At 38.4% G+C, this 72089-nt stretch overlaps 1 protein-coding gene and 6 long non-coding RNA genes across 9 annotated transcripts; 1 reads left to right on the top strand and 6 right to left on the bottom strand.

Annotated features, from left to right (window-relative positions):
• Nucleotides 1-24500: 24500 nt before the first annotated feature.
• On the bottom strand, nt 24501-46631 carry LOC147520044 (uncharacterized). The gene is made up of 3 exons (XR_015214367.1): nt 46538-46631; nt 24770-25217; nt 24501-24633 (listed from the first exon to the last, which is right to left on the bottom strand). It is a non-coding gene; the product is annotated as an uncharacterized LOC147520044 (long non-coding RNA).
• On the bottom strand, nt 25586-28183 carry LOC147520050 (uncharacterized). Its single transcript, XM_086594915.1, has 4 exons — nt 28150-28183; nt 27638-27691; nt 27397-27471; nt 25586-27132 (listed from the first exon to the last, which is right to left on the bottom strand). The coding sequence occupies exons 1-4, from the start codon at nt 28168-28170 to the stop codon at nt 27031-27033; spliced, it is 252 nt and encodes an 83-aa protein (XP_086451041.1). The 5' UTR covers nt 28171-28183; the 3' UTR covers nt 25586-27030.
• On the bottom strand, nt 28456-29563 carry LOC147520049 (uncharacterized). The gene is made up of 3 exons (XR_015214365.1): nt 29441-29563; nt 28640-28984; nt 28456-28498 (listed from the first exon to the last, which is right to left on the bottom strand). It is a non-coding gene; the product is annotated as an uncharacterized LOC147520049 (long non-coding RNA).
• LOC147520048 (uncharacterized) lies at nt 33757-35273 on the top strand. Of its 2 annotated transcripts, none has more exons than XR_015214363.1 (3): nt 33757-33977; nt 34635-34758; nt 35171-35273. It is a non-coding gene; the product is annotated as an uncharacterized LOC147520048 (long non-coding RNA). The 2 variants fall into 2 exon arrangements; XR_015214364.1 differs by lacking the exon at nt 33757-33977 and adding an exon at nt 34040-34360.
• Nucleotides 36104-36617, bottom strand: LOC147520047 (uncharacterized). Its single transcript, XR_015214360.1, has 2 exons — nt 36482-36617; nt 36104-36385 (listed from the first exon to the last, which is right to left on the bottom strand). It is a non-coding gene; the product is annotated as an uncharacterized LOC147520047 (long non-coding RNA).
• Nucleotides 36628-38146, bottom strand: LOC147520046 (uncharacterized). 2 transcript variants are annotated; one of them, XR_015214362.1, is made up of 5 exons: nt 37785-38146; nt 37263-37362; nt 37074-37179; nt 36894-36944; nt 36628-36788 (listed from the first exon to the last, which is right to left on the bottom strand). It is a non-coding gene; the product is annotated as an uncharacterized LOC147520046 (long non-coding RNA). The 2 variants fall into 2 exon arrangements; XR_015214361.1 differs by having other exon boundaries at nt 36894-37179.
• LOC147520045 (uncharacterized) lies at nt 42885-44270 on the bottom strand. The gene is made up of 3 exons (XR_015214366.1): nt 44100-44270; nt 43277-43342; nt 42885-43118 (listed from the first exon to the last, which is right to left on the bottom strand). It is a non-coding gene; the product is annotated as an uncharacterized LOC147520045 (long non-coding RNA).
• Nucleotides 46632-72089: the final 25458 nt, after the last annotated feature.

The raw sequence follows: 72089 nt of genomic DNA, 5'->3' as shown, positions 1-72089 counted from the left end.
GAGGTGATGACATAAGCAAATCTAGGGGTGAAGCTAGAATTCCTAAGGTAGAGAGACAATGTTACTATTGTGCCACCAAGGGTCACTTCAGGTATGAGTGCAAAACAATGAAGAGGGATGAGAATAATAACTGTGTACATAAAGACATGGTAAAGAGGAACGGAAACACATGCCGAGATACTACCGCACTAGTAGACGACGATCTAGTGGGAATTATGTCAGATTGTGGTGAATGTTATGTTAGTACCTCATGCCAGGATACAGAGTGGGTGATAGATACAGGAGCATCCTATCACGTCACACCGCACAGGGGATTCTTCACTACCTAGCTGTGGTGAATTTGGTGATGTAAAGATGGGTAACAGTGGAGTCTCGAAGATTGTAGGCATTGGCAATGTTCATGTAGAAACCAATGTCGGCTACACCTTGACACTCAAGGATGTAAGATATGTCCCTGACATTTGGCTAAGCCTAATTTCCGCTGGGAAGTTAGATGATGATGGCTTTCAAAACACGTTTGGTAATGAGGTATGGAAACTGAGTAGAGGTTCCACTGTATTAGCTAAAGGGAATAAAACTTGCTCGCTTTACAAGACACAGGCTAGTTTGTGTAAAGTGATAAAGAAAGAAACGATGAAATTCAAAACACAAGTAAAACTAAAACTTTACTTATACTAGACTTATCAAAGATTATTATACTCTCGAATCTATCGAAATAGAGTGGAGTAAAAGATTCGTTCCACTCCTAGTTCTTTAGCATTCAATGTTTTCTAATATTGCGAGTCTATCCAAAGTCTAATGAGAGTAATGGTGGGATTATACTACGATGCAATTCAAATAACAAGATATTAACTATAATGATTCAACTACGAAATGCTACGGAATACTCAGATTTGAATCTAGAATAAGAATTAGGGAGGAATTGAATCCACCTTGAATCCAACTTAATTAACTAGCATAGATTGTTGTAATCCAATTCTTACGTTCTTAAGGAAAGAATTGGTCGTTCTAATCCCTAATTATACATGGCATCTCTACCAATTCATAACTAGCATGTGAGGAAGTCCACCCATTCTCATCGCGAATCAACGACCTTCTAGAGTAGAATAGAGACTCTTACAACGATTCTACACTACACAATCAAGTTTTCATCAAGGCTTCATCAAACCCCTCTAATGGAGGTTTAGCCTTAATTTATCACACTATCATTTCCATGTGAAATTGAATACGACATAATATAAAGATTATAACTTTATTAAATTGAACTAAACAATAATTCAAATCTAAATTAATAACTAAGAAATGAATAACAAACAAGAATTGAAATTAGATCTAAGCAATTTTAAATAACAAAAATCAAATTTATCAAGAACTAACTATTTTATTTATTTAATGAATGAAGAACAATGATTCCAATAACTAATCTAAAACAAGGTATGAAAAACTAATTAATTAACTAATTAAAATTCTCAAAACTAGATCTAGAAGCTATCTCTAATGGCTACTTTCTATCCTAAGCTCCTTCATAGTTAAGAGCTAAGTCTTGTCTTTTGTAAAGGAGGAGACCAGATCCACATTTTCGTGCATGGGCTGAGGAGCCATGTTTTGGGCCGGAAAATCGAGCCCAAAGCCCAATTTCTTCAGTCTACAGAGCCTGTTTCAGCTGGCTTTGACTTCAGCAGACTTTTCGTCCACTTTTGCTTCTCTTATTGGATCAAGGCTTGGACCATTGGAAAGCTCTTTCTGAGCCGGTCGTTTTGACATAAGGTAGGCCCAATTCTGAGGCCTAAGTCCTCGAGAGGGGGCATCTGTAGTGGCATGATACCGTCTGGAAATAGCATTGGGATTTGGGCCGGACTTAACATAACCCCACGGTGGTCGCTACCGCGCACCAGATTGGGATGGCAAAGACGTGGTCATGACGGAAACCCTACACATGGAGGGGAGGGGACCGCGAGATAGGAGACAGGTGGAGGGTTGAGATGAAAGGAGAGTGGATATAAAAGAGGAGAGAAGAGAAGAAAAAAGGGGGGGGGGGAGAAAGAAAAAAGAGGAGGCGGCCAAGAGTGAAAAGGAGAGAGAGGTCTTGAAAGGAAGAAGGAGGATAGCAGTTTGTAAAGGGTAGTCTAAAGAAAGGGTTTGCCCTCACTATTTTGTGTTGTAACATCTCTATCCCTTTTTAGTTTAGTTTAATTTTAGTTAATTAGTTTTGTTTGTAGCCTCCATTAGAACCTTTTAATAAAAGTTTTAGTTTATTCAATTCAAGTATCTTTAATAAAGTAGTTCTTCATGATGTCTTATTCTATTTATTATTTTGTTTATGATAGTCTAATGACTTCTAGCTAAACCTCTATTAAAGGGGTTTGATGAAGCTATAATGAAGACTTGATGTGTTAGTTAAAATTATTGCATTTAAGAGTTTCACTCTAGTAGGTTAGTTGATTTGCCATGAGAATGGGTTGAACTCCTCACATGCTAATTATTAGTTGGCAAAGATTGCCATGAATAATTAGGGATCAAATACTTAAATTTTTTATTGGTTAGGATTGCAATAATCTACACTAGCATATTAGGAATTTATCTAAGTGAAATCAAATCCCCCTAATCTTTTCTCTATATTTTATTCAAGTCATATTTAATTTCTTAGTTAAATTATTATAAGTTAAATTCATATAATTAGTTTCATAGTACAAATTCACCGCTATAAATGTTGCTCTCACCATTGTCTCATTGTGTTTGATTAATTGGATTCTATTTATGTCTTGGTAGTTTAGGAGTGGAACGATTCCATACTCTATATATTGCATAAATCTATATGTGAGAGTAGGAAATAAATAATTGATATCGTAAAAATAAGGTTAGAGAAATCTAGTTGAGTTTTTACGGATTATCAAATGGTGCCGCTGCCATCTTAAACTCTTTCAGGACAAGAATTCAATTGGTTGAATCCAAGGGGCAATCCCCCATTCTCTACCCACCCACCCTTTTAATTTTTCATTCCTATTTCTTACATTTTTGGTACTATTCACTATTTTAGGCACAGGGGCGCACGCCTTCTATTTTGCCTTGTTCAGAGCGCTCCCGCCCTCCCTTGTATCTGTGGATTCACAGTGAAGAATACTACAGCAAAGGTATTTCTAAATTTCAAAAACTTCTAAAACTTTTCAGGCATAATATATAAGGTGTTGTTGATTTATGGGAGTATTTCCAGAATTGTCCAAGTTATTTTACCTAGAAAACTAATTCCATCTTTCTGATCTTTGCATTTCAGCTTTCAAACCGTAAGTTCCGGGAAAAACCGGACGAGTAAGGTTACTTAGGTAGTTCAAAAATTCTAATATTTTAACAGGAGTATCTATCATAATTCAAGAGTTTGTAGTAAAACTTTTAAGTGTTTTTTATTTGTTTTGACCACCTGACTAGTAGATTGTTTCCAGTGTGTTTCTGCAGTTTTGCAACACTTAATTTCTGGAACAACAACCGATAAGGAGGGTTTTTAGAACTCCAATTGCCCTAATGTTTTTACAGGAATATGCATGATCTGTCAAGATTCCCCAGTAAAATTTTGGCGATTTGTGACTCTGTTTTTCTTGGTTAACCATTCAGTTGTTTGTGTTGTGTCCGAAAACTGTTTTCAAACTTTACAAGGCAGTAGAAGGATTTTTATAACTCCGATTGATCTGAAAGTTTACAGTCTACTTATTGGATGTTTTAGCAAACTACTGTAAGAATTTCAAATTTTTTGGAGAGTGCGCCCATGCTCTAAGTAGCCTATTTCTGAAGCGCCCCAAGGCCAAAACACCGGACATCGAAGTCAAGCAAAAGAGCCGCGCATGCTTATAAGCCGCTTTGAAGTTTGACCCACGCCTTTTCTGAAAGAAGCCCAATTTTCCTAGGTGAGTCACCGGCTCTCGTTTTGTTCATATTTTTATATATATTCAGTATTTCCATCTTCTTAATTACACTGAGATTGTGTATCAAACACGCTATTCATACGCATAACAAGAAGGCATTCAGGTACTCCTTTTTCCACTCCTCGTTTCTTCTGTCAGAGGAGTTTTAATTCTAGTATAACCAGGCTTATTTTTTTGTAAACGCAATACCACAAGCCTATCTAGAAATTTATAGTTAGAGTTTCGTTTGCATATTAATTGTCCTAGAATATTTATAAAAAAAAACCATTATGGCATATCAATATGTAGACGAACAATCATGTGATTATTATGCAAACCCTTCACCATGTTCATGCTGTGGTAGTCCTTACCATTGGGCTTCTCATTGCCCATCATATCAAGAGCAATCATGTGATTATTATGCTAACCCTTCACCATGTTCATGCTGTGGTAGTCCTTACCATTAGGCTTCTCATTGCCCATCATATCAAGAGTTTGAGCCTACTATAGGATATAATAATAATGATGAACCTCAATTTTCAAATTTTTATAGTAACCCATACAATCAAGAGTTTTCTAGTCATCCAAACTATCTGTGGAGTCAACCAAAGTTGTCGCTTCTACTTCTAGTTCTCAGAATGAGTGTGTACAACGAACCAAACACTTTTTCAGTGCACAATTTGTTCGGATCTAGACCACACCACCCATTCATGTCCCATATTTATTCAGCCTCAACCTAACCCATCACAAGATATGAAGTCAACCGAGTCACTCAAACGCCATATCCCAAGAAAGACTCATATCATATCCATTCGCCAATAACTATGACTATCAAACACCATACCAACCAGACCCTTCCACCATGCCAGAAATCACCCTCCCATCTAGTTCGCCACCTTTCCCGGACCAAATTTCCCAACAAATGACTAACGCACAACAAACATTTAGGAAACAAATAACCAACAATGAAAAAACATTTTGAGAACAATTGGCGCAAATCCAAACTATGATTCAGAATCTATCCCAAATGTTTTCCATGATCCCCTCACCTAACACAGAACTTTCAACCTTGCCAGAGATCGACCCACAAGTAGAACAACCTATTCCCATAACCACACCATTCAACCTAGTTAAGACCTACCCTAAATTTCATGAATCATTACTTTCCCATGACCCTCCCATTAACCATTATGTTGACTCCACACCCCACCTAGATGAGGAAATTCTTGAAGACGACTCTTTAGGACTTATTTTGGATGACCACTTAAATTTGAGAAATGCCTCCGAGGAACCTCCCACTGATCCATCTGAAGATGAATATAATGATGACACATTAGAAGATATTTATAAAGATGTGACGGAGGAAGAATTTGATAACTATTGACATTCTCTTAATATGGACCCTCCTATTGAGCATGCATGTCCAGGACTTTGTATTTGCTAACCACACTTGGTTGGAGGATTCCTCGACACATTTGAAAGATGCCATTGAGGATACCTATAGTGTTTTAGAGGAAGAGGGTGAGGGAATAGAGATTAACAATTCTAATCTAAGGCATGAACAACTTAATGTGCAAGAAAAAGAGGAAGTAACTTCTTTAGCGCAATGTGAATGTAAATTTAGTTTGACAGCTGAGGAAATAACAATGGAAGAAATAGATGAATTTCTTAAAGATAAAGCCACGAACCACAACTTTATGGATTCAGCTAAGCTAGATGAAGATTTCTATGATTTCTTAAGAGTGTGTGAGGATCCACCAACTGATGAACCACCAACTGACCACCATCCACCTGAGTTACCACCTCCTAAAATCCAACCATCTACCACAACTAAGCCATCCATTCACCCACCATTTCAGAGGAACCTCAAATTTGCACTTGAGCCTATTGCCTCAGAGACCCTCTATAATTTTTTCAACCCTCACGGTGAAAAGTTTTTACCTAGCACACAATCCCATGAGTACACCATTCCTGTAGTTGAGAGCCAAGCTTTGACCGAGTGTAGTGAGAAACCTAGTTTGTCTTATTTTCTTTCATTTTAGCCTCATGAAAGACATCAGGATCCATACTTCATTCCTTTCTCACCTACAAGATTATCACTAATTCATCATTTTTGGGTCATTCTAACTCTTTAAAAACAGCTACAACATGATGGTTTGGATATGTTTTTTGATGAGTTGCATAAGTTTTCTTTTATTCTTCAATTATACAACTTTATTCTATTTAGGGGTGTATTTAGTATCATGTTTTTATGGCTAGACTCCCAACTCTTTCGACTATTAGTTTATAGTTGACCACGCATCATCCATTTTGTGCCACCCCAGTTTCTTACTTGTTTGGGGGTGTGCACAGTCTAGGGGAATCTGACTTAGTCTAGGGGAATCTAACTTTAAAAGACCCACATGTTTAAACAAATTTTCTAAACTATGTTTGCAAAAATTTGTTTGGGGGTTGGGTGTTTGATCTTTCCATTCTTGATCTTTCAACTTAAGACCACACCTCTCACTTTACCTTTGATTTTCACTTCATAGTACTTATCATACACCGGAGCCAAGACGCCCCTCTACTTTGCCTAAAAGTCGAGTCGCCGCCCTCAAAACACTAAACCTCTCGTAAGGCAAGAGCACGCCCGCGCCCTTCCACAGGCAATCTTGAGCGTGCCCGCGGCTTCACCTCCGCAGCCACTTCCAGTTATGTTTTTTTTTGTGTTCTTCTACACTCACTTCCAGGTGTTTAGTAGTGTATTATAATGGATATGAGGTAAGTTTTAATTTTTGTTAGTGTCTACTTATGTCCCAAGCAATTTAATTCTTGTTATCTCCATAACGGGTGGAACTCATATAGAGTTGCGTTTGTTTTTATTTATCTATATTAGTATGTTCTAAATTTGTTTTGCAAGTGTTCTTCAATTTTCATGCGTTTCCATGGTATTTCCTACCCTTCTTATTTTAATACTTTGAGGACAAAACATGTTCTTGTTTGGGGGTGGCATAGAAACACGCATAATTTAAGGCACCTATTAGGATAATATATGTATAATATACACTTGTTTTCGAGTAAAAAAATAAAAAAATATATAAATAAATAGTTTATGCTATACACTTAGGGAATAATGGTATTGTTTCTTTCTCCATGATGATATTAATCTAGAAGTTTCACGTTAGCTATTAAATTAGAATAGTTTTTAGAAATTTAGGTTAATATGTAGGTAATAATCATTGCATCTTTTCTATAAATATATTGCATGAGTATTTATGATTGTTTGGCAGTAAGTTTATGGAATCTAGGCTAAAGTACTTATTCTACAAATCCTGTGAGAATATAGCCTAAAGCCTTATAAGAGTGAAATATTTGAGAATGACACAAGGGATAAGTAAATTCGGAATAGAGAAATCACACACCCACTTGCTTGATCACTATACCATATCCTAAGCGAGAATTTAGGCACTTTTTGGATCTATATAGCTAGAGATTCAAACCTATATGAAATTATTTTCCGCTAGTTGCCCCTCTGAGCCTTTCTTTAGCCTTTCATAAACCATAAATCTTTTACCCTTTTACAAAACAAAAAAAAAAAAAAAAAAAAAATCAGCCTACCCATTTTTGAATGAGTCTGCGAATAGAGATGAAATGAAGAAAAGAAAAGAGAAAGACCTATGAAACCAAGAATTTGTTAGTTGCTTCAAATAATAAAAGGAAGTTTCCATCCAAAGAAAAAAAAAAGTTAGAACTCCAAAAATAGAATCAAAGGAGTCAAAAGCCAAAAGAAAAAGAAAAAAAATGGCTAAGGATGGAAACAAAGTGTAGAAGCAAAGTAAGAATAAGGTTTTCTCTAATTACATAATATGAAGACTCTATCATCTCAGACTTGTCTTTTTTGAATATCCATTTTCTTCATTCTTAAAGCATCACCTAATCCCCGTAACACCTAATAAAGACCTCTAGCTAAATTAGAAATAAGTTAGTGTGATAATAAGTGGCAGATGTGTTTGATCGACTTTAGCTTCCTTGTGTGTCATTGAGATTGTAAGGTAAAGTGTGCCTTGCGCGCTTTGGAGTGAGTGAAAGTTGAGTGAGGAAAAATTAGAGTGTTTTTGTCTTGACATATATGTGAGGACCTACTTAAGGACGCTATTCCAAAGTTTCATAAATGGACCTGTTATTGTAAGAACCTAAAATATGGAAGGAAAAGTAAAACCAAAATAAAAAACTCTTCACTCAATCTACACAATATCTCTCTTACTTTTCTCTCTTTCTTTCTCCTAGAGTGGCCCCCTTTTCTATCCTCATCCTCTTCTTTATATACCCATCCCTCCTCGATCTGGACCATCCATGGATCCCTTCATTTGACGGTCTTCGCTTTCGTACGTACCACGCCGCGTCGCCCTTTAGGGTTCCGCGGACGCGGTTCTGGCTGCTCCTCAACCTACCCGATTTCCTTGCCCTCGCCTCTCCATCTTTGACTTAGTCCTGTGGCCCCTTCTCGACTTCGCGGCCATATGATTGGCCCGAGATCGAGAACCTCCACCGTTCGGTCTCTTTAACAATTCATATCTAACACTTTGGGAAGAGTGCGACATGACAGGCACTCATCACGCGCGTGTTTTTCTGGCGGCCCCTGGTTTCCCGTGCGCCCACGTGTCGTCCTTCGGCTAGAGCCTTAGTTGATGCTTCGTTTTCCCCACCGCCTGAAATTACCATTTTGCCCTCAACCTATTTAAACCCCTCCCCCTTCTTCTTCTTCTTCCCTCACTTTCCTTTTCCTTGCCTAATCTCCTTCTCTTCCTTTACTCAAACTCCCCATTTTTTTTCTCCTCCAAACCTTCACCGGCGCACGCGTATTTCACTGTGGTGGTCTCCCCAGTGCATTCCTTCCTCTCCGGCTGTCTTTTACGACCTCCCTACCTCCTTTTCATCAGTGATCGGTACGTTTTCTTGATCCTTCTCTTTTTTAGTGAACTGTTTTCCCTTTCTCCTTTTGAAATACTTCAATTCCTGGAGTCCGTTCCTCTCCCTCCCGATGATGGACCGCGACTCTGGTGACTCGTCCTCTTCCCATTCAGCGGGCTTGTCTTCTCCCCCTCCCCCTGCTTCTACTACCATGCCCTCCACCTCCGGTCGCCCACGCTACTTTATTGCTGCCTCCACCTAGATCTCGTGAGACCTAATTTAGACGCCATTAGAGCGGCTCACGGTGTTCCAAACCGGCGTTGTATTAGAATCGTGCCCTCTGTCACCCCACGGCCCCATTTGGTTCCCCACCGGCCGGGCTCTCGGTCATCACCGTGGGTTAAATGGTTGCCGGTCTGCTGCTTCCCCTCACACTCCTGGATATTGAAGCTTGCAACCACTTCAACATTCCCCCATGCCAAGGTATAGGGAATTTCTGGCGGATAATGTATGCTGCGAATTCCTATAACAAGTCCCATGAACCCAAGATTATCAGTCGCGACATCTACTCCCACTACTATCTCAAAACCAGCACCAAGGATGTCAGCATAGGATACCAGTGCTTCTGCGTCCGTCCTAAGAAACAATCTTTTCTCCTTAAGCTTACCACCTCAGATAAAGTGTGGCACCACTATCCGCTCTATGTATCAGGCAACTTTCTGTCCGTGGACATACCTTCTTCCCTGACTCTTAACCACCTCGCCTTCTGACTCCGCGGTGAGTATCGTAGTTCTTTCCCCTTTTTTCGAATTGTTTTCTCTCTGATCTACTAACTCACCTTTATTCTTGTTTGCAGGTTGACGACCAGATTCCAAATCTGAGATTTATGACAGCATCTCTTGTCCTATCTTTGCTCAAATCCGTGACCTTGGCTCTGCCCAAGCTGCCTTCTTAGGTATTCATCCCACCACCGCTACTCCCTTACTGCCCATCCCCGCCCTTAACACCTTCCGCGGCTTAACAGGTCCATTTTTTTGTCCTCCCCCTCCCAAGGAACGAAAGCCCCGCGCATCTCCCCCTTCCAAGAAGCGGTCTCGCTCCCATAACTCTCCTTGCCCCCTACCTCGATCTTCATCCCATTCTTCCGCCTCCCGTGAACCTCATGATCTCCACCCCTCCGCCACTCCCCGCGCCATCCCTTCCTACCGCTCTATCTCCCATTGGGACGACCAGTTCACCTCTCCCCCCTTACCTACCGCAGAGATGGACGTCCACAAGCAGAAACTATTTCACAGCGACTCTGATGATGAGGTGATGGAAGTCCCCCCCACCGACCTGCATGCGCCCGCTGATCAACCACCAGCCAAGAGGCCGCGGACATCCACCTCTGCTGAGCCTGTCTCCCCAACCCATCAGCCCCCCGCCCGAGTCCCGATCCTTCTTCTCCACCCTCTCATCTGGCTACCTCTTCTCCCAACACCCGCCGACTTGGCAAAGAGCCCGCTCTGCCTGCCCCCTTGGCCTCTAGTCTTGCACTAGTTGAGGACTTCTGTCCCATCTTCAATGTGCGAAACCGGAAGGTAAATGTCGCGGACTCTGCCCTGGACAACGTTGCTGTGGCCTCCTCCTTGTTCTACAATGCCCATCTGCCTAAGGACATTGCCTATGCGGATGGGGGCACATTCGATTCACATCGTACTTCGTTGTATACCAATTGGGAACGGGTACAACTCCATTTTTTTTTTTTTTTTACCCCTCTCCCTTTTTGACTTAGGTGAGCCTTGACATCTCATTTATGATCCGCGCCTTCTCCGCTAGGAATAAGGTGACCGCCCGGAGCAAGAACTGAATGGCCCTCCGGCTTCACGAGGCGTCTTATGCGGTCTTGATCGGACACTGGTCGCCGCCAATTTGGGCCAAAGTCCGGCTCGGGATGAGTTGGACGCGCGAATCCTCCCATCACGGTACATGGACTCCATCAACTAACGCAGACCGCCAAAGGGAAGAACTTCTCCAACACCACTTGTTTGATTCGAACGCCCGCGCTAACAACAACCGGAAGGCCGTGGACGCCTCACCTGTGCCCACAAAGATGAAACCGCCAAAATTTCGGGAGCAACACCAAAGCGGATATGAAGACTCTTCGCGGACCCGTTTCAAAGCTCGGCCGAGAAGAGGGTGGCCCGGAAGGTTCGAAGGAACTCGACCGACTTACCCGGGAGGGTCGCCCCTACCCCCTCGCTTCTTCCGTCCCGGTGGTGGCGGTCCTCTTGAGGCTACCGACTCCGCTTATAGCTGGCGACCCTACTTGTTGCCTCGAACAACTTGCGATGATGCAACCCCCTTCGGCCGCCATCATCGAAGAGTTCCCATCGCGCTACTGCCGACGATCTTTGTTGAAGAAATTAACCTTGAGTCATCCACCTAGGGAATGCCCTAGTCTTTACTATGTATCACAATCATTGTTGTTAACTTTGCAATTTGGCTAATCTTTTATGTTTTTCACCATCATTTGTTAACTTGCGATATGGCTCGCCTTGATTTAATGTATTTTGCTATGTGGTTGAGTGTTATATATCTGCCGTCTCCTCTCCTCTCCTACGACCTTAACTTTTCGTTTATTAGATTTGATAGTCTACTTCTCGGCCCTAGTTTGTCCCCGTGCCTACTCATTCACGTCTTTCCCGCCATTTCCCTCCCTTGTGCTTTTTTACCGAATTTGGGCCCCTCGGCCGATGCCAAAGAAAGCGGCTCATCCCTCCGTTGCTTATTTCTCTCTAGTGGCGGATGAGGTCACTCTCATTGTAGGATTGCAAAGTACATAGTAGGATTATTACATAACTAACTACAAATGACAAAACCTATTGAACATGTGTCGATCTAGATGCGGTTCGGATGGCGTAATCATAGTATCCTAACATTTGTTGGTTTGTTTGGGTGTTGTTGAAGCTCAGGCGGTGTTAATAGTGTCGAGATCGATTTTTAAGGAGTGAAGGAATTGGGTTTTGTTATGTCAAAAGTTTGGGTTTTAGTGAGGATTAAAATCGATGGGTTTAGAGTGGACAAAGTTTGGTATTTGATGATGGCCGATCGGTGGAGGTTTTGAGTTGTTGGAGGAGATGACCGAGAGCATGATCCGATGCTCTCGGCCTTATTTTTGTTGAATCAATTTTGGTCTATTTGAGTTGGGCTTGGGCCTATTTATAAACTTGTGGGCTTAAGTTTTGTTTAAGTTCATTTGAGTTGCCTAAAGACTATTGGGCTTTAGTCTTTGGGTTTTGGTTAGATGGGTTTAGAACTTATTGATATGTTGACCCTTGGCAGGTTAGCTGCTATTGACCAGTTAACCCTTTGACTTATTGACCAAGTTTGACTTTTGACTACTGGCTAGGATTAGGTCTATTAGGATAGGCCTAGGGCTATTGGTATGCTTGGCTTTAGGCTAAGACTACATAAATGTGTACGTGTATGAACTACTATGTGAAATTACATTCTTACTCTAATTCGTTTTGATATACGACGCTATGACACTTAGACATCATGATAATTAATAATGTGTGAACAATGAAATACGAACAAGATACTTCTCTTTACGCTGAAAGAATATACGCAATACAATTCAATAATGTTTTCAACGCGTCGACCACACCTTTTAGAACTCTCCACGCCTCCAGATTTGGAAATGAGATATTATGACTGGTGATGTCATGTGATAGGTGGGCATTTATTCAATGTGCCATAAATGGCCCGTTAGTGTTATAAAGGGGTATTCATTGACTGTGCCATGAATGACCCAGGTATTCATTGAATGTGCCATGAATGACTAAATAGTTTGGACTGCCCTAGAGAGGAACTAAGGTATTCGCCTTGCAGGTTAGTTGTATTCTTTGAGTGTACCGGAATGTAGGGTTGGGTATTCCTTGAATGTGGCGGGAATGACCCAGGGCATTCATTGAATGTGCCATGAATGACCCGTTAGTGATATGATGAGTATTCCTTAAATATGGCGGGAATGACCCAAGATATTCATTGAATATGCCATGAATGACCTGAGATTTTATGCCCAAAATGGCTGTGATTTATGTGTATGGAAAGCCCAAAGATGGCTGTAATATAGTGGTACTAGGTGGGTGTATAAATATTAATCGGGTTAGTTAATAAGTGTAATTGATTTGGTTGTGTGGGTGCGTGCTTGGACTTGTGTTTGAATACATATAGATTAGCTAAATATGTATATTAAGAATTTCTAACTTTCCATTTCAGGAAGGTAGGAGTTACTAATATTTTGTGTGCAGGGACGTTGTCCTACCCTTACAGAGAAGTGGTTATCGGTAAGATTTAATTCAATTACTGAGTTATTAGGATGAGTTATTAGAATGGAAATCTTGCTTGGGAAGAAACTATGCCGGTTGAAAAGACGGAACTACTTGTCTTCCAAGCTGAGAATGGTTAAGTATGGGTACATTTAAAGTGATTTATTTGATAATTAAAATTTGGAAATGTCTTTATGTTGTTAGTCTACTCATACCAGCAAATTCCATTTTTGCTGACCCATGTTTGCTTTGTTTTGGCAACGTGGGTGTGTTCTTGGGAACATGGGAACATAGGTGGAAGGCAGTGGAACTACGGCGTTTGATTTGGAGTTGTATTAGGAGTAGTCCGTTAGTTTATTTTATTAGGCCCGATTCTTTTTTTGAAGTATGTAATAATATAGTTTTCATATTCATTATGACTTGAGAATATGGAGTTGAGGACTTAATTATTCTTAGAGTTTTGTTTGATAATTTTTGGACGGAAGATAGCCTTTTAATAAAGTGATGGCAGATATATATTTGGGATTATTTATTTTAAGTTAATTCTTTTATGATATGGGTTTTTGGTGTTTGTATGTGTTGTATCCACCCCGTCATAGCCTGGGTTTTAGACAATTGAACATAGTGATGTTTGAAATATTTATATTTCAAATATTCACTTTGTAATTGTTTAGAAATTTGGGTTGTGACAAAAATAGTCCCTTGAACTATTTTCATATTAAAACTCTTGTTGCAAGTTTATTAATCTTTAGTAAGAAAAGAATGCTAATTAAATGTGTTTTTGCTACTACTTAAGAAAAAAAAAAAAAAAAATGTTGTACTTTCGTTATAAGTATTGTTATAGCTTTGTGAATGTAGATCGATACTAGGACTGAATAACAATAGAGTCGTTAAATAAAACGAAACATGCCAGACTATTTTTATTTTATTTTTATGAAAATTATGAAAATTATTTGGCCATACATCAATTATTCTCTCGAATAGTAATCCCGTATTAATTAAGATCCTAAAAAAACAGGACTCATAATAAAGAAAGAGAAAACTAGAATTAAAAAAGAAGGTTAAAACTGAGGTAAACTAAATGGTGCGTATTAATTTAAATGGGATTGGATAGTGGGAAACTATCCATTTATATCCTAGAGAAGATCAATTACTCGAGAGAAATCATAGAACTCAACAAGAAAGTTTTTTTACTTCTTTTATTTTGTTTGTAACTTTCACAATAACAAATAAACCCATCATTCTAACTCAATATGAATTAGATTAATTAATTATTAGTGCCTTTCATGTTATTTTGAGGCAATAATGGGTGCCATTTATAGAATTTTTAGTATAAGTCTAGTGTCAAATTTTTCTGTATTTTGTATTTTTAGCTTTGTATTATACTTGAATTAGTCACGAACTAAACTTTTGTCGTTTCTGATTTTTTTAATCCAAATTGAAAAACGAATTCTTGTTTGAGGCTCAAATTTTATTCGAATACTTCCCGTATCGAATTTTTGCCACATTACGAATTGCAAACTATGGTTGCTGGTCTTAAGAGGGAGTTTGAGTTATCTGCTCGTCAAAAAATAGTCATTGGATGGTTACAGTCATAACATGCAAAAGATTTTGTACTTGCTATTCTGATTGAGGGACTTGGGCATCATATGTCGCCGGCGTAGTATCGTGCTATTCTCTGATACCATCTCATGATCCCTTTGTATTACTCTTATTACTCTGATGGTGGTCTTTGCCTTGTATGTAAAAAGAGTAGATTGGATGCTTTCTTGGTTTCAAATACCGACATGATCATGTCAGAGACATTTTATGTGATGTATTTTGGAGGGTTGGAGTACAAGTGAATAAGGAGGCTCCCGTCATTTTCCTCACGAATCTGAATGAAGGCAGATCGACACTTCGGCTTGCGGATGTCTTGATCTACAATTGCTCTGAGGGGAGGCATACATGTGTAGATGTAACTGGAACCTCTCCATTGGTAGGGCATGGGAATCGGGACTTTGAGTTGGGACAAACAACTAATAGAGTTGCAACAAGGAAGATTGAGAAACATGAGAAAGCTTGTAGGGCTAATCAGCATTGTTTTATTTCGTTCAATTTCGACACTTTTGGTTTCTTAGCACAACAGTCGGTTGAGCTCCTTAATAGATTGCAAAAACTTATGGACAATAATGTAATTATACCTAGTTCGGTCGAACGAATTTGTATTTAGGAGGATAAAATTTGCCATTCAGAAAGTACTTCCGATGCAGCTTGTTGCACGCTTGTCTTAATTATTTGTAAAATTCGTTATTAATAAAATTTCCACTTAAGAGGGGAAAAAAACATATATTGTCCATTTCCTTTGTTTCGAATCTTCAATAACTCAAGAAACTGGCCGGATAGCTAGCTCTAGTTTTTGGAAGCAAGATTTTCAAACAACAAATAAGCATAGGCACCCTTGTTGTGTGTTGAAATTACCAAAAATTGTTACTTAAAAATGTATATTTAAAGGGAAATTATCTACTATCATATGTGACATTTTTAAATGTAACTTGAAGCCAATTGATCAAATACTATTTTGGAGCCGTACTTTATAAACTTAAAATGTTTTTTTCAATACTACGTTAATCATTATTTTAACAACTAAGATTAGATATTAGAGATGCCATAACTAAGCATATACCCCTTATTAAGGAAAAATGCCCAAATAGGGTAACGAACTAACCCCTAAATTTCAACTGAGACAACAAATGTTTTTTTTAGTCAATTAGGGTAGCCAACTTATAAGATTAGTCAATAAAGGAAATCCATCAGCATGCCATCTAAATGTATCGTTATCTATTATTAATAATAAAACAAATCTTTTATATATATATATATATATATATATATATATATATATATATATATATATATATATATATATATATATATTTTTTTTAAAAATGTATACTTTTCATTACTTTTTTTTAAGGATACATTTTTTTAAAGAATATTTTTTTGGATAAATATTTTTTTTGAAGAAATGTTTTAAATGCTTTTTTTTATATAAATATTTATTTTAAAATTTAATGATTTTCTAAATATATTTTTTTAGTAGATATTTGTTTTCTTGATTTTTTTAAGAATATATTTTTTTTCTATATATAAATATTGTTTTGGGTACCCTATTGTTTTTTTATTGTTTTTTCTTTTGGGATTAATAATAAATAATGGCGAATTTGGAATGACAAGTTAACGGATTACCCTTATTGACCAATCCTATAAGTTTGTTACCCTAATTGACGAAAAAAAAAGTTTTATTGCCTCAATTGAAATTTAGGTGTTAGTTTGTTACCCTATTTGGGTATATTTCTCTTATTTAATTTTAACAACAAATTAAAGTAACTCTAAAGGAAAAACAGCAAGCCAACAAATTTATTATATTAGTTATAATAGGATGATGTTGGCACCACAACAAAAATTTCTTCAGATATAAGTAAATGTGCGATCTCCTTTAGTTATAATAGGATGATGTTGGCACCAAAACAAAAATTTCTTCAGATATAAGTATATGTGCGATCTCCTTCATGAAGTTTATGCTGGAGGCACACAACATTCACCGCAATATTTAACTCCTCCCCCATAGTCGAGGCACATACAACACGTCTCGCAATGTGAAGTATCACCTGGACAAGGAACTATATACAACACAATAAATCGTTAATCTTTTGTACCAAGGCTATAATATCATATCAAAATATTTGATGTATTTGGGCATAAGTAATTTATATCATGAAATTGTATCACAATTATTCGTATGGTTGAATTTGTTTTCATAACAAAATTTTCAGTTATTAATTTAAAGATGAAAAGAAGCAGAAAATAAAAGAAAAAAAATAAAAGAAATAATACACTTTAAAAATGGGGGGCATGCTTCAATCTTGCTAAATAACCACAAAAGCTAGATATATCACGAAAGACGTATGTCATCTGAAGTTCTACAAGTCCTTACTTAACTTTATATATATATATATATATATATATATATATATATATATATATATATATATATATATATATATATATATAAAATCCATTACATGTGTGGATGGAGCCAAGAATCTCAATTTGGGGTGGCAACTCTTGGGGGGCAGTAGTTCAAACTTATGAAAAAAAATTGGAGTGGTAGACCTTTTTAGATTCAAAATTTCTTACATTTATCACAACATTTTAACTAATTCTAATATATAATAATTGTTTTCCCAAAATTTTAGGGGTGGCGATTGCCACCCCCCCTAATCCATCACTACGTCCCAAGAAGGAAAATCTTGAGAATTTTGTTCTTTACTTGTTAATCTTCGTTGTTGGAAAATATATCTAATTTATTTTCTTTTCACCAAATACAACCACAATGGTTATTACTGAAATGCACCCTGCAAATTCACTCTCTAAGAAAAAAAATTATATTTTTTCGCTACAAGTTAAACCTACCAGCTTGTAGGGGATTGATGTTTGATGCTTCCGTTTTTGGGTGACCAGTGACTTCTAAAAGGCTTGGATCAGGCTAGATGCCTCGGCCTTGAATGATGAAATGATCAAAAGAAAGAACATGAAGAAGATCAGCTTTTTTAGATGCCATTTTTTTTAGATCTAGAAAAAAAACAGGAGACGATATTTGAAGAATAGTTGATCTGGCTAGCAGCTTTTAAATGGAGTTGGACGAAATCTTCTATTTAAATTTACAAGATTTTCCCCAAATGTTTCTATACATTACTTCTCTCTCTTAACACTAGTAGTAAAAGAATAAAAATTGAGCGAGGTTGTTATGGTAAGTTAATCAACTTTCATTGTATATGTAAATTTCCACCAAATCTTTATTAATTTCAAATATGCTTTCTATAGTATATCAATTTTCTTAACAAATAGAGATGCAGTACCATATTTGAAATAAGTTGATTAGGAAACATACTCCTAATCAAGCCAACTTCTTGTAAATACAAATCTACTAACTTAGAAAAAAAAATGCAGTACGTTACCATATATTTCCTCTGAATTTCCATATCCAATTTGGCATTATTGTTTATGTTCCCAAATTTCATAGTCCCAGCTCCCAAATCCCAATCAAATCGGAATTTAAATAAAAATTCCATTTCCGATTTTCTATCTTTTCAAACACGAAATTGTTAAAAATATGGGCTTTTTAGGTCTTAGTCCTAATAATAGTTGGTCTATTAGGGTTTGGTTCAGAAAAACTTGAATATTAGGGTTTAGTCCTAATTTTGGTTCTTGACTACAAGTCAACTCAGTTGATTGTAGTCAATCTGCTTGTATTTTTGAAATGGCAATACTACCCCTCGCGAACAACATCACATGATTTCACTTTTAATAATTTAAATGAACACATGTCAGATTTGAAATGTGTGATCGTCAGATTTGAAATATCGCAATTCACGCATCTCAAGAATGTCGGGAGAAATAAGGAGGGAAATTCCCACCACATATTCACTGTGTTGTTCTCTCTCTCTCTCTCACTCCAAAACCCTAGCACTAGACTTCTCTCTCACACTCATCCTCTTTCATTCGTGAAAACACTAACTTTAACGATGGCCTAACTCCTCATCTTCTCTCATTACGAAATCCAATATAATTATATTGTTTGAGTTGGTGATCGTCATCATTTATGAAGTTTCATGAAGTGTTGTTGTAGATCGTTGTAGAATTGAGGTTATGAACTGATCGTTGTTGATTTGAGATCATCTTAGTTGTTGTTAGCCAAAAAAGGAAGGTTGTTGCTTAAAGATTAGGTTTTTATACGTTTCTAGTAAAAATATCATTTTTCATGAGTTTGAATATTTTTCATGAAAGTAGTCGCTTGTTTTGTTGGAAATATGGTGGCTTTTTCATGAGTTTGAATATCCTTTTGGAATCACTTTGGTAAAATTTCAAATTGAAAGTAATTTTTCAAGAGTTTGTTCAGTTAGTTGTGACTTTATCATTGCATGGTTTGGTGTAGTAAAAACAAGGACTAAAAATCTAAAGTGAAACATGGACTAAAAACTAATTTTTTATTTTCTAGTAGGACTAATTGTTTTTTGTATGAAGTATTAGTGATGGATTTGCTTATATTGTTTCAACGTAATTGTTTTTTGTTTTATTTTGTTGTCTGATATTCTATTTGTCTGAAGACATATGGTAGCTAATTGAAATTGAAATATAAATTTGATATGCTATTTGTGTGAAGTTGTGCATCCGAATTTGTGTGCATTCACCTGAAATTGGTTTGAATTTTGTTTGAATGTAATTGTGAATCAAATTTGTTTCTCATTATCTGATTTACTCCATATGTTGTTTGTATGTAGGTAGCCTTGTTAGTTGAGTACTATGGCCAGTCCTTTACTAGGTGTAAAAGAATTTGTCATTCATTACGGTGGTAAGTGGGGGAGAACTATCCCTGGGAAGATTAAGACTAGTGAATACAAGGGGGGTAAGCAAGAGTCTCTGAAGTATGATGGGGATGAGATTTGTTGGCTAGATTTGGAAAATGATGTACAAAAACTGGTTGGTGAAGGAGTTGTTCAGTTTCAGATTGCAAGTTTGATTAAAGGGAACTTATGTAGGATAACAGAAGACAAACATTTAATGGATATGTGGGGTAAGTTTAAAACAAAAAAAAACCCTTATTTGTCTTCCCACCTCCACCAACTACAGCAGCCAGCATTACTTCTTATAACTCTCCACCACCACTTAAATCCACACCTAGAACACCAAAGAAACATATACAAGTCTGTGAAAGTGTTAGAAGATCACCTAGATTATGTAATAGTAATTCAGTTCCAGTTCCCATTGAAGTTTCCACTCAAGAACAACCTAACCCAATTCAATCTCAAAATCCTAAACCATTTGCCACTCAAAAACAAAAAGCAAATTCCACTCGAGAACAACCTAACCCAGTTCAATCTCAAAAATCTAAACCATTTGCCACTCAAAAACAAAAACCAACTTCCACTAAAAAAACCAATCACACCTTTAAGAAAGTCCAACAGGCTTAACGTACTGAAAACTAAACCACTTTTAGGTCCTAATGGAGAGCCAATGATCTTCGACATTTTTTATGATAAAGAAACTGCTGAGCCAGAAGCAAGAGATGAGTTGATTGAGAATGTGGTTGAGGAGCACATTGGTGTTCAAGGAAGAGATGAGTTGACTGAGAATGTGGTTGAGGAGCACATTGGTGTTCAAGCAAGAGATGAGTTGACTGAGAATGTGGTTGAGGAGCACATTGAGCCTGATGTGCACTTGTCTCAACTAGATCCTATTGAGCCTGATTTTTGTACTCAGAATATTAATGACTTTCTAAATGAATTGAATGAGTCTAATAATGATCATGGTGATGCTGTAAGGGTTTATGTAGATGAGAAATTTAATCATGGTTGTAATATTGAAAAGGCTAGGTTGGACCAGTTTTTGGTACTTGGATGGTTGCAGGGTATGATAGCAGTTCACAAGAGAGTGACGATGAAGACTATTGTCCTACAGATAGTGAGTACTCTGATAATGAGTTAGGCAATGATATTGATACAATGGTGGTTGATGATGAAGTCAAGAATTTAGAAGAAGAATTGCAAGGCACTGTGTTGGGGAACTTTATGCAGGGAACAACTATTGTTTTTGAGGCTGAGGAGATGGCTAAGGTTGCTGACCCAGTTGAAGCTTCTAAAATGTTTGGCACATGTGAGTTGAAGCCTAAAATGGCATTGGCTACTGTAGAGGAATGTAGAGAGTTCTTCCCGACAATGGCAATTAAGCACAAGTTTAGTACACAACAAGTGAGAAAGGACATGGAGAGATACATTTTGGTATGCAAAGATCCTAGCTGTGAGTGGACAATAACTGCTACCCTTAGTAGAAAAGACATTCACACTTTTATTCTGAGAAAAAATAATGATGCACATACATGTGAAGCTGATGAGAAAAACAAGTATACTCAGGCTAGAGCTCCATTGATGGCTCAAACACTTGAAAATAAGATGAGAGATCATCCAGAATACAAACCAAGGGATATACAAAGAGAGATGTTTTATGACTATGGAGTTGACATGTTCTATTGGACTGCCTGGCAACACTACAACATAACCGAAGATTTGTAACGGATATGCATCCGTTACAAAAAATATTAGTAACGGTTATTTTGCGTTGACACAAAAACGTGACAAATATTAGTAACGGATATTAGTGATGGTTATAAGGTGTTAGAAAATTTACTAACGGTTATTAAGTGTTGCTGGAATTAATTTCAGTAACACATAACAACCATTAGTAAATTATTAGTAACGGTTATTGATTTTGTTCTTAATTTGTTTCCAACAAATAAAAGTGTTAGCATTTTTCCATTTCTAACGGATAGGTAACAATTACTTATGCTTCAATTACTAACGGATACGTAACCATTGCTAAATTTGAAAGCATCTAAAAATAATAAATAAATATTCTGGTCCCAATTGTTCCTTGACCACCTGCTTCTATCATCCATCCCACCACCTGCTTCTATCATCCATCCCACATATTATACACATCCATCCCACTAAAAACTTAAGCATACACTTGGATACAATAGTAAGAAAGAAAGCACTTAAACCAAACAAACTCTACATAATTCATTCATAAGTCGCAAATCTTAACTTTGATTACATTTTATTCAACGATGAGATAATAACCAAAAATATAATAACAATCACTAAACTCATTAAGTCTTTTGTAAACAAAATACATGGATAGAATTAGTCCTAATAACTCTAAAACAAAACCCTTATCTTTGGTGTTATGATGATGCTTTCACCACTTTGGTCAAATTGCGGTCTTCCAACACGTCCAAATATATAAAAAAAGATATCATAGTATGTAATTAATTTATACTAATGGGAAAACCATTTATTGCATCATCCTTTATCTTCTAATAACCAAGGAAAAATGTGACCATAATATATATACGTTTAATCAATATTGAAGATCTAGGAAGTTGAGTGTAGTGTCTTACCTGCATCAAATCAAGCATTCCAAGATCTCACCATCCTTCCACTTTAGGACCATATAATTGGGTCCCCTAAAAAAAAAGGGTGTTGGATAATGAGTATGAAGGAAAACTTGAGAAGAAGGATATACATGTTGATCAAATGAACGAGTGTCAATCAACGATGGTGCATTGATTCTTTCGTTGAGAATCAATTGGGTTATCTTTGTCTAAAAAATTTAGTTGAATATCAATATATTTAGTTCAACCATAGTAATATGAATTTAAACATTAAAGTACTAATTCATAGAGAAAATCTGCATCTCTCCATTTACAAAACACTGATTGAGAAATTGAAAGCTCATAAAATTGACACTACTAAATGTTGGGGGTAGAACAAATGTTTTTCAATAATTTACAACCCGCAACCCATCTGCAAGGTCACAATTCCATTTCCACTTGGGGGTATACCGTATACCACCTGTGTTTTTCAAAAAAATTCAAACCTCAAACCTTCTTATTTTTTCAATTTATATAAGATAATATGTTGATATGATTGGCAGCTTTGGCGCAACCTTCAGGCTTTGTTCCCATTATTATTCTCCCCTCCCACAATTCCATGAAGTCTATGTGGGAGAATTGTAATAGTTTCTACTATTACAGGCCGGTAGTGGTCTGCCTAAACCTAAGCTTTATTAAAATAATAATAATAATATATCAACATCTCAGAAGATAGGAAGAACTATGCTTGGTGATGAGAAGAGATAACAAATAGAGGTAGGGTATAAATAAAGAAGCAAAGATTACCAAGATGTCCAGCTTATTTGGAATCACAGACTTCTTTTCATATTTTCCACTCCAGACCCCAAGAAAACAAACACTACCTTAAAGTAGCCACTTCAAATAAACAATGGATCCTTGCCCCTCTAAAATCCATGTCAGCCTGAAACGAAACGGTACCCTCGAAATACATGGAGGACTCCTTCAAAAGAACGAAGGTAACGTGTCAGGCTGATGTGGCAAAAGTCAAGTTGACTTTGCATAGACGAAGCAAGTTGCTAATAGCTCTTTCAAGCTGATATGCCACTGTAGGAACCGTTATGGTCGCAGTTTACAAACCGTGAAAACCATGCAGTGGAATAAAAGTTCTCATGATTTGTTTTAGAATTCATACCTTTAGATCAGCTGTGATAACTCTGAGAATCCAAGCTCTACGAATCAGCAACCTCTTGATCTTCTGTTGTATTCCTATCCTTAGAATGGACGTTGTGTGGGCAACGATCTTCCACCCTCTTCTTTCTCTATTGGCCTCTATCACTCACAAGATCGTAACCGAATTTTGGAACTTGTCTTTCTTGAGCAAAACCTTGAGAAAAACGGCCAGAGAAAGAGGTTTCTATTTATATACTACAACAGGGACCATGAGGAGAAATCAGGGTTAGGTCTCCTGACGGGCTTGGGCTTCCCATGTTTGCCCAGAACACACGACCCAAGTCCGTCAACAAATGGCTTATTCCACTAATGGCCATTGTTGTACTACCGCCCAAATCCCAAATTACGTGTTACATTTATAGGCTCCATATTATATGCTCAATGATCTCCCCGTGTTAATATATAGAATGCCCGTTGATTAAGTCAAGTTACTGACAACTACATTAATCAACTTTTTATGTCCTTGAGTAGTACCACTCAACCTCATTGTCATGTCGGATTAAATCCACCTGTAGGGTTTACATGACAATCCTTATGAGCTCCTCAAGGGGACATCATCAACCCGACTTCTTGCGGATCACGGATTCTTTCTATAATCAACAGCACACCTTACATACAATGTCATTACCCAATCTATCGAGTTTGTTGATTCACAAATGAATCTCACTCATTGATGATTTAAATCAATGTACAATGCACGTAAGTGCTCGTTATTATATCCGGATTAAGAGGACAAACATCCATAATAACAGAGGTGTTTGTTCTCTTATATAGTCAGTATAAAGAGAAACAACCTCACTTGGTCCTGTTCAATACACACAAAGTGTACTAGTGTAATCTTGTAGTCAAGATAGACTAATACCAGATTATACTACAACCTTACCAATGGTTTGTCCAAATCCATCTAGGTTGTGAACGTTTACTTATACTTTATAAGGTACTGATGATATGATCTTCCATGTGTCACCACACACCATATCATCTACAACATAAAGTATTAGATGCATGCATATATATAACTAATAACATATATAATATGCATAACATTTGCCCATATAATTCTCATTCAAAAAATAAAGAATTAGAGTTAATACAAAAGTAATGCTTTTAGTATATAACCCTATCAGCCACTTCAAGTAGTACTTTCCCAAGAAAATGGAAATATGGCTATCTTTTGTAATATTAAAAACAAAGTAAAACAGAGAACAATATATATGAACGGGCAGAGGGAATAACTAACAGCTAAAACGAGATAAGGATTGTGCATGTACCTGGAATCCATTAAAGACAGAACCTTGTCTCTCTTTCCCAAGCAATGTGAATTTGAGCTCAACCTTGATATTGTATCGTGCATCTAAGAGCAAAAATTCAACATGTATTATTTTGATTTTTGAGACTCCGAGCTGAGGATATTAGGACACCCTGAACAATTAAGTATGCGGACAGATATGGAAAAAACAGCAAAACGCAAGGTCCACAGTGATGCAAACCTTCAAAGATGTCCTTGTAGGATGGATCGCAAACAACAACAATTTCCTTTACTTGAACCATGTGTGAGAAAGTGTAGAAACTGTATAGACATGGTAAGTTTTGATTAACGACGAGAGCAGAATAATAATGTGTAGTGGGTGGCAAAAGATAGAGTTTTTTTTTTTTTTAGCGGTAAAAAGTATTAATATATTCCAAATCATAATCAGAAGATAGAGCATTTAAGAGAGAAGTTATCTACACAAAGCAATCGGCTGGCCTAGGAGTGGTAGATATTGATTGGGCATACTTGCCTGGGGTTAGGTGGGAAAACAGAAACAGACAATATCAAACTAAGTTTTTTTTTTTGAGAAGCCGGGGATGAGATACAAAACTTATGCCCATTCGTTTGCCTTTGCCTCCAGTAAGAAGAACGACTGAGACACTTCCCTCTTTCATTGCTCGGGAAGTCTACACGATAAAAGAAAAATAATAATGGAAAATTTAAAGAAATAAAATAAGAAAGGAGAGACCAAAATGCAGGATGACATACCTGGTGGGCAGCAATGCGAAGGTTGGATTTTCTACTGATTACAAGAGCCATGGGAAACACAAGTGTACTAGAAGAAGATGACAAGGCAAATTGGCGCAGAAGTAGAGGAGGAGCTGTTGCCAGTACTAAACTAGTAGTATTCCAATTCCAACAACAAGACGCCGCAATGTTGATTCGAAGCGCCAAAGTCATAATTGCACATAGCAAATACGGAAAAACAATGGTAGACACATTCCACAACAACAAATGATGACACTGAACCAATTGGTAAGGAAGAAGCTAAGACTGAATAAAGGGGTAAAGACGTAAAGTACATGATATGACAAAAAAGTTTAATTAAGTTTGGTATCAACTTCTAAACCACCTCAAAAAGAAAAATGAGGTTCTAAAAAGGACAGATGAAGTCGTAAATTCGGGTCAAAAGGAATGGAGCATAAATCCCACACTCTTACATGTATTCAACCAAAAGAACTGATCGAATAGGGAGGGGAAAAATAAATTACAGATTAAAACCATGTCCCTATATATGTAAAAGCAAACACAGTTTCTCTACACCTTAGAAATTAGACACGGTGGTTTCACAGTTCAGGCCATACGGGGGGGGGGGGGGGTTAGAGGTTGCAATATGAGTGAAAATTCACAACAAACAAGAAACAATAAAACTTAGTTAAAACATAGATCCCAGGGACAATCCAAGTAGACGCCAAACCTACTAGCATTGCAACGGACTACAACGGAATAATAACAAAATAGACCAATTACATTCCACATCCGACATTTTTGTGACGTTCTTCTAGAAATACGTAAGTACTAATGGCTTCAAAATACTCTCCACAAAAGAGAAAGTGAAAGTACTCTCAACTAATCTCAAGTTTTAAGCCAATATTAACTAAAGATGCAAATGTGTGATGAAAACAAGTTGCCTTAGTGTCCCTATAAAAGTATGGTTAATAAAAGGTAGGGTATACATAAAGGAGCTGTAATGCCTGTAAGAACTATCCATCAAGAAAATCCACGGAGTGTTAAGAGAAAGTGTCTAGCAAGGACAGGGTGAGAAAAAGACAAGTGCAAGTGTGCAACAGATGAACTAGTAGGACCAAACATACAAGTATGTAACACAAAATAGTAGATGAGGTAAACTCACATGATTCTTTAGCTGAATACCTGAAAGAACAAGAAACCTATTGGACACGCTTTTTGACTCTAGAAACCTATTGGACATGCCTTTCAACTTTAAGCCCTAGTGGATAGAAAGAGAGCCCACTATCCAACTAGATTTTGGGAAAAAGAATTTACGAGGATAACTCCATGTGCTAATACAAGCACGATAATTCTACGTCTAAAAATGATGACACAAGTTGTTTTCTTTATCAACTGTGAAAATAATAGTATGCTAAAGCCTATTATCCTATCTTTCCCACACTAACCTTCTCAAACAGTCAAACCTTGGAAGGCATGGATTTCTATAATCTCATATCCGACACACTTAGTACCCAACTTCAAATTGGTCATAGGGACAACATTCCAATAAGGTTTTATTTATTTAATGAAGTAATACCTGCTTCGGGAGAATTCTTGTTGCAATTTCAGTGGTGTCATAATAGGAACTAGTTGCACATAAAGCCATAACACCTGCCACGAAATGTATTATGTACTCATCAGTTGAAAAATATGATAAGTTATCTAAAACACGGGAGACTACATCTACAGAAAGTAGATATGATTGACGCACTATGTGAAATCAATTGAAGTAATACCTGCTCCACGAGTTGGAGAGAAAGCATCACGCAGAGCACGGACTGTAAATGCATTAATCAAAACCCTCTTCCTCGTCTACATTGCAAATTAAAATTCAAAATCATTGAAAAGTATGGTTAATAAAATTATTATTAAGCAGGTCGGCATATGCCACCTACTTACTTGTAAGAGCTAACAAAATGCTCCAGTCATGAGTATGTTCTAAATAGTCACCCCAAATATCTAACATCTTAACTAGTTAAATCCGCATCCCAGCTTATAACTACCTAAAATAAAATACCTTTCAGTGTAGTTTGAAGAGCAACAAATCTACAGAATCTGATGGTTTTACAAACTAACCCCTTCATTAAGATAGCCAGCAATATTCCCAAGAAGAATCGTGGTATTTGTTCTGATTGCCGGTTCTTCATCCACCTGAATGACTGGTAAAATTGTAAAAACTACAAGAAAAACAGATATCAAGTATTCAACCATATCTAATGGTTTCAATAAATGAAAGTACAAAATGATCATATCTTGTGTAATGATAAAGAATGTAGTATCACCAACATCGCACAAAGAATAATTTAGACAACCACACCTGTAGTTTTGAAAGATATTTTAGCAAAGATCCTGAAATAGTACGTTGCGACAGCTGCAATTCCAAACCAAACACGAAGAAACTTTTATAATATGCTTTATTAAAAATAATTTAATGTAGCAAGATGGAAATATATTATTGTCCTCACAAGAGAAACAATACAAGCCATTAGCAAGCCAAAGAAACTCTAACCTCTACGAAAAATGCTAGATAGATTAAAGGGCTCTAACATATTTGAAAATTTACACCACAAACATCTACAAACTCACAATATAGTATCACCTATCCAACTGGGATGGAAAAGGATGAGTGGGCTACAAGGTGGAAACCTCACAAGGATGTCTTAGTTTCCGTGCAGATACGTATAGAGTATAAACTCTCTTGGATGTAATATGGTTGGCTTTCCTTAATGAAATTTCATTATATCAATAAATACTAAAACATAAATTGTACAATTCTATGAGGTGTCAGAAGTTATATGAAACTTGAAAGTCTGGAGAAGCGATTCATACCTTAGGAGCCAATACAAGCATGGATTTTAAAGTAAACTCCGAAGAAAAGCAGATGTATTAGAAAAGCCTGTAACAACATGAGGGTAAACCTAATCGCAAGGATCACCCAGACATTTTAGGATTTCCAATCTGATATTGAACGGAATAAATACATATATATCAGGTGGATTATGACCTAAAGAGTTTTCTAAATGCTAGAAAAGAAACTATCATCGTTGACCACATACTTGCTCGTCCACAATTTGAGAAGATAATGATTCTCCGTGATCGATCTATATATCGGAGGAGGGGCGAATTTGAATTGCCCCCGGTCATTCGATGCAAAAAGTTTCACAACAGTTGGTAGTACCTGCAAATGAAAATCAATGATGCATCACAAAAGTAATTTTTCTATAGGAAAGCAAAACAGCACATCAAATTGCACTAGAGCATAAAACTAAGTTATAGGCTGATATATGGTAGTATAGAAAAAGCATTACAAGATAATCACCTTAACACTATATTCTTCAGTAGAAAACCACGAACCCATTTTCAATAAGGCAGCCAAAGCAGGAGCTGTAGCTGAGCCGAATTCCAAAGAAGAAGCTAGTAAAGGAAGTAGCTGCAAATTCCAGATGATTAAAAGAAAATTTAATTTGTTCATTAATAGCCAAAAAAATGCACTTTAGAACCTATGCAAATGGTAAAATGGATACCTTTTTAAGCACAATTTGGCGAGGTAGCTGCTCAGCCAAATTCGAAAGCTTACGGAAAAAGGCATCCTTGTCAACACTGTCTTTCAGATTTAAAACTTCCAAAAATTGTATAGTCTCCACCAACTTATTCTGAAAATACTCTGCCAGACAAATATCCAAGTACATTAATAACGATTTGCATCAATGAAAAGATTGAAAGTTACAAGAAAGGTGAGCGCGCACACACACACACACAAACAACAACAACGGGAGGCTCCAAGGAAGCAGAGACCAACCATACCACAACCAATTTTATATTTGAAGTAAAATGAAATCCAATACTAGCAGTAATAACAACACTTAGAAAATCAAATCACAACACATGGAGTAAATAGATCTAACCAATTTTAAAAAATTAAAATTGATGCAATTGATGCGTAAATTCATTACCTTGAGTAGAGCGAACACTTGGTGGCAGAAGCAATGAATTGATACCATAGAACATAGATCAATTTTAACTTTAGAAACCCAGAATCAATTTTGAACAATAATTTAAAGGGGGAGGAGGAAGAGAAGAAGAACAAGAAGGGGAAAGAACAAGAGGGAGGACGACTTACGAAGTGAGGAATCGAAACCTTAGCCGACAACACCGCTCCACTGGTTTTTCTTTCTTTTTAGGGCATCGGGTTTAGATGAGCAGAAAAGACTCTCGCTGAAGTTTTTGTTATTTCTTTGTAGTGTGATTTTTCTTTTTCTTTTTCAACGTAATTCTTCCCCAACTATAACGTATACTGAAACATGAAAAAATATACAAAAAATGTTACATTGTAGTACCAACGGATTATAAATGTTTTAAATTACCTAAGGGATGAATATGTGTTACTAATGAAAAACCTCATTGGTTGCAAATTAGCCCAAATGGTGAGGTAACATGTCTAGTAGCACGTGACTGTACTAATCCTTCATGTCCCATAGTGATTGTTGGCATATCCAGAATCTACTAATGTGATATGATCATTAAAGACCTCTGTTTCCTCATCAGATAGTCACCACTTGAGTTGTAATTATGTAGTAACAAACAATTTTCCTTCTCCATATTATACCAGACTATTTTGTTAGTTCAAAAAAAAAAAAAAAAAAAAAAAAAAAAGTAGATTGTTACTAGCATATTTAGCAATTCAACAAATAATTCACGAATATATCTTTTAAATCGGCAAACGTATAAGAAGGTCGAATTATTGAATGATACGGTTTAATTCGTGAATTTGGCCATGCATCAATTATTCTCTCGAATAGTAATCCCGTATTAATTAAGATCCTAAAAAAATGGGACTCATAATAAAGAAAGAGAAAAACTAGAATTAAAAAAGAAGGTTAAAAATGAGGGAAACTAAATGGTGCGTATTAATTTAAATGGGATTGGATAGTGGGAAACTATCCATTTATATCCTAGAGAAGATTAATTAGCCGAGAGAAATCATAGAACTCAATAAGAAAGTTTTTTTACTTCTTTTATTTTGTTTGTAACTTTCACAATAACAAATTAACCCATCATTCTCACTCAATATGGATTAGATTAATTAATGATTAGTGCCTTCCATGTTATTTTGAGGCAATAATGGGTGCCATTTATAGAATTTTTAGTATAAGTCTAGTGTCGAATTTTTCTGTATTTTGTATTTTTAGCTTTGTATTATACTCGAATTAGTCACGAACTAAACTTTTGTTGTTTCCGATTTTTTTAATCCGAATTGAAAAACGAATTCTTGTTTGAGGCTCAAATTTTATTCGAATACTTCCCGTATCGAATTTTTGCCACATTACGAATTGCAAACTATGGTTGCTGGTCTTAAGAGGGAGTTTGAGTTATCTGCTCATCAAAAAGTAGTCATTGGATGCTTACAGTCGGAACATGCAAAAGATTTTGTACTTGTTATTCCAATTGAGGGACTTGGGCATCATATGTCGCCGGTGGAGTATCGTGCTATTCTCTGATACCATCTCATGATCCCTTTGTAATACTTTTATTACTCTGATGGTGGTCTTTGCACTATATGCAAAAAGAGTAGATTGGATGCTTTCTTGGTTTCAAATACTGACATGATCATGTCAGAGACATTTTACGTGATGCATTTTGGAGGGCTGGAGTACAAGTGAATAAGGAGGCTCCCGTCATTTTTCTCACGAATCCGAATGAGGGCAGATCGACACTTCGGCTTGCGGATGTCTTGATCTATAGTTGGTCTTAGGGGAGGCATACATGTGTTGATGTAACTGGAGCCTCTCCATTGGTAGGCTTCAGAATCGGGACTTTGAGGTGAGAGAAACAACTAATAGAGCTACAACAAGGAAGATTGAGAAACATGAGGAAGCTTGTAGGGCTAATCAGCATTGTTTTATTCCGTTCAATTTCGACACTTTCGGTATCTTAGCACAACAGTCGGTTGAGCTCCTTAATATATTGCAAAAACTTATGGACAATAATGTAATTATAGCTAGTTTGATCAAACGAATTTGTATTTAGGAGAATAAAATTTGTCATTCAGAAAGTACTTCCGACGCAGCTTGTTGCACGCTTGTCTTAATTATTTGTAAAACTCGTTATTAATAAAATTTCCACTTAAGAGGGGGGAAAACATATATTGTCCATTTCCTTTGTTTCGAATCTTCAATAACTCAAGAAACTGGCCGGATGGCTAGCTCTAGTTTTTGGAAACAAGATTTTCAAACAACAAATAAGCATAGGCATCCTTGTTGTGTGTTGAAATTACCAAAAATTGTTACTTAAAAATGTATATTTGAAGGGAAATTATCTACTAGCAAATGTGACATTTTCAAATGTAACTTGAAGCCAATTGATCAAAAACTATTTTGGAGCCGTACTTTATAAACTTAAAATGTTTTTTTCATTGCTATGTTAATCATTATTTAAACAACTAAGATTAGATATTAGAGATGCCATAACTAAGCATATACCCTTTATTAAAGGAAAAATGCCCAAATAGGGTAACGAACTAACCCCTAAATTTCAACTGAGACAACAAACGTTTTTTTTAGTCAATTAGGGTAACCAACTTATAAGATTGGTCAATAAAGGTAATCCATCAACTTGCCATCTAAATGTATCGTTATCTATTATTAATAATAAAAACAAATCTTATAATATATATATACGAGCAGGTTCTGTTTACCATATTTTTTATACCATAGTTTATACCACACCCCATTACAAGATGAATTAAGTGCTAATAATTTGTAGACATGATCTACTAATCATAGATAGCATCTACACAAAAATTCATCTCATTTGGAAATATCTAACCTAGTTAAAAATCATTATCAACTTTGATTTTTTATAATGACTCAGATTTATCGATTTTGCAATCATATTTTGACATAGTTAAACATTATCAAATGAGTTGAAATTTTATAGAGGTGATCTTCATGGTTAGTTGAATGCATCCACAAAAAACTAGGTTATAATTCACGTTGTAGGTGAAGTTATGGGGCATGGTATAAACTATGGTATAAAAAGTATGGTAAACGGAACCTACTCGATATATATACATATATTCTTTTTAAAATATCAATAAATTATTTTATCCAAAAAAATTATATTCTTAAAAATGTGTATATTTATTTAATTTATTTAAATATATATATTTTTCAAGAATGTATACTTTTCATTACATTTTTTTAAGGATACATTTTTTTAAAGAATATTTTTTTTAAGAAATGTTTTTAATGTTTTTTTTTTATAAATATTAATTTTTTAAATTTATTGATTTTTTAAATATATTTTTTTTGTAGATATTTGTTTTCTTGATTTTTTTTAAGAATATTTTTTTTTCTATATATAAATATTGTTTTGGGTACCCTATTGTTTTTTATTGTTTTTTCTTTTGGGATTAATAATAAATAATGGCGAATTTGGGATGACAAGTTAACGGATTACCCTTATTAACCAATCCTATAAGTTTGTTACCCTAATTGACGGAAAAAAAAAGTTTTATTGCCTCAATTGAAATTTAGGTGTTAGTTCGTTACCCTATTTGGGTATATTTCTCTTATTTAATTTTAACAACAAATTAAAGTAACTCTAAAGGAAAAACAGCTAGCCAACAAATTTATTATATTAGTTATAACAGGATGATGTTGGCACCACAACAAAAATTTCTTCAGATATAAGTAAATATGCGATCTCCTTTAGTTATAACAGGATGATGTTGGCACCAAAACAAAAATTTCTTCAGATATAAGTATATGTCTGATCTCCTTCATGAGGTTTATGCTGGAGGCACACAACATTCACCGCAATATTTAACTCCTCCCCCATAGTCAAGGCACATACAACATGTCTCGCAATGTGAAGTATCACCTGGACAAGGAACTATATCCAACACAATAAATCGTTAATCTTTTGTACCAAGGCTATAATATCATATCAAAATATTTGATGTATTTGGGCATAAGTAATTTATATCATGAAATTGTATCACAATTATTCGTATGGTTGTATTTGTTTTCATAACAAAATTTTCAATTATTAATTTAAAGATGAAAAGAAGCAGAAAATAAAAGAAAAAATAATAAAAGAAGTAATACACTTTAAAAATGGGGGGCATGCTTCAATCTTGCTAAATAACCACAAAAGCTAGATATATCACAACAGACGTATGTCATCTGAAGTTCTACAAGTCCTTACTTAACTTTATATATATATATATATATATATATATATATATATATATATATATATATGGGGAGGGATAGGGGGCACAGGCATTGTAGCCACATTATAACCCAGTGTCTATCTTAACCGTTCTATTCACTTCCATCCAACAGACGCGACTTAACTAAGAAATTTCATTTCAATTCGGGTGATAAAAAAAAACCCTTAACCTCTCGCGCGCTCTCTCTCTTCTCTACCACCACTGTAAATTGAAAATTGGAATAACTCAAAAATCAAACCCAAAATTTTCACCCCAAAATCAAACCGAAAATTTCCATCCCAAAATCAAAGCAATCAACCAACTATTTAGTTCGATTTCCAGCACCCAAATTTGAAGAACCCATCTTAAAATTCAGTTTGAAGGACCCATCTCTGATTTGGGGTTTAAAATTTGATTTGAACCCATTCTCGATTCTCACAAGGTATGTAATTTTTTAAAATTTTGAAATATTTGTTCAATTTTTTTTTTTTTCTTAATTATGTAGTTTGTTTTGTTTTTCATTAAATTTGAGAAGTTAGGTTGCTAGGTTACATTTTGGTATAATTTTAGCTATTATAATTTAAGTAGTGATTTTTCTTTGTTGTTATTTTATCACGCAAGTGGGATGATCTTTAAAGAACGTACTGGTCTCATCTTGGTCATATCCTAGCTTTCTACTTTTACAAATTATTTAATATGAGAAACTAACCAATTTCATCACTCATAAAAACTAATGAATATTTGCCTCAGCAAGTAATCAGGAATAGAAACTGAGCTAGGAAATGTGCATGGGTTATAAGGAAAGGAAAATCCAATTTCATGGTTGTATGTACAATCTCTTTAGTTGCCTCCATTAATTTTTAATGTTTGTCATGTTGATAGTAATTTGAAGAAATTTCTATGGTGTCTATTTGAACTGGTTTGACATGTTGTCGTTTTTAAAGACTTATACTTGTTCCTATAGCCTTGTTATCCAAGTATCCTGTTGTTAGCTGTTGCGTTCTTCTTCCTTGTTGCTTTTTTTTTTCTTTTGTTTGGAACTCTTTGGATGTGGACTTCCAAGTCTTTTGATGGAAATTTATTTTTCATTTTGCAACAGTGATCCAGCAACTATAATCAAGGTTGGTGAAGGAACATTTGGAGAAGCTTTCAATGCTGGTACAACTGTTTGCAAGATAGTTCCATTCGATGGAGACTTATTGGTGAATGGTGAAGTGCAGAAGGTATCCAGAGATAATTTATCTATCCTTTGTATCAGACTTATATGTTATAATTGCATGTAGAATTTTTTAAAACTTTTGAAAAGAGTATATTGTTGGTAAAAAGCCCTAATTTCTGGAACCACTGCAAGGTGGTTGGACATTTGGTGACTGAGTGCAGAGTGATCAACTTTTGTCTTGGTCCTTTTGCAAATACAAGAGAAGTTCATATCCTAGAGATTTTAGGAAGTAAAAAAAAAATAAAAAAATAAAAAAATAAAAAAAAAAAAATTGGGCAAAAGCATGAACTTGGAACTCATACATGAACCTGCTCTTGGTCCTCTATGATTAATCAGTGTTAGATAGAATTTATTTTGCATTTAACTTGTCCTAAAATGCTGCTTGTTTTGAACATTGAATTCTTTATTTCCTGCAGAAATTCAATACTGCAGCATATACATTCTAAGTGTGGTGGCTTGCCAGGAGAGATCGAGGCAGTAAGAGTATATAGTGGATGCAAACTTTGTTAAAGGAAATTCGACTTTGAAGATACATTCTGACAGCTTTGAAGATACATCTGATAGCTTTGTTAAAGTGTTTCTGACAATTTCTAGCAGCAGATACATTCTGACTGCTTTGAAGATTTTCGTTTGGCAATCAGCAAGCTTGTAGCAGTTCAGCAAAAGCTGAGGCAAAATCCCGCAGAGAGAAGATCAGCACCAAGAGGCAGCCTTGTTTTATGGTCGAGGGAGCCACCCTTGAAATTGTTGAAGGTGGTTACTGAAGCATCCCCTATGATGTGGTCAATAACCTTAAAGGTGGTTACTGAAGCATCTTTGTTTGGTTAAGGAATTTCATCTTAGTTTTGATAATACTTTCCCAGGCATGGTTTAGAATATTTTTCTGTTTTTGTGTTCATGTAACTGAATTCAAATACATACGCAAACATAATATTAGCTAATTTAATATTACAAGTAGGCATTATTTCGAACAGACGATAATTAAGACGAATGATATTTCGGTGTGTAGAAGCGCACATTACAAGCATCCGCTCGTCTTGGTTTGGAATTTTCTCTGGAGTTGGGAAACAATTTCACAGCCGCAAGAACAAAGGAATCTCCACTAAGAAGGCACAACAGAGCTTTTTCCAACCAAGAAAATCTCTAGGATGCTCATCATGGTTCCACGATATTGCAAAGATACCTAATTTAGCTAGATCAGCTTACATTATTGATTATTTTGACTAATAAAAATATTTCAAGGTCGGAGTAAAGAATTGACACACATCATTCAATGCATATAACCACAATTTGCCACATAATCAAATCAGCATTCATTCACAAATAGTTGAAACTAAGAATTAAACCCATTGAAAATAACAACGAAGAATCCAGTAGATTGATTTTCAAGAATGGTAACCAACATTACTTCTGTCTTCACCAGAAAAAGTCACTATAATGTACTTTTTGTACACACCAATGTAAAAAACATAACACCAATTGTTCCCTAGCTAGCCTAAAAACCTAAAATATCCCTATCCCTATCCCTAAGCTTCTGCACAGAAATTTGTGTCTTCAAATAATCCCATGAGATAAGCTTCTGCAGCTTCTTGAAGTGCTAGCACAGCATGGCTCTGGAATCGCAAATTCGTCTACAAAACCAAAATCCCAAAAAACAAACATACATCAATAAAAAAAGAACATGCATGTAATTTAACTGTAACTTGATAATGAGAAGTGATTTTTACCTTGAAGTCTTGTGCAATTTCATGAACCAAACGTTGGAACAGAAGCCCCGAGTCTACCTGATGGTTACCTCCAGAGCAACAACATTCAAACCAGAAGCTACATCCAAAACAACTAAAGTCGAGCACTCTTCCGCAATTTCCACCAAACACCCAAACTTTGGATAACTCATCATCGACAACACCACACGACATAATGAAAATCTCCTCCCTTTCACACCCAATACCCATTCTTAACATTGAGAAACCCATTATTTCCTCTCTCCTTTGAAAACACGTGTCTTACATTCGGCACGCCAGCAACCTTCATCTTTGTCAAATTTACCCACTCAAAAAAAATAGAATAATAATTAAGTCATCACTGTCTAGTTTAAATTAACAAAAAATGGAAATAGAGAGTAAAAAGGAGAATTACTGGTGAAGCAGATGAAGAGACAGAGTTGATACAAGGCATTGATAAAGCTATCTGGAAATGAAATTGAATTTTTTTTAGTAATGAAGAATTTGATCAGTTCAAAATAGAGAGAAAGAATTACAGCTGGTTTAGTTAAGATCTCTAATTAATTTTTCTTATTAATAAAGGAATGAAGATTACGAAGCTGAAAGGCAGAAAAGGTGAGACGGGGAATCGATAAAATCGAAACTGATTCTCTTTTGATCCAAATCAGCGGATTTTATCGTTGAGAATCCAGCAAAAGTATCTAAGCAGACAAAAACAAAAAACGAAAACGAAAACAGTACAAATAGTGTGGGAATGAGGAAATGGAAATTCAATATTACTTACTCTGTGGGTACAAATTAACAATCAAACTTATCTTATGTTGGTCTACCTTTATATTTCCTTCTAAAAGTAACCTCATTGTTTCCGAAGCCTCTTCACTCATCTGAAAACAAAAAAAAAAACAATTAACAACCAAACCCATTACTGGAATACCCCATAATAATCGCATTCCACGAAACCACATTATTCTCAGACATTCCATCAAACACTTTCCGTGAATTACCCAAGAGTCCAAATTTTCCATACATATCCACCGAACCTGTCTCTACAAACACATTCAATTCAAACCCACATCTAATTACCCAACAATGCATTATTTTCCCAATTTGAACCAGCCCCAAGTTACCAAAAACCGGTAAAACACTCGCCACAGTAACTTCATTCAGCATAAACCCCAAATCAAACATACAGTCATATTGAGTTTTTTGGATGTTGATATTTAATGAAAAACAAAACAAACTACATAATTAAGAAAAAAAAAATAAAAATTGAACAAATATTTCAAAATTTTAAAAAATTACATACCTTGTGAGAATCGAGAATGGGTTCAAATCGAATTTTAAACCCCAAATCAGAGATGGGTCCTTCAAATTGAATTTTAAGATGGGTTCTTCAAATTTGGGTGCTGGAAATCGAACTAAATAGTTGGTTGATTGCTTTGATTTTGGGGTGGAAATTTTGGGTTTGATTTTTGAGTTATTCCAATTTTCAATTTACAGTGGTGGTGGAGGAGAGAGAGAGAGCGCGCGAGAGGTTAAGGGTTTTTTTTATCGCCAAATTGAAATGAAATTTCTTAGTTAAGTCGCGTCTGTTGGATGGAAGTGAATAGAACGGTTAAGATAGACTGTGGTTATAATGTGGCTACAGTGCCTGTGCCTCTATCCTTCCCCTATATATATATATATAAAAGAAGTCCATTACATGCGTGGATGGAGCCAGGAATCTGAATTTGGGGTGGCAACTCTTGTAGGGGACAGTAGTTCAAACATATGAAAATTTTTTTTTGGAGTGGCAGACCTTTTTAGATTCAAAATTTCTTATATTTATTACAACATTTTAACTAATTCTAATATGTAATAATTGTTTTCCCAAAATTTTGGGTGCCACCCCCTAATCCATCACTGCGTCCCAAGAAGGAAAATCTTGAGAATTTTGTTCTTTACTTGTTAATCTTCGTTGTTGGAAAATATATCTAATTTATTTTCTTTTCATCAAATACAACCACAATGGTTATTAATGAAATGCACCCTCCAAATTCACTCTCTAAGAAAAAAAATTATATTTTTTCGCTACAAGTTAAACCTACCAGCTTGTAGGGGATTGATGTTTGATGCTTCCGTTTTTGGGTGACCAGTGACTTCTAAAAGGCTTGGACTGCGGCTAGATGCCTCGGCCTTGAATGATGAAATGATCAAAAGAAAGAACATGAAGAAGATCAACTTTTTGAGATGCCATTTTTTTCGTCTAGAAAAAATAGGAGACGATATTTGAAGAATACTTGATCTGGCTAGCAGTTTTTTAAGGGAGTTGGACGAAATCTTCTATTTAAATTTACAAGTTTTTCCCCAAATGTTTCTATACATTACTTCTCTCTCTTAACACTAGTAGTAAAAGCTTAAAAATTGAGTGAGGTTGTTATGGTAAGTTAATCAACTTTCATTGCATATGTAAATTTCCACCAAATCTTTATTAATTTCAAATATGCTTTCTATAGTATATCAATTTTCTTAACAAATAGAGATGCAGTACCATATTTGAAACAGGTTGATTAGGAAACATCCTCCTAATCAAGCCAACTTTTTGTAAATACAAATCTACTAACTTAGAAAAAAAAATGCAGTACGTTACCATATATTTCCTCTGAATTTCCATATCCAATTTGGCATTATTGTTTATGTTCCCAAATTTCATAGTCCCAGCACCCAAATCCCAATCAAATCGGAATTTAAAGAAAATTTCCATTTATGATTTTCTATCTTTTTCAAACACGAAATTGTTAAAAATATGGGCTTTTTAGGTCTTAGTCCTAATAATAGTTGGTTTATTAGGGGTTGGTCCAGAAAAGCTTGAATATTAGGGTTTAGTCCTACTTTTGGTTCTTGACTGCAAGTCAACTCAGTTAACTGTGGTCAATCTGCTTGTATTTTAGAAATGGCAATACTACCCCTCGCGTGCAACATCACGTGATTTCACTTTTAATAATTTAAATGAACACGTGTCGGATTTTAAATGTGTGACCGTCAAATTTGAAATATTGCATTTCGCGCATCTCAAGAATGTCGGTAGAAATAAGGAGGGAAAATTCCCACCACATATTCACTGCATTGTTCTCTCTCTCTCTCACTCCAAAACCCTGGCACTGGACTTTCTCTCACACTCATCCTCTTTCATTCGTGAAAACACTAACTGTAACGATGGCCTAACTCCTCATCTTCTCTCATTACGAAATCCAATATAATTATATCGTTTGAGTTGGTGATCGTCGTCGTTTATGAAGTTTCATGAAGTGTTGCTGTAGATCATTGCAGAATTGAGGTTATGAACTGATCGTTGTTGATTTGAGATCATCTTTAGTTGTTGTTAGCCAAAAAAGGAAGGTTGTTGCCTAAATATTAGGTTTTTATACGTTTCTAGTAAAAATATCGTTTTTCATGAGTTTGAATATTTTACATGAAAGTAGTCGCTTGTTTTGTTGGAAATATGGTGGCTTTTTCATGAGTTAGAATATCCTTTTGGAATCTCTTTGGTAAAATTTCAAACTGAAAGTAATTTTTCATGAGTTTGTTCGGTTGCGACTTTATCATTGCATGGTTTGGTGTAGTAAAAACATGGACTAAAAATCTAAAGTGGAACATGGACTAAAAACTAATTTTTTATTTTCTAGTAGGACTACTTGTTTTTTGTATGAAGTATTAGTGATGGATTTGCTGATACGTAATTGTTTTTTGTTTTTTTTTGTTATTTTATATTCTATTTGTCTGAAGACATATGGTAGCTAATTGAAATTGAAATATAAATTTGATATGCTATTTGTATGAAGTTGTGCATGCGAATTTGTGTGCATTCACCTGAAATTGGTTTGAAATTTGTTTGAATGTAATTGTGAATCAAATTTGTTTCTCATTATCTGATTTACTCCATATGTTGTTTGTATGTAGGTAGCCTTGTTAGTTGAGTACTATGGCCATTCCTTTACTAGGTGTAAAAGAATTTGTCATTCATTATGGTGGTAAATGGGGGAGAACTATCCCTGGGAAGATTAAGACTAGTGAATACAAGGGGGGTAAGCAAGAGTCTGTGAAGTATGATGGGGATGAGATTTGTTTTCTAGATTTGGAAAAGGATGTACAAAAACTGGTTGGTGAAGGGGTTGAGTTTCAGATTGCAAGTTTGATTGAAGGGAACTTATGTAGGATAACAGAAGACAAACATTTGATGGATATGTTGGGGAAGTTTAAAACCAAAAATAAACCCCTATTTGTCTTCCCACCTCCACCAACTGCAGCAGCCAGCATTACTACTGGAACTCTCCACCACCACTTAAATCCACACCTAGAACACCAAAGAAACCTATACAAGTCTGTGAAAGTGTTAGAAGATCACCTAGATTATGTAATAGTAATCCAGTTACAGTTCCCATTGAAGTTTCCACTCAAGAACAACCTAACCCAATTCAATCTCAAAATCCTAAACCATTTGCCACTCAAAAACAAAAACCAGATTCCACTCAAGAACAACCTAACCCAGTTCAATCTCAAAAATCTAAACCATTTGCCACTCAAAAACAAAAACCAACTTCCACTAAAAAAACCAATCACACCTTTAAGAAAGTCCAACAGGCTTAACGTACTGAAAAATAAACCACTTTTAGGTCCTAATGGAGAGCCAATGATCTTCGACATTTTTTATGATAAAGAAACTGCTGAGCCAGAAGCAAGAGATGAGTTGATTGAGAATGTGGTTGAGGAGCACATTGGTGTTCAAGGAAGAGATGAGTTGACTGAGAATGTGGTTGAGGAGCACATTGGTGTTCAAGCAAGAGATGAGTTGACTGAGAATGTGGTTGAGGAGCACATTGAGCCTAATGTGCACTTGTCTCAACTAGATCCTATTGAGCCTGATTTTTGTACTCAGAATATTAATGACTTTCTAAATGAATTGAATGAGTCTAATAATGATCATGGTGATGCTGTAAGGGTTTATGTAGATGAGAAATTTAATCATGGTTGTAATATTGAAAAGGCTAGGTTGGACCAGTTTTTGGTACTTGGATGGTTGCAGGGTTTATGTAGATGAGGAATTTAATCATGGTTGTAAGGGTTTATGTAGATGAGGAATTTAATCATGGTTGTAATACTGAAAAGGCTAGGTATGAGTATGGTCAAACATTTGGACCAGTTTTTGGTAGTTGGATAGATGTAGGGTATAATAGCAATTCACAAGAGAGTGATGATGAAGACTATTATCCTATAGATAGTGAGTACTCTGATAATGAGTTAGGCAATGATATTGATACAATGGTGGTTGATGATGAAGTCAAGAATTTAGAAGAAGAATTGCAAGGCACTGTGTTGGGGAACTTTATGCAGGGAACAACTATTGTTTTTTAGGCTGAGGAGATGGCTAAGGTTCAGTTGAAGCTTCTAAAAGGTTTGGCACATATGAGTTGAAGCCTAAAATGGCATGGGCTACTATAGAGGAATGTAGAGAGTTCTTCCAAACAATGGCAATTAAACACAAGTTTAGTACACAACAGGTGATAAATGACAAGGAGAGATACATTTTGGTATGCAAAGATCCTAGCTGTGAGTGGACAATAACTGCTACCCTTAGTAGAAAAGACATGCACACTTTTATTCTGAGAAAAAATAATGATGCACATACATGTGAAGCTGATGAGAAAAACAAGTATACTCAGGCTAGAGCTCCATTGATGGCTCAAGCACTTGAAAATAAGATGAGAGATCATCCAGAATGCAAACCAAGGGATATACAGAGAGAGATGTTTTAGGACTATGGAGTTGACATATTCTATTGGACTGCTTGGCACTACAACATAACAGAAGATTTGTAACGGATATGCATCAGTTACAAAAAATATTAGTAACGGTTATTTTGCGTTGACATAAAAATGTGACAAATATTAGTAACGGATATTAGTGACGGTTATAAGGTGTCAGAAAATTTACTAACGGTTATTAAGTGTTGGTGAAATTAAATTCAGTAACACATAACAACCATTAGTAAATTATTAGTAACGGTTATTGATTTTGTTCTTAATTCGTTTCCAACAAATAAAAGTGTTAGCATTTTTCCATTTCTAACGGATAGGTAACCATTACTTATGCTTCAATTACTAACGGATACGTAATTAAATATTTAAAAAATAATTAAATATTTTGGTCCCAATTGTTCTGGGACCACCGCTTCTATCATCCATCTCGCATATTATACACATCCATCCCACTAAAAACTTAAGCATACACTTGGATACAATAGTAAGAAAGAAAGCACTTAAACCAAACATACTCTACATAATTCATTCATAAGTCGCAAATCTTAACTTTGATTACATTTTATTCAACGATGAGATAATAACGAAAAATATAATAACAATCACTAAACTCATTAAATCTTTTGTAAACAAAATACATGGATAGAATTAGTCCTAATAACTCTAAAACAAAACCCTTTGAACTCTCACATTGTCCTAATAACTCTAAAACATATAAAATATTAGGAATTGAACTGCGGTGATGCCTTCACCACTCGCAAATAGTAGGCCAACTTGTCATGAGATGTTATGATGATGCCTTCACCACTTTGGTCAAATTGCGGTCTTCCAACACGTCCAAATATCTGAAAAAAGATATCATAGTATGTAATTAATTTATACTAATGGGAAAACCATTTATTGCATCATCCTTTATCTTCTAATAACCAAGGAAAAATGTGACCATAATATATATACGTTTAATCAATATTGAAGATCCAGGAACTTGAGTGTAGTGTCTTACCTGCATCAAATCAAGCATTCCAAGATCTCGCCATCCTTCCGCTTTAGGACCATATAATTGGGTCCCCTAAAAAAAAATGGTATTGGATATATAATGAGTATGAAGGAAAACTTGAGAAGAAGGATATACATGTTGATCAAATGAACGAGTGTTAATCAACGATGGTGCATTGATTCTTTCGTTGAGAATCAATTGGGTTATCTTTGTCAAAAAAATTTAGTTGAATATCAATATATTTAGTTCAACCATAGTAATATGAATTTAAACATTAAAGTACCAATTCAGAGAGAAAATCTGCATCTCTCCACTTAAAAAACACTGATTGAGAAATTGAAAGCTCATAAAATTGACACTACTAAATGTTGGGGGTAGAACAAATCTTTTTTAATAATTTACAATCCGCAACCCATCTACAAGGTCACAATTCAATTTCCACTAGGGGGTATACCGTATACCACCTGTGTTTTTCAAAAAAAAATCAAACCTCAAACCTTCTTATTTTTTCAATTTATGTAAGATAATATGTTGATATGATTATTAGACTTAAGCTAGGTTTCCCCTAGCTTGTAGGATTGGCGGCTTTGGCGCAACCTTCAGGCTTTGTTCCCATTATTATTCGCCCCTCCCACAATTCCATGAAGTCTATGTGGGAGAATTGTGATAGTTTCTACTATTACAGGCCGGTAGTGGTCTGCCTAAACCTAAGCTTTATTAAAATAATAATAATAATATATCAACATCTCAGAAGATAGCAAGAACTATGCATGGTGATGAGAAGAGATAACAAATAGAGGTAGGGTATAAATAAAGAAGCAAAGATTACCAAGATGTCCAGCTTAATTGGAATCACAGACTTCTTTTCATATTTTCCACTCCAGACCCCAAGAAAACTAACACTACCTTAAAGTGGCCACTTCAAAGAAACAATGGATCCTTGCCCCTCTAAAATCCATGTTAGCCTGAAACGAAATGGTACCCTCGAAATACATGGAGGACTCCTTCAAAAGAACGAAGGTCACGTGTCAGGCTGATGTGGTAAAAGTCAAGTTGACTTTGCATAGACGAAGCAAGTTGCTAATAGCTCTTTCAAGCTGATATGCCACTGTAGGAACCGTTATGGTCGCAGTTTACAAACCGTGAAAACCATGCGCAACGGAATAAAGGTACTCATGATTTTGTTTTGAATTCATACCTTTAGATCAGCTGTGATAACTCTGAGAATCCAAGCTCTACGAATCAACAACATCTTGATCTTCTGTCGTATTCTTATCCTTAGAGTGGATGTTGTGTGGGCAACGATCTTCCACTCTCTTCTTTCTCTCTTGGCCTCTCTCACTCACAATATTAGAACCGAATTTTGGAACTTGTCTTTCTTGAGCAAAACCTTGAGAAAAAAGGCCAGAAAAAAAGGTTTCTATTTATAGGCAACAAAGGGACCATGAGGAGAAATCAGGGTTAGGTCTCCTGACAGGCTTAGGCTTCCCATGTTCGCCCAGAACACACGGTCCAAGTCCGTCAACAAATGGCTCATTCCACTAAAGGCTATTGTTGCACTACCGCCCAAATCCCAAATTACGTGTTACGTTTATGGGCTCCATATTGTATGCTCGTTGATCTCCCCGTGTTAAGATATCGAATGCCCGTTGATTAAGTCAAGTTACTGACAATTACATTAATCAACTTCTTATGTCCTTGAGTAGTACCCCTCAACCTCATTGTCATGTCAGATTAAATCCACCTGCAGGGTTTACATGACAATCCTTATGAGCTCCTCAAGGGGACATCATCAACCCGACTTCTTGCGGATCACGGATTCCTTCTATAATCAGCGACAAGCAAACCTTACATACAATGTCATTACCTAATCCATCGAGTTTGTTGATTCACAAATGAATCTCACTCATTGATGATTTAAAGCAATGTACAATGCACGTAAGTGCCCATTATTATATCCGGATTAAGAGGACAAGCATCCATAATAACATAGGTGTTTGTTCTCTTATATAGTCAGTATAAAAAGAAAGAACTTCACTTGGTCATGTTCAATACACACAAAGTGTACTAGTGTAATCCTGTAGTCAAGATAGACTAATACCAGATTATACTACAACCTTACCAATGGTTTGTCCAAATCCATCTAGGTTGTGAACGTTTACTTATACTTAATAAGGTACTGATGATATGATCTTCTGTGTGTCACCACACACCATATCATCTACAACATAAAGCATTAGACGCATGCCTATAACTAATAACATATATAATATGCATAACATTTGCCCATATGATTCTCATTCAAAAATAAAAATTAGAGTTAATACAAAAGTAATGCTTTTAGTATATAACCCTATCAGCCACTTCAAGTAGTACTTTCCCAAGAAAATGGAAATATGGCTATCTTTTGTAATATTAAAAACAAAGTAAAACAGAGAACAGTAAATATGAACGAGCAGAGGGAATAACTAACAACTAAAATGAGATAAGGATTGTGCATATACCTGGAATCCATTAAAGACAGAACCTTGTCTCTCTTTCCCAGGCAATGTGAATTTGAGCTCCACCTTGATATTGTATCGTGCATCTGAGAGCAAAAATTCAACATGTATTATTTTGATTTTTGAGACTTCGAGCTGAGGATATTAGGACACCCTGAACAATTAAGTATGTGGACAGATATGGAAAAAACAGCAAAACGCAAGGTCCACAGTGATGCAAACCTTCAAAGATGTCCTTGTAGGATGGATCGCAAACAACAAAAATTTCCTTTACTTGAACCATGCGTGAGAAAGTGTAGAAACTGTACAGACACGGTAAGGTTTGATTAACGACGAGAGCATAATAATAATATGTAGTGGGTGGCAAAAGATAGAGATTTTTTTTTCTTGAGCGGTAAAAAGTATTAATATATTCCAAATTATAATCAATAGATAGAGCATTTAAGAGAGAAGTTACCTACACAAAGCAATCGGCTGGCCTAGGAGTGGTAGATATTGATTGGGCATACTTGCCTGGGGTTAGGTGGGAAAACAGAAACAGACAATATAAAACTAAGAAAAAAAAATTGAGAAGCCGGGGATGAGACACAAAACTTATGCCCATTCGTTTGCCTTTGCCTCCAGTAAGAAGAACGACTGAGAAGCCGGGGATGAGACACTTCCCTCTTTCACTGCTCGGCAAGTTTACACGATAAAAGAAAAATAATAATGGAAAATTTAAAGAAATAAAATAAGAAAGGAGAGACCAAAATGCAGAATGACATACCTGGTGGGCAGCAATGCGAAGGTTGGATTTTCTGCTGATTACAAGAGCCATGGGAAACACTAGTGTACTAGAAGAAGATGACAAGGCAAATTGGCACGAAGTAGAGGAGGGCTGCTGCTGCCGATTACTAAACTAGTAGTATTCCAATTCCAACAACAAGACGCCGCAATGTTGATTCGAAGCGCCAAAGTCATAATTGCACATAGCAAATACGGAAAAACCATGGTAGACACATTCCACAACAACAAATGATGACACTGAACCAATTGGTAAGGAAGAAGCTAAGACTGAATAATGGGGTAAAGACGTAAAGTACATGATATGCCAAAAAAGTTTAATTAAGTTTGGTATTAACTTCTAAACCACCTCAAAAAGAAAACTGAGGTTCTAAAAAGGAAAGATGAAGTCGTAAATTCAGGTCAAAAGGAATGGAGCATAAATCCCACACTCTAACATGTATTCAATCAAAAGAACTGATCGAATAGGGAGGGGAAAAATAATTTACAGATTAAAACCATGTCCCTATATATGTAAAAGCAAACACAGTTTCTCTACACCTTAAAAATTAGACACGGTGGTTTCACAGTTCTGGCCTTACGGGGGTAGTTAGAGGTTCAGTATGTGTGAAAATTCACAACAAACAAGAAACAATAAAACTTAGTAAAAACATAGATCCCAGGGACAGTCCAAGTAGACGCCAAACATACTAGCATTGCAACGGACTACAACGGAATAATAACAAAATAGACCAATTACATTCCATATCCGACGTTTTTGTGACGTTCTTCTAGAAAAACGTAAGTACTAATGGCTTCAAAATAATCTCCACAAAAGAGAAAGTGAAAGTACTCTCAACTAATCTCAAGTTTTAAGCCAATATTAACTAAAGATGCAAATGTGTGATGAAAACAAGTAGCCTCAGTGTCCCTAGAAAAGTATGGTTAATAAAAGGTAGGGTATACATAAAGGAGTTGTAACGCCTGTAAGAACTATCCATCAAGAGGAATCCACAGAGTGTTAAGAGAAAGTGTCTAACAAGGACAGGGTGAGAAAAAGACAAGTGCAAGTGTGTAACAGATGAACTAGTAGGACCAAACATACAAGTATGTAACACAAAATAGTAGATGAGGTAAACTCACATGATTCTTTAGCTGAATACCTGAAAGAACAAGAAACCTATTGGACACGCTTTTTGACGCTAGGAACCTATTGGACATGCCTTTCAACTCTAAGCCCTAGTGGATAGAAAGAGTGCCCACTATCCAACTAGATTTTGGGAAAAAGAATTTACGAGGATAACTCCATGTGCTAATACAAGCATGATAATTCTACGTCTAAAAATGATGACACAAGTTGTTTTCTTTATCAACTGTGAAAATAATAGTATGTTAAAGCCTATTATCCTATCTTTCCCACGCTAACCTTCTCAAAAAGTCAAACCTTGGAAGTCATGGATTTCTATAATCTCATATCCGACACACTTAGTACCCAACCTCAAATTGGTCATAGGGACAGCATTCCAATAAGGTTTTATTTATTTAATGAAGTAATACCTGCTTCGGGAGAATTCTTGTTGCAATTTCAGTGGTGTCATAATAGGAACTAGTTGCACATAAAGCCATAACACCTGCCACGAAATGTATTATGTACTCATCAGTTGAAAAATATGATAAGTTATCTAAAACACGGGAGACTACATCTACAGAGAGTAGATATGATTGATGCACTATGTGAAATCGATTGAAGTAATACCTACTCCACGAGCTGGAGAGAAAGCATCACGCAGAGCACGAACTGTAAATGCATTAATCAAAACCCTCTTCCTCGTCTACATTGCAAATTAAAATTCAAAATCATTGAAAAGTAAGTAGGGGAGAACTATCCCTGGGAAGATTAAGACTAGTGATTACAAGGGGGGTAAGCAAGAGTCTGTGAAGTATGATGGGGATGAGATTTGTTGGCTAGATTTGGAAAAGGATGTGCAAAAACTGGTTAGTGAAGGAGTTGAGTTTCAGATTGTAAGCTTGATTGAAGGGAACTTATGTAGGATAACAGAAGACAAACATTTGATGGATATGCGGGGTAAGTTTAAAACCAAAAAAAAAAACCTATTTTTCTTCCCACCTCCACCAACTGTAGCAGCCAGCATTACTGCTAATAACTCTCCAGCACCACTTAAATCCACACCTAGAACACCAAATAAGAAACCTATACAAGTTTGTGAAAGTGTTAGAATATCACCTAGATTATGTAATAGTAATTCAGTTCCAGTTCCAGTTCCCATTGAAGTTTCCACTCAAGAACAACCTAACCCAGTTCAATCTCAAAATCCTAAACCATTTGCCACTCAGAAACAAAAACCAGATTCCACTCGAGAACAACCTAACCCAATTCAATCTCAAAAATCGAAACCATTTGCCACTCAAAAACAAAAACCAGCTTCCTCTAAAAAACCAATCACACCTTTAAGAAAGTCCAACAGGCTTAACGTACTGAAAACTAAACCACTTTTAGGTTCTAATGGAGAGCCAATGATCTTCTACATTTTTTATGTTGAAGAAACTACTAAGCCAGAAGCAAGAGATGAGTTGATTGAGAATGTGGTTGAGGAGCACATTGGTGTTCAAAGAAGAGATGAGTTGATTGAGAATGTGGTTGAGGAGCACATTGGTGTTCAAGCAAGAGATGAGTTGATTGAGAATGTGGTTGAGGAGCATATTGAGCCTGATGTGCACTTGTCTCAACTAGATCCTATTGAGCCTGATTTTTGTACTCAGAATATTAATGACTTTCTAGATGAATTGAATGAGTATAATATTGCTCATGGTGATGCTGTAAGGGTTGATGTAGATGAGGGGAATTTAATCATGGTTGTAATACTGAAAAGGTTAGGTATGAGTATGGTCAAACATTTGGACCAGTTTTTGGTACTTGGATGGATGTAGGGTATGATAGTAGTTCACAAGAGAGTGATGATGAAGACTATTGTCCTATAGATAGTGAGTACTCTGATAATGAGTTAGGCAATTATATTGATACAATGGTGGTTGATGTAGACTAGCGGTGTTTTATGACTATGGAGTTGACATATTCTATTGGACTGCTCGAAATGCTAGGACATCGATGTTGAAGTGATCAATGGAAATTATGAGGAAGGTTATAGACTAGCTAGTGTATCAGCCTATTTTACGACCACCGAGGTGGCATGTCTGCTGGCCCGAAGCAGAGTAAGAAAGTAGAGGTGCGAAGCACCGGATCGTGACCGCGACACCATAAAAGGGGACAGGCATTACAGAGGCATGTGAGAAAAAAGTGGTCAGAGTCAAAGAAGAGGCAACTTAAGGGGGGAAGAACCGGGGGGTACAGAAGCAATGGGTAGGTGGACCAAGGAATGGAAAGCAGATCAAGGGATGAAAGAGAAGGAAAGGTGATATAAAAAGGAACAATAGAGATGAAGAAAGGGAGGAAAAAAGAAAAGGGGGTCGGGAGAGAAAAGAAAAAGAAAGAGAGAAAGGAAAACTAATACATTTGATCTTAGAGGTGGTAATATTTGTTAATACATTTGGCGCCGTCTGTGGAGAACGAAATTAGTCCACGATCTGGGAAGAAGGGGAAGTTGTAGAACATGGCTCCAGCTAAGAGAGGAAGAGGTAGAGGAAGACCAAGGAGGGTGGAGGCCATTCAGAATGAAACGGCGAGTGTGGAAAACATAGAGGTGGGGGAAGAGGAGGTTGAGGATTTGGTGGCTGAGGCGACTAGGTTGCTTCAGGAGGAGGTAGGTAGACTTAGAGAAGAGAATGATGAGTTGAGGAGAGAAAGAGAAGACTTTCGGGGGGCGGAAACAGTGATTACTGCTTCGGTAAGTAGTGAAGTGGAAATGCAAAGCGAGGAACTTCATCAGGAAACCGGGGCAAACCATGCAGGAGGTATTACCATGGAAATGGTGTAAGCGATGATCAAAAGACACAAAGAGGCTAACCACGCGGTGGAAAAGGAGAAACACGGCGCAGCCAAGAAAGTGGTGGACAGCCTGAATCAGAATCGACTTGCGACTCGGGTGGAATTCGAGGTGCCCAAGAGATTCACACTGACCCAGCGGTTTGAAAGGTACGATGGAAAAGGACATCCAGCGGACCATTTGCATCACTTCAGGCAGCAGATGCCGCTATGGCAAGAGGCGAAGTCTGGTGGCATCCATTGCATGATGTTTCCTGTCAGTCTGAAAAAGGGAGCATCCGATTGGTATTATCGGTTGGCGTCACGGAGTATACAAAGGTTCGAGGAGTTGGAGCAAGCTTTTGTAAATCACTTCATCCATCAGAAAAAGAGGGTAGTAGATGTAGCGGATCTCTTTAATGTCAAGCAGAAGTCCGCCGAGACGCTCAGAGACTTCTTGTGCAGATTTCAGGAAGACACGCTGAGGGTGGAAAATTTGGATGAGCGCACCGCGATCATAGCGTTCTAGCATGGATTGAAGCAGGGCACCAGGGTGCATGAGTCAGTATCTAAGATTGAAGTTACCACCTTGCATGCTTTGTACTTTAAGGTAGAGAGATACATCAGATACAAGGACATTTTGTAGAGAAATAGTAAGGAACACAAGAAACCCGACAAGTCAGTGCACGCCGTGGCCGCGGAGGACAAGAAAGACAGGGACAGGGCCGCGGCAAGAGATGGAGGAACCTACAGAGGAGAGACACAGAGAGTGGAGAGAGGCAGAGACCAAGCCCGAAGGGAGTATAGGGAGAGAAAACCTTATCGCGAAGTAGACTTAACTCCACTGAACAAGCCGTTGGAGGAAATCCTGCTGCTGATCAAGGGACAGCGGCATTACGAAGAACCGCGGAGCTCGCCTAAGGAACTAAAGGGGAAAGCGTTTTTTGTGTGTATCATCAGGTCAGAAATCACGCTACCAATGAGTGCTTTGTTTTACAATGGTTAGTAGAGAGAATGATTGGGAGAGGACAGTTGAAGGAGCATGTCAAGGAAGTGCAGCCGATCAAAAGGGTTCCTGCCGCGACTAGGATCCTGGGCACGGTAAATGTTATTTTCAGTGGTGAAACGCTGGGAAGGAACGCCCACCGAGATAAGGTGAGAAGGACAGCCGGTCTGCGGCAAATAAATGAAGTTGTGAGCAGTCCGCGGCCAGTGACAGGAGGTAGCAAAGGAAATGACAAGATAGAGTTCACTCCAAAGGATCTGGAGTCGGTGAGCTCGCCTCATGAGGATGCTGATAAAATGTTAATACACGTATTTTTGGGTTTTCTTACTTAAGTCCGAGGTCTACAGTCCGAAGTCCAAAGACCAAAGTCCCAAGTCCAAAGTCCAAAGTCCAAAGTCCGTATAGTCGTCCGTTTAGTCAAGTTACCTTACTCACGTGGGTTTGGTAGGATAGGTCGAGTATGGGATCGTCCAAACCTTAGGGCTCGGGAAGGTTCACAACTGGAATTACAACTTTTGGTGAGTAGGATTTTAGGTTTTTTTAGTTGGTTTAATTAAATTTACGGTAATGCAAAATAATGTAAATTACTAACTGTGATTTTGATGTAAATAAACAAAGATAGAGAAACAGGGAGTGGTTAATTCATACTCATGCAAGAATCATTTTTCAACAGTTTATATTATCACATCACTAAAGCTCTAATTCGTCTCAAGTTCATAGACAAACATCGAGACCAAGTCGAGTATCGATCCCTAGCTTAAACGCAGCGACATCTCTCGAAGTCGATCGCGACTAGCATAAGGAGTCGAACTAATATTTCATCTATGGAATATCATTTCAGCTCCTAGTTCGATTCTACATCAGCTGGACAAATTGGAGAGCTATCTGACACAAAAGAGTCATCTTGAGACATTTTGGGTCTCTCATGAGACCATTTTTTGGGGCATCAAGCACCTCAAATTTATACAGATCTCGGTAATTTTGGGACCAGATGTATAATCTACACCTAATTCCTAAGCAGTAATACTAGAATATTAAATAGTCAATCCGGATTCTCACACGAGCAGCATAACCCTCCCTCTGAGGGGGGGGATTAGCTCATGGTCATTGGAGGAATAATTAAACTTGTTGTATACAATAAATAAGTAAATGCAGGACAGAAATTAAACTTGAAAAGAAATGACTTTCATTAAGCAGAAATAACTTACAGTATTTAAGTTGCTGGAATGAAAATGATGGAATGTAAGTACTGGAATGAAACTACAGACGTTAAATTAAAGCTAACAAACTACTGAGCAGTGCTAAAGCATAAAATGCTGAAGGAGGAATATTGAAGACCCCCCCTCATATATATAGGCTGCAGACCCTCGTGAAGCCTTTAATTGGGTTTCGTCTTTTAGTTAAATTGAGACATCCAAAACTTTGAAACACAAAGTTTTGTCTCGAACTTATTTTCTTTAGTTTTTGTCTTCTTGCTTCATAGCAAACCAAATTTAATGTTTGGTTTTGTCTTTAGCCCAATTCAATTCAAACTTTGAATTGGTACGTGTCTTCTCCTATTGCAAGGCGGCACAAAATTGTGACCATCACTTGCCACTTAGTGTGTCTAGTGGCGGCGCCGATTTTGGCATTTTTATAACTTTCTGTCTTTGCGTAGAGTTCGTCGCCCTGGTCGCTCTGGCAGTTCACTAGCCAACGTCGGCATCCAGATTTATAAGATGTGAGCTTCGGAAGTTTGCTGCTTCTTTATATGTGGACCCGTTCTGCACTAGTTTTGTTCCTTTGGAAACTTCGGCTCTAGTCAGGCTTTGTTGGGCTTCACTGGGGCTGAGTGGGAAACATCAAATATTCCAGTATTCCCATACTTCGATGCATGTTTTATCATTATATTCACGTTAACTGCGGAAACCTAAAAAATTATGAAAATATAATTATTACATGATTATTAAACACATAATTGACCAAAATGATATGTCTCTCGGGGTTTAATATTACAGTTTTGGGTGCTTATCACACCACCCCCAAACAGCACTTTGCTTGTCCTCAAGCAAAGAAGAGACATTAAAATGATAAGTGGCTAAAAATGTGTTGTCCTAAGCTAAGTCTCATTTCGCAAAGTGCGGTTGCATTGACCGTATATAACAAGGCCTTGAACCACTAGGAATTCCTTAGTGGACGAGTTATAGCCTCGTGAGAGTTTTCCAGAGAAGATACTCACAAACTTCATTTATACTACAACGACTCAATAACAAAGGCTTGTTTCCTTAATTAATCTCAGATATCTATACACCTCACTAGCGGGGGAAACAAGGACTAATTCTTTCGAAATTCAAGTTAATATACATACAATAATCAAAACATCTACATATGAGCATGCATGCAGTGATCTTATAATGAAATGTCTGCTGCGGGGGCCGTTTCTGGATCCTTTGGATAGCGTCCTTAAGTAGGTTCTCATAGGTATGTGTCGAAACACAATTTCTCTTTTATTTTTCCACTCAAGTTTTGCTAACTCCAGTGTGCAATGGGCACATGTTTCCTCACATACTCTATAACAGTCAGAGGAGCCGAGGTCGAGAAATCACAACTACTACTTATTATTACACCACCCCACTCCTGATTGAGCTAGAGGTCTTATTAGGTTTTATGGGGCTTAGGTGGTAGTGTAGAAGAAAATAAATGGAAAATTCGAAAATGATAAGTATGAGAGAATAAGGTCTTCGAGATATTTATACTAGAGAACTCCTTATTTTCTTTCCTGCTTCTAACATGGGTTTCCATACTTGGCTTTTTTAAGCTTTTGTATTCCCTTTTTATTTGATGTTGGGGGAAATTCTAACTTTGATATTTCTTTTGATTTTTGGAAACATATTTCTATCTTTATTTTTCTTTTCTTCTGAAGCCGGTAACTGATTTTGATTTGTGACAAGTTTTTCTCTTCATTTTTCCGTAGTTCATCCTATTTCTCATATTCATCATATAGGTAAGCTTATTTATTTGTGGTTAATAGATGGGTAATGATTTTTTTTTGGTGAAATAAAAAGAATGAAAGGTTCAATGGGGCGACTAGCGGTAAAATTTTATACAGGTGTGAATTTTTGGCTATATCGATCCAAAGAAGGCCTAAATTCTCGCCTAGGATTCAGGTAGTGATCAAGTAAGTAGACGTGTGAACTTCTCTATTCAGAAGAACTACTCCTCTATGTCATTACTCACACATCACATATTTTGAGGCTTTTTGGCTAGATTCTTACAGAATATGGAAACTAAGTTGTCTAACCGTGGGTCCCAGAAACTTATTGTTGTGTACATTTAATGATAGTCAATGCATGAATGCTCATGAAAAGATGTAAAAACTATTGCATTCGTATTAAATTAAGTTTCTAAGAACAAGTCCTAATTCTGATGCTAGGGTGAGATTTATAAATATTTTTTTCATCACAGAAAAGAAAACGAGAATTTGTTACTAAATACGTTTATTTAAACCTAAAGTAAACTATATACAACTATGCATGCATAATTTTTGTGAAAGGTTCTCACCACCCCCAAGCAGTCAGACGCTGTGTCCTTAAAGTGTCAAGTGGAAGAAAGAGTATACCGGAGAGGCTTTGAGCAAAAATATAGCTGACATCTTCCACAGAAATTTATTGTAACACACTATATTTTATACATCATAAAAGTGAAAGCACACTGTTAGATTAGCACACTGTTAGGTTATTTATTTATTTCACATCAAAACGTAAAACAAATATGTACATGCATCAACTCACATTGCCCCAATTACGAACTGGGGGATAGTTCATCCTTGCTTCGTCTCTGTAGAAATGTCATTCCTTTGCGTCACGCCAATCTATCATAGCTTTCCAGACTTCGCTCCACTTCCTCTTCTTTGAAGTGTCCAGATGAGCTATCATTTTATCATCATCAGGGAAGGAACGAACTTTCTTTAGATACCTTGCAAGGAGTCACCATGTCTGAAATCGCAAAGAACGAATTATCTTGTTTGTTAGACACATAGAGTCGACCTTTACCCAGTCCTGAAAGGTGGCCGCAAACTGTGGGAAGTAAGTCCTCACTATCCTGGATGCTGTAACTGGTAGGGTGATATAGTGCTGCTGAAAAGACCGAACCCTCTTAAGGTTCTCAATTACTAGGTGCGGGATGTTGAAGGCGGTATGTTCTTTGGGGCGGGGCATGGAACGCCTTTACGGTGACTTTGATCTGATGGAAAAATGCCAATCCCCCATGATGTTGAGAAGAATAAATAACATGGCGGTTCAACATTCATGGTCATACTGGCCAGTGGAATAGTGATGTTTGGCCATCGGCCAACTTCTGCACGTTCACTGACGTGGGCAAGGCCATCGCCATAACGGGCGGTGAAATCTTCCCGAGAATAGTCATTAAAGTTGTTTTCTATCATGTATTGAATGGGAATGTCTGGCTGAAGAGGAGGAAGGTCCAGAGCCATAGTAACGGTTGGCTCGTAAAAAGGGTGTCGGGTGTTACCAATGCGGATTGTAAATCCGTTCAAAGGGAAACCCTGTACAGCAGGTAAATCTTCCATATGATTGTAAAAATAAGTTGCCAAACCTAGGGAGTATGTCTGCTCCGGGTGTAGAATAAGAGAGTTCCAACCAACTCGTGTTATGAAATCTCTGAAGAGATGTCCATATGCAGGAGAATTCAGCAACGAATGGAAAGATTGTTTTGGAATCATCTTTGGAGCTGCCATCGTAGAAGACGTGTGAAGAAAGATACCACCTATAGACAAAGATAAACAAAAATGAGAATACGATGGAAATGACTAATTAAAACAAATGTACATATATTTAACATAGGAAAATTGCACTATAATTAAAAACTAAAAATAAAATGGCAAAGAATATAAAATTGCAAAATTTAAATTGTGTCATGGGCCCAAGTAACGGTGACGATCCTTTTGTGAGAGGAATCCATTTATAAGATTCTTGATGCCGTCAATCCGTGCAATAGCCCGTTGCAACATTTCGTTCTGTGTCTGGTAAATCTCGGCGTGGTTCTCCATTATGAGAGTGTGATTTGCCAAGAACTGGTTGTGGCTGTGCAAAAATTATGCTTGTTCCTCTTCTTGTATTGTCCGCAGGTCCTGAAATTCAAGAAAACTGGTGATGATAATGTTCTGTCGTTTGTATAATGTCATCAGTCCTTGTTGAATTAAACGAAGGCCTTCCATAGGATTAAATACATTGCATAATTCATTTTCAGTGAAGATGTTGTCAGCGGAACAAGCTTCGTCAGTTTCTGCACCGACATGGATCCTTGCAACGTCGGGGTTCCAGAATCCATTCCTACAAACTAAGTGAATGGTAAGAATGTTAGCTGTTCTGAGAGGTGTATTAGGAGAAGTACTAGAAAAACCCCAACGTATCATGATAAGTGTCACAATGGTTGGCAAAGGAGCTGCCTTTTTCCTGGCACATGAAATCGCGTTCCAGAGAAATCTAATAATGCAAAAATCATTGCAGTTATTCTGCAAGACCCAGAGTAGATGGAGGAGGGGTTTTGTTATTTCGGAAGTCTTAGACGTGCCGAGCACATTATGAGCTAGCCATTGGATCACAGATAACTGGTTCTTTTGCAAAGATCGCTGATAAACAATACGGTTTTTCCGGTTGTATTCACCGTAAAGGATAGTTGCAAACATCAGATGCCTGATATTGTTGAAAGGTGAATCTTGAAGGTGTACTCCTTGGTTTGTAATGGGAATTTGAAGTGCCGGAGATGATTTCCATAGCCAATTCACACTTCGCATCGTTTTTGCACGGACAAAAGAATTGCCCGTTTTGGAAATAACTGCTTTTATAGAACAACATGACCCAATTCTCCGGAAAAAATTGCTTGCTTATGATGTAAAAGAGGGTACCAACCTCGGCGTAAAATTTACGTGTCAAAAAAAGGATGAAAAAGACCATTTTGGAAATTTTCCATAAAATTTTGCTTGGGCACGAAAATTCGAGTGAGGGTCATTAAAGATGGAGTGGTGAAGAAATTTTAGTCGAAAAAGAGAAGTTGGATTTTAGAGGTGTCTATCCTTGTTATAAATAGGCACCAATCCGAAGATGTATAAAATACGGATCGAGGTGTCACAGGGTAGTTAGACCACGTGTATCTTCTAAATTTTGGCGCAAAAAAGGTAGTATGGATAAGAAGAATGGGGCATGTGACTACAAGGAGTGCCCCCTTTTTCTTTTTGTCTTTTTTTTTTTTTTTAGCGTAAATAAATAACGTAAGTAGAAGGACAAGGAAGATGTAAATATAATATTATACTAAGATGTAAGAACGTACAGAGGTGTGGAAACACATCATAATGATACGGGAAATAAAATACAACCCTAAATATTATATAGAATTATATGCCACATTAACAACATTACTATAATAAAACAAACGATCATGAAAACTTGAGTAGCATATTCAATTTGCCGCTCCTTAAACTTTTCTAGTGCATCCATGAAGCTTGAAATTTGGAGCGAACTAAAAATGATTTTTAGAATAAGAAGTGTAGAGGGAAGAATATGAAATGAGTGAATGTGAAGGATGTGTTGAACTTATTTATAGAAATAAAATGAGCCATTTTAGACCGTTTTAGAAGCGATTTTACGACCGTTTTTAACCGCGTTTTTTAGTGCGTTTTCATGACCGTTTTCTGGCGTTTTCAAAAGCGTTGGTTGACGGTAAAAATTGCCTAAAATATATATATATATATATATATATATTAAGTGTATATATATCTAATATATATATATATATATATATATATATATTATTATTTACTAATATTATTATATATGTTTCTACCTATATATTATAATATTGAAGATAACTAATATACTATTTAACAAGGCAGAAATTTTTAGGAAATAACAGACTATTAAGTTGGAAATGCAAACATGTAAATAAAATATCTAACATAAATATTATACAAAACCGGGAAAATAAACTGGCTACTGATGGTCCTCAGGTGCTGCAGAAGAATCCTTGGGGGCTGCAAAAGAAGAACCAGGAGTCCTGCGACGGCGTGCAGTACGAGCTCCCGTGGAGGCTAACTGTTCCTGGATATCACCCAAAGTATCCATCACCTGAGCCTGAAATTGATGCTGGTTCGCCATGAACATTTGCTGGAACTGGTTCTGGCGAGTAAGCATATGGTCCTGAAATGCAGTCATGGAAGCTCGCATTTCTTGCTGGAATTCGCCTATGTTGTCTGTCAGCGACTCGTGGCGAGTGGTCATATCCGTCCTTAACTCTCCCAAGGTATGTTTCATCGATACCTGCCGAGTGTACATGTCTCTCAATCCACTGTTCACAGCACGTAAGGCATCCATAGGGTGGCTCATCTTACTCATAGCAGTCTCATCAAAGTAGGGTGGGTGAGATGGGCCTACGTTAGCGTGCTCAGCAGCCATTGGTGATATGGGTTCCCAAGGGGCCAATATGCATTTCTTGAAGACAAACATATTCTCATATAGGGGTATAGGGAGTAGCGGGGTGGCAGATAGGAAACCCAAATTAATCATAACTTGCGTTACAATAACGGCAAGAGGGGCTGACCTGAGAGTGGCATGCATAATAAAATCAAAAAGAAAGGTAACTATGCAGAAGTTACCCTTTCGCTCCTAGAGGATCCAGAGAAGGTGGAGGAAAGTCTTGTTGATGTCCGAGGGCTTCGAGGTGCCAATGACATTCTGTCCCAGCCATTGAGTCACAGCCAGCTGGTTCCGTCGCATCGAGCGCTAATACACGCATTTCCCATCTATGTTGTACTCGCCCTCGATTAGTGTGTCGAGCATAGACGTAACCTTGGTTGGAGTGTCTTTAGAAGATCTGGAAGAATCAGTGTTTCCCCAATGGGTACTTCGTGAAGCCTGTTTCTCAAGAAAAGTGTATGCTTCAGTAGCACCTTTGTCCATGAAACAACCGCCGTTCATGATATCTAATGTTTCCATTTGATGGTCAGAGAGACCATTATTGAATGAACGTACTAAGACAGCGGTGTCGAGTTGATGATGAGAACATTCGAGAAGCAGATCAGTAAATCTACTCCATGCTTCTGAAAAGGATTCCTGGGGGTGTTGGCGAAAGAATTGAATCTTCTGAAGCATTTCAGCAGTTTTCTTCTGAGTATAGAACTTTATCATGAATACTTGTACGAGTTTGGCCCATGTGTCAATGGATTGCAGCGCTTCGCCTGTGAGCCAAACTGAAGCTTTATCAGCTAAGGTGAAGGGAAACAACCTAAGCAAGACTTGTTCGTTGGTAACGGTCGGATGGCGGAAAGTGGTGACTACTTGTTGCATCCGACGAAGGTGAATGTATGGTTTTTCATGGTCTAGACCATGGTAAACAGGTAACAAACCGAAAATGTTTGGCGGAATGCGAAAATCACCTATAATCACATCGAGTTTAATGCAGGAAGCAGGTCCTTCTTGTAAGGCAGTATAGAAATCCGAAAGGGGTTTCTCGACCGTGGGATTTTCCTGAGCCATAGCTAAGGTAGATAATGGTAACGGAGATACTTGACGAGGTTGGTTTACGGAGGAGGAACTATGTCTAGGAGATAGCATAAGTAGTTGTTTATTGTATTTCCGACGACGATATGTAAGTTCTAATTCCTTATTAGTACCAGATTGTAGTCTCATACAAACACAAGTTTTAATTCTAGGCTCATAAGGAACAAATTATGACAGGAGGATTTAGAATTAATGAAGGAGGGAGGTGAAGCACGTCTTCACGGAAATTGCTAACTTTCGGCGGGTAAGCTAGGATAGCGTGTGAATATTCCAGCCAGCAGTGTCACGAGAGAATTGAGGGAGGTTGTTCGTGCTAGCACGTTCCTTAATTAGGCAACCTCAATCTTTCAAGTTTCCTAGACACTGATAGAATAAGATGATGATTTCTGATAGTGTATTATGCGAGGTATTATTAAGATGATTATGATGAAATTTTAATTATTAGGATTTTTTTTTTTTATTTTACGTAATTAATGTATTATGGAGACGTGATGATGAAATATGCAATTAAAGATGATAGATGTGAAAATATAAAACTAAACATACAATTAACACATGCTAGTTTTACACAGAAAGTCTACACATGCAAATCTATATTACTTATACGTGAATAGAATTATGTCCTACGCATGCAATAATTAATAGCTACCGATACGTGCAACTATATGTGAGCTAGGGGAATGTCAAGAACGAACTCATGCAAATGAATACCGCGTACGTGAATTGATGTAACATACACATACAAAAATATTCTAAGCAGGTGGTTTGAAATTACGCATACATCCAAATATATTAGAATTATATTAATTGTATTGACGTGAATATGTAATGACGAACCACATTTACATACAAAGAGTTCTCATGCCAACACACAAACATGCGAGGTAAAATAGGTTATAGCAAATAATATCCTCGACAAAGTTTGAGGAGTTTAAGAATTTGAAACCTGGCGTCCCGCGATTCCTCGTACAACGATCGAATTACTCCCGAGCTCGTGAACTTACTAGATAGTGGATGGACAGGACTAGAGAGTCCAAAATAGTACAGAGAAAGAAAGTGGCATGTACCTGAAAACCGGAGTGTTGATACTCCAGGTTAGTCTCGCGTGCTACTAATTTAGTCTCGTCCGAGACTCTTTTGTCAGTTCAGTGCTTCAAGTTCCTACGGAATACTTAGACTATGCTAATAAAAATAAACAAGATTTGGTTCACAGATATCTGTTAGTAGAAAAAGTTAGGACAAACAGTTACGTAACACGTTAGTATCATAAAAGAAATAGAAATTAAAATGATGAGGAGGTAGGGAAGGGGTTTTTACGTGATGTATTCCAGTTATTACGTTAAGTCCAGAGTCCTTCGGCGTATAGCGGCGCCATTTGATAAAACGTTAATTCACGTATTTTTGGGTTTTCTTACTTAACTCCGAGGTCCACAGTCCGAAGTCCGAAGACCAAAGTCCAAAGTCCAAAGTCCGTATAGTCATCCATTTAGTCAAGTTACCTTACTCACGTGGGTTTGGTAGGATAGGTCGAGTAAGGGATCGTCCAAACCTTAGGGCTCGGCAAGGTTCACAACTAGAATTACAACTTTTGGTGAGTAGGATTTTAGGTTTTTTTAGTTGGTTTAATTAAATTTACGGTAATGCAAAATAATGTAAATTACTAACTGTGATTTTGATGTAAATAAACAAAGATAGAGAAATAGGGAGAGGGTTAATTCATACTCATGCAAGAATCATTTTTCAATAGTTTATATTATCACATCACTACAGCTCTAATTCGTCTTGAGTTCATAGACAAACATCGAGACCACGTCGAGTATCGATCTCTAGCGAAACGCACACATCTCTGAGTCGCATCGCACTAGCATAAGGAGTCGAACTAATATTTCATCTCTGGAATATCATTTTAGCTCCTGGTTCGATTCTACATCAGCTGGACAAATTGGAGAGTCATTCGACACAAAAATCGTGGCGAGACATTTTAGGTCTCTCGCAAGACTGTTCTGGGGCATCAGCACCTCAAATTTGTACAGTCTCAGTCATTTTGGGACCGGGTGTATAATCTACACCTAATTCCTAAGCAGTGATACTATAATTTTAAAGAGTCAATCCAGATTCTCATACGAGCAGAATAACCCTCCCCCTGAGGGGGGGATTAGCTCATGGTCATTGGAAGAATAATTAAACTTGCTGTATACAATAAATTAAGTAAATGCAGGATAGAAATTAAACTTGAAAAGAAATGACTTTCATTAAGCAGAAATAATTTACAGTATTTAAGTTGTTGGAATGAAAATGATGGAATGTAAGTGCTGGAATGAAACTACAGACGTTAAATTAAAGCTAACGAACTACTGAGCAGTGCTAAAGCATAAAATGCTGAAGGAGGAATATTGAAGATCCCCCTCATATATATAGGCTGGAGACCCTCGTGAAGCCTTTAATTGGGTTTTGTCTTTTAGTTAAATTGAGACATCCAAAACTTTGAAATACAAAGTTTTGTCTTGAACTTGTTTTCTTTAGTTTTTGTCTTCTTGCTTCATAACAAACCAAATTTAATGTTTGGTTTTGTCTTTAGCCCAATTCAATTCAAACTTTGAATTGGTACGTGTCTTCTCCTATTGCAAGGTGGCACAAAATTGTGACCATCACTTGCCACCTGCATATGCTGACTCGTCATGCCTTTTGGGCCCGCAGAGTGGGTCCACTTAGTGTGTCCAGTAGCGGCGCCGATTTTGGCATTTTTACAACTTTCTATCTTTGCATAGAGTTCGTCGCCGGCAATTCACTAGCCAACGTCGGCATCCAGATTTATAAGATGTGAGCTTCGAAAGTTTGTTGCTTCTTTATATGTGGACCCGTTCTGCACTAATTTTGTTCCTTTGGAAACTTCGGCTCTAGTCAGGCTTTGTTAGGCTTCACTGGGGCTTAGTGGGAAACTTCAAATATTCCAGTACTCCCGTACTTCGATGCATGTTTTATCATTATATTCACGTTAACTGCGGAAAGCTGCAAAAGTACAAAAATGTAATTATTACATGATTATTAAACACATAATTGACCAAAATGATATGTCTCTCGGGGTTTAATATTACAGTTTTGGGTGCTTATCAAATGCGCTGGTGATTACCATAGCGATGGGAAATTACATGGTGAAAAGAGTGTTGATAGACTGCAGAAGTTCGGTGGATTTGCTATTTCAGAGCGCGATGGAAGAAATGGGCATAGAAAGGGAGCAGATGAACCCCCATCAGACTAACTAGTTCGGATTTAACGACAACATGACTAAGCCATTAGGGGAATTACCGCGGGGCCGGTGACCATTTTCACCCGGTTCATGATAGTGGACACTAACTCGCAATACAACGCGATTCTGGGAAGAAAATGGATTCATGAGATGAAGGCAATTCCATCTACTTGTTTCCAAGTGATCCGTTTCCCGACGAATGGAGGAAATGCGAGATAAAGGCGTCGGTCGTGAGAACATCCACCGGTGACGGTGAGGGTCTTGGCCGCGCACCTGGTAAAGAGGCACCGAAGAGAGGGGACAGGCTAGCATAGCAATTACAGACTGCGGCCAGAGAGAAGAGGCCACTCATCGAGGGCAAGACAATGGATGAGATTGAGGTCATGAACTTCGAGGTGGAAGAGGAGGAGAAGTTTGTGAATGTAGGGACAAGTTTGTTAGAGGATTGGAAAGTGAAATTGATTGCCTTGTTAACTGAGAACAGCGATGTATTTGCATGGACAATCAAGGATTTGGCGGGGTTGGATCCAGAGTTCGCATGTCACAGATTACATATGCGGGAAGGTGCCCGCCCAGTCCAGCAGAAAATGAGGGGTATGAAGCCTCAGTATGCACAAGGAATTCGAGAGGAGGTGAAGAAATTGAAAGATGCTGGTATCATCCGCAAATGCAAGTTCACTGAATGGATGTCAAACGTGGTAGCGGTACCTAAAAAGAATGGGAAAGTAAGAATGTTCGTGGATTTCACGGACATCAACAAGGAATGTCCGAAGGATTGCTACCCGATGTCGCGGATAGATGAGTTGGTCGACCGAACCGCGGAGTATAAATTCTTTTCATTTATGGACGCGTCCATGGGCTACAATCAGGTGGTGATGTACGGCCCGAACCAAGAAAAAACGGCATTCATAGTGGAAGGAGGAACGCGTCTTTGTTACACCGAATGCCTTTTGGTCTAAAGAATGCGGGGCAACATTTTTTAGAGAGTGGGGAGAAGATGTTTGAGACTAAAATCAGAAAGAAGATGGAGATCTATATAGATGACATGGTAGAAAAGAGCATGACTGAAGAGGAGCATTTGGAGGGGCTAAAAGAGACATTCTCTATACTGAGGAGACACAAACTGATGTTGAACCCAGAGAAGTGTACATTTTGGGTGACATCCGAAAAGTTCCTGGGGTATATAGTCACATACCGTGGAATAGAAGCGAACCCGGACTAGATTAGGGCTTTGTTGGAAATGCCATCTCCGCAGAATGTGAAGGAAGTTCAGAGGCTAGCCGGTAGGGTCGCGGCACTCAATAGGTTTATATCCAAGTCCTCGGATAAGTGTCGACCCTTGTACCTACTGTTAAGAAGGACGACTGACTTCCAGTGGACCGAGGCATGTGAAAGGGCGTTCCAGGAGTTGAAAGAATATTTGGGCAAGGCCCCAATCCTGTCGTGGCCAGGGCAGGGGAGAAGCTGTATTTATACCTGGGAGTGTCAGAGTGTGTGATTAGTTCAGTGTTGATAAGAATGGTGGGCAAGGTAGAGAGGCCGGTGTACTTCCAAAGCAAAACAATGTTGGGCGCCGAAACAAGATATAGTAGGATTGAAAAGTATGCCCTGGCTCTGGTCTTCTCTACACTAAAGTTGAGACCATATTTTGATGCTCATTCGGTGGTGGTAGTGACCAACTTGCCACTTAAATAGGCATTGAAGGCCGAGAAATCAGGAAGAATGTTGAAATGGGTCGTGTTGCTTAGCTCGTATGAGATTGAGTACCAAGCCAGAACCGCAGAGAAAGCCTAAGCGACGGCTGAATTTCTGGCCGAGTTTTCGGCCAAAGACCCCACCTGGGGGGAAGAGATGGTCATGGAACAGGAAATATACCAAAATCGCGACCCGTTAGATCCGTGGGATGTGCGGAATGGTTGGAGGGTATTCGCGGACGGGTCGGCTACTGATATTGGGAATGGAATTGGGGTGGTGCTGGTCACTCCTGAGAATACTCGCCTAGAGTTATCAATGAAATTGGGTTTTGCGGCTTCGAACAACGAGTCTGAATATGAGGCAGTGATAGCGGGGATGGATTTGGCCAAGGATTTGGGTGTGTGAGAACTGACAGTGTATTCTGATTCGAATTTGGTAATATGTCAAGTCAATGGAGGATTCGCGGCCCGGTGCCCTAAAATGGCAAAGTATCTAGAGGTATTACGGAGAAAGGCCGGCAAATTCGAGAAAATCAGTTTTGCTCACCTAGGCAGGGGAGAGAACAGACACGCCGACGCCTTGGCGTATGTTGCCGTTGTACTCCCTGGAACATAAGGTAAATCCATTAAAGTCAGGGTGCTAAGCAAACCAAGCACCACGGAGGATGAGGGGGTGTGCCTAACTTCTGAGCAAGAGCATGGATGGGTGGAACCCATCAAGAGTTACCTGTCGAGGATAGAGATAGAGGATAAGGGTGAAAGGAGGAGGATGGAACAGATGTCACTGAGATACATTCTGGTGGATGGGGAGTTATATCGGCGGAGTGTCAGCGGACCGCTTTTGAAATGCCTGGGACCGCAGAAGGCGCAATAGGTGTTGGGAGAAGTTCACGAAGGAGATTGTGGAAGTCATTCGGTGGGAAGGACAACTACACACCGACTTCTATCACAGGGGTACTTCTGGCCCCACATGAAGAGAGATGCGACTGAGTATGCCAAGAGGTGCAAGAAATGCGGCACTTTTTGCCGGCCGATACACGCACCCTCTGAGAACCATTGCATAAGGTCTTTAGCCCATGGCCGTTCGCTATGTGGGCGTTGGATGTCGTCGAACCTCTGCCTATGGCCAGTGGCAAAAGGAGGTTTATGCTAGCCGCGACGGATTATTTTACAAAATGGGTTGAGGGTATGGCTGCGCAAAGAAAGAAGGAGGAGGAACAGGAGAAAGTTCTTGTGGGAGAATATTATATACAGATTCGGACTACCGCACACCATCATTGCGGACAACGGTACCCAGTTCACAGGGGGAAAGGTGAGGGCCTTCCTCCAAGCCTTCAAAGTGAAGCAAGGTTTTTCAGCCCCTTACAATCCAGAAGGGAATGGACAGGCAGAGTCTTCAAATAGAGTGATCATGGATAATCTAAAGAAAAATTTTGGAGGAATACAAGGGATGTTGGGCGGATGAGTTGCACCATGTCACGTGGCACCGCACCACACACACCGAACATCTGAGGAGAATCACCATTCATGATGGCTTATGGGGTAGAGGCAGTGATCCCTGTGGAGATGATGGCATCAACAACTAGAACCAAAAGCGTGGAAGGGGAGTTAATGAAAAATATTGGATGGGGAGTTGAACCTTACGAGGAGGAAAGGAGAGACACCGACACGCATTAAACTGGGAAGAGTACCACAGTAGGCTGCAGAGACGGTATAATAAACGTGTGAAGCCACGAAAGTTCAAAGTTGGTGATCGTGTGCTTCGGAGGGTGACCCAGCCACCAAGGCGGAGAGAGACAGAAAGTTAGGTCCCAACTGGGAGGGACCTTATACCGTGGTGGAGGCTGGAGCGTCCGAGACCTACAGGTTGCAGACGTCCCAAGGGGAGAACATCAAGCGGCCGTGGAATATCCGGATGTTGAAGGAATTTCATGAGTAACTTAGTCATTAGTCTTTTTTTTTACTTAAAGAAAAGTGTATTTGCTTCATTCAAGCCTTGTAATGATACTTTGAATTAGCTAATATGTCAATGAAAGTAATAGCAAACTTCCTCCATCAGATGTGAGTGTATTCGTTTATGTGTGGATTAGGCCAAAGGCAGTGGACAGTGGGCTCCAAGGTCAATGTCAACTTGGGGGCAAGCTGAGTGGCCCGGGCATACTCAGCAGCCCTCAACATCTCCTTACCCAACTTGGGGGAACGCTGAGTGGCCTGGGGCATACTCAGCGGCCCTCAACTCCTCCTTAGTCAACTTGGGGGCAAGCTGAGTGGCCCGGGCATAATCAACGGCCCTCAACATCTCCACGGTCAACTTGGGGGCAAGCTGAATGGCCCGGGCATACTCAGCAGCCCTCGACATCTCCATAGTCAACTCGGGGGCATCCTGAGGGGGCCGGGCATACTCAGCGGCCCTCAACATCTCCTTAGCCAACTTGGGGGCTTGCTGAGTGGCCTGGGCATACTCAGTGGCCCTCAACTTCCCCTTAGTCAACTTGGGGGCCAGCTGAGTGGCCCGGGTATACTCAGCAGCCCTCGACATCTCCACGGTTAACTTGGGGGCAAGCTGAGTGGCCTGTACATACTCAGCAGCCCTCGACATCTCCATAGTCAACTTGGGGGCACGCTGAGTAGCCCGGGCATACTCAGCGGCCCTCAACATCTCCTTAGCCAACTTGGGGGCACGCTGAGTGGCCCGGGCATACTCAGCGGCCCTCAACTCCTCCTTAATCAACTTGGGGGCAAGCTGAGTGGCCCGGGCATACTCAGCGGCCCTCAATATCGCCATAGTCAACTTGGGGGCACGCTGAGTGGTCCGGGCATACTCAGTGGCCCTCAACATTGCCTAGCCGACTTGGGGGCAAACTGAGTAGCCCGGGCATACTCAGCGGCCCTCAATAGCCCCACGGTGAACTCGAGGACACGCTGAGTGGCCCAGGCATACTCAGCGGCCCTCAACATCTCCATGGTCAACTTGGGGCAGGCTGAGTACCCCAGGGAATACTCAGCGGCCCCCAACTCAAATCTAGGGCAAGCTGAGAGGCCAACGACGTCCCCATAGTCGAGTAGGGGGGCAAACCGAGTTTCCCCAAATCTTCTACAACAGCGCTTGATGAACGTGTGAGTGTCGGTATGATGCAAAGTGGTAGAAAAATATGGATGGGTTACCACACCATGCAAAAAAAGAAAGAAATGGATACATCAATGCCAACGCTTAATCAGGAACAAAGTGTTTGATGGGAAATAAACCCCACGGTGGTCTGCTGGGATTACCCAGAAATCCAGACCTTGGAGAGGTAACAAAAAGTTGGATCTACAAAATTCAGATTCGAAATATGTAACAAGGCAAGGTAACAGACATTGCAGAATTTATGCCAATTTCACTTCGAGTCTGCCGAGGCATCCACAGATAGGGGATCTCCCTCCAATGCTTCGGTGGTATCATCTACATCGATGGGGGAGGTAGATACACCCGGTGGGACAACGACTTCCTTGCCAGGAGATGAAGGGGAAGTCATGGAATCGGGAGGGGCCGAAGTTGAAGGCGGAGCTGGGAGGAGACACCCGGCTACGGCAAGGGCATCCAGTTGTTGCTGCAACTCTCTGGCTATCTTCTTTAAAGCAAGTGTCTTGAAATGGTTAGCAGCGTCCGTCAGTGACTGCTCCAGATCAGCCTTGGCCGCGGCCCTGTCTGCCTCCCGCTGGCTCTCTTGTTTAGAAGTGATGCCGGCCACGTAGTCCTTGTGAGCCGGCTCGGCGCGCTGGAAGTCTTTATAATTGGTGAGCGCTATGTGTTGGGCGTCTGCTAGCTCCTTCTCCAGTAGTGCGTACTTAGCTTTCCACCCCTTCGGGGCCATGGATCTCCTTTTTCACGGACTCTAGCGCGTCCAAGGTGTTGGTGAGACCCCGGATGACGTACCCGACGTCGAGGCTCAGCTGGGGAGGAGGGCGGCGTTAGCTAAAAGGAAATGAATAACAGCAAGAAAGGAGAAAGACATACCCTCTCCCACCCAGTGTAGATCATGGCCCTATGGGAGGCGAAGGACCCGGAATCCTCATAAGTTTGATCCCTCGGGAGATGAGAGATAAAGAACAGGGACGCCGCTACTGCAGGGTTGTCCAGCGCAGAGTCACGGGTCGTGACGTCCTAATCCCTAGCCTTGAACTGAGGGTGCCAAATTTCCACTGGCCCAGCGGGTAGAGGACCGATGGGTATGGCTTCTTTCCCGGTGCGGCGTGACAAAGCTTGATGCCACGGAGAGGTCGGTCGAGATTCAATAGTAGTGTTGGTAAAGGGGGTGGCCCTGGCTTTTTTCGCTGGGGGCTCTGGGCGGTGGCATCAGTGGGCCTTTCGCCATCAGAATCGCTATCCCTGATTTTGAGCTTGGACACATTCATGGCAGTGGTAGTGGTTGGGGGATTAGCAAAGTCATCTTCCCAATCAGCAATGGAAGAGAAGGACCTCTGTATGGGATCAGGGATAGTAGAAGGCAAGCCGGTGGGGGATGTGCGAGTAGTGGAGGCGGCCGCTTTTCGAGCAAGGACTTGTGAATGAGAGATTTTGGTGGTATATCCAAAGGACCGGTGAGTTGGGCGTTTGGTTTTTCGGCGTTTGGGAGGGGATTGTTTGGGTACCCGCTCTTTAGGCTGCGGCAACAGGTACAAGGGGCCTTGGTACTTGCCTATGTTTTTGAGTGAGGGGTCAAGGAGGAGTGGACTACCCTTGTCAGGATCAATGCCTAGCATGTCACACTGACTGCTTCCAAGTTCGCGAAGCTGGGTGAAAATCTCGGAGGTAAAGCTGGCGTATATGCGGGAGTGCGAGTATGGGGCCCAACCTAAAACATAAATAGAGGCAAATGTTAATATGAGAATCATCAAGGAGGCAAAACAGACTAATCAGCCACACTCACCACGGTCAAGGAAATGGAAATGCCTCAACGACAGTTCAGGGGGTAGGTCCGCGGAAAGGAAGTACCCCGATACATACAAGGGATAGTGATGCCATACTTTATCGGAGGAAGTGACGCGAAGAACGAATGATTTCTTCTGTGGACGCACGCAGAGGGATTGATATCCTACACTCCCAAGTTTGGTGCTCTTCTTTATGAAATAATGGGCTCGGACGTCGTGCAAACGAATCTGCAGAGTATGTGATTTATTGTAATGGTTCGCGGCGTACATGATTCACCAGAAATTGCCTATGCCTTGGCACGGCAGTATATTGAAGTGGTTGCAGACCTCAACATCCAGTAAAGACAAGGGAAATCGCAGCCCAACCACTATTTGCCCTACTGTGGCTACTAAGTACCCCAGTCGTGGGGGGACTAGGTGAGGGAAGTGGGTGATATCGGGCACATGTTCCAAGATTACATCGCCGGGGATACCGTAGGTAGCTTGGACAGCTTCGAGGCTAGGTCTACGGTAGTAGGACGGTGGAGGTGGAAGCACGGAAGATCTACCCGAGGTTGAGGTGGATCGGGGACCGGGGACATTGACCGGTCGACGGATGAGCCGGCAGATCTAGAGTCAGCAGACTGGCTGACAGATCTGGGGGAAGAGGATGCAGATTTAACCGATCTGGTAGTGGATGAGCTACCTGAATCGGGATCGGACATGATCAGAACTAGCGTGTGTAAAGAAGAGGAACCTAGTTGATGGACAACCCCCAAAGAATGAAGTGGGTGAACGAAGCAATATTTAAGTGGACAATTAAAGAGAAAACATACAAGAAAAGGGAATGATGCACTAAAATCGAAGGGGTGAGGAAGAGTCACAAACCTGATCAGTGGCAAGTAGCTGCGGGTGGTGGTTCAACTGAGGAATGAAGGCCAGGTGCGAGAGGGGTTTCACCGGAGAGAAGGGAGAAGTGATGGGTTTGCAAGGGAGAGGAAAGGGGGAATCGAGAACGAACGACGATGAAGAGGAAGAGTTTTGGAATATGAAAAGAGAAGGAGTGAGAGAGGAGTCTTTTAGGCGGGATACGAAGGGGCGAAGGCAAAAGGGGAAAAGGGGAATTGCAGTTAGAAGGAGAGATCACTCAACAGAAGACGCGTGTCAGCGCAAAAACCGAAGGGGCAAGGGTGGTTACGCATGCGGTGAGAGGCACATGCCCAGAGACACGTGTCCAAAGATTCTGGGATCGAGGTGAACGTGGGCACAGGGTTGTCAGAGGAAATAATGCTTTGAGTTTGAAAAAAGGACCTCCGATGTGACAGCGCTTCAAGCAGCTAGCTGATGAGTCTCGGCCCACAAACCCTTAGGGATCCGAGGGCCGAGAGGGGGCATCTGTATCAGCCTATTTTAGGACCACCGAGGTGGCATGTCCGCTGGCCCAAAGCAGAGTAAGAAAGTAGAGGCGCAAAGCACCGGATCGTGACCACGACACCATAAAAGGGGACAGGCCGTACAGAGGCATGTAAGAAAAGAGTGGTCAGAGTCAAAGAAGAGGCAACTTAAGGGGGAAGGACCGGGGGGTATAGAAGCAGTGTCGCGGAACCCTAAGAGGACGGGTGTGCGAAGGTGGACCAAGTGATGGAAAGCATATCAATGGATGAAAGAGAAGAAGAGGTGATATAAAAAGGAACAGTAGAGATGAAAAAAGGGAGGAAAAAAGATAGGGAGGACGGGAGAGAAAAGAAAAAGAAAGAAAGAAAGAAAGAAAGGGAAACTAATACATTTGATCTTAGGGGTGGTAATATTTGTTAATACAACTAGTCCCAGAGATGTGTAGGCAGATTATGAAGTCTAACCTAGGTAGTCTTGCCAAGCATTTTGTGAGTGCTAACTCCAAATGTTTCATTGGTGTTGTTTTTGCATTCAAGTCATCACTTGATGGATGGCTGAATGGTTGTAAACCAGTAATTGGTCTGGATGATTGTTTTCTAAAAAGTAAGTATGGTGGTTGTTGTTTCACAACTATTGGACTGGATGCAATGAATGGAATATTCTCTCTTGGTTTTTATATATGCAAAGGGGAGAATGGAGATACATGGAGGCAGTTCTTGTGTGAGATGAAACCATGTCTTGACATGCATAAAGACAAGCTTACCTTCATCAGTGACAAACAAAAGGGACTAATAAGTGTTGTTGATGAATATTTTCCAGATTCCAATTTAAG

Source organism: Coptis chinensis, chromosome 2, assembly GCF_015680905.1.
Source record: "Coptis chinensis isolate HL-2020 chromosome 2, ASM1568090v1, whole genome shotgun sequence".
NCBI classification, from domain to species: domain Eukaryota; kingdom Viridiplantae; phylum Streptophyta; class Magnoliopsida; order Ranunculales; family Ranunculaceae; genus Coptis; species Coptis chinensis.
This window is presented reverse-complemented; position numbering and strand designations above follow the sequence as displayed.

Coding starts and splice junctions, on each gene's coding strand:
- LOC147520050 (XM_086594915.1), bottom strand. CDS start 28,170: ATGCTTGTATTGGCTCCTAAG. Junction 27,472..27,637: donor AATATCTTTCAAAACTACAG/GTGTGGTTGTCT, acceptor CCAGTCATTCAG/GTGGATGAAGAACCGGCAAT. Junction 27,133..27,396: donor CTGGCTATCTTAATGAAGGG/GTTAGTTTGTAA, acceptor TTTGCAATGTAG/ACGAGGAAGAGGGTTTTGAT.